At 34.8% G+C, this 72,089-nt stretch overlaps 7 protein-coding genes across 7 annotated transcripts in view; all 7 read right to left on the reverse strand.

Annotated features, from left to right (window-relative positions):
• Nucleotides 1–8,804: 8,804 nt before the first annotated feature.
• LOC133334712 (T-complex protein 1 subunit zeta) lies at nt 8,805–11,693 on the reverse strand. The gene is made up of 2 exons (XM_061543041.1): nt 11,556–11,693; nt 8,805–10,326 (listed from the first exon to the last, which is right to left on the reverse strand). Exons 1-2 carry the CDS (start codon nt 11,690–11,692, stop codon nt 8,868–8,870), a joined length of 1,596 nt encoding a protein of 531 aa, XP_061399025.1. The 5' UTR covers nt 11,693; the 3' UTR covers nt 8,805–8,867.
• A 4,040-nt stretch (nt 11,694–15,733) lies between these two features.
• Nucleotides 15,734–16,366, reverse strand: LOC133334709 (mitochondrial inner membrane protease subunit 1). Its single transcript, XM_061543039.1, has 2 exons — nt 16,265–16,366; nt 15,734–16,138 (listed from the first exon to the last, which is right to left on the reverse strand). The coding sequence occupies exons 1-2, from the start codon at nt 16,361–16,363 to the stop codon at nt 15,734–15,736; spliced, it is 504 nt and encodes a 167-aa protein (XP_061399023.1). The 5' UTR covers nt 16,364–16,366.
• A 5,237-nt stretch (nt 16,367–21,603) lies between these two features.
• Nucleotides 21,604–25,854, reverse strand: LOC133334702 (CDP-diacylglycerol--inositol 3-phosphatidyltransferase). The gene is made up of 5 exons (XM_061543033.1): nt 25,791–25,854; nt 25,251–25,385; nt 22,135–22,288; nt 21,895–22,055; nt 21,604–21,821 (listed from the first exon to the last, which is right to left on the reverse strand). The coding sequence occupies exons 1-5, from the start codon at nt 25,843–25,845 to the stop codon at nt 21,649–21,651; spliced, it is 678 nt and encodes a 225-aa protein (XP_061399017.1). The 5' UTR covers nt 25,846–25,854; the 3' UTR covers nt 21,604–21,648.
• Nucleotides 25,855–29,102: 3,248 nt separating this feature from the next.
• LOC133334701 (alpha-tocopherol transfer protein-like) lies at nt 29,103–37,648 on the reverse strand. Its single transcript, XM_061543031.1, has 6 exons — nt 37,536–37,648; nt 30,130–30,289; nt 29,993–30,074; nt 29,496–29,801; nt 29,219–29,355; nt 29,103–29,148 (listed from the first exon to the last, which is right to left on the reverse strand). The coding sequence occupies exons 1-6, from the start codon at nt 37,624–37,626 to the stop codon at nt 29,103–29,105; spliced, it is 822 nt and encodes a 273-aa protein (XP_061399015.1). The 5' UTR covers nt 37,627–37,648.
• A 4,404-nt stretch (nt 37,649–42,052) lies between these two features.
• Nucleotides 42,053–46,208, reverse strand: LOC133334703 (alpha-tocopherol transfer protein-like). Its single transcript, XM_061543034.1, has 6 exons — nt 46,118–46,208; nt 42,927–43,086; nt 42,781–42,862; nt 42,402–42,713; nt 42,164–42,300; nt 42,053–42,098 (listed from the first exon to the last, which is right to left on the reverse strand). The coding sequence occupies exons 1-6, from the start codon at nt 46,206–46,208 to the stop codon at nt 42,062–42,064; spliced, it is 819 nt and encodes a 272-aa protein (XP_061399018.1). The 3' UTR covers nt 42,053–42,061.
• Nucleotides 46,209–49,995: 3,787 nt separating this feature from the next.
• On the reverse strand, nt 49,996–67,849 carry LOC133334704 (alpha-tocopherol transfer protein-like). The gene is made up of 6 exons (XM_061543035.1): nt 67,748–67,849; nt 52,501–52,660; nt 52,357–52,438; nt 50,358–50,663; nt 50,117–50,253; nt 49,996–50,047 (listed from the first exon to the last, which is right to left on the reverse strand). The coding sequence occupies exons 1-6, from the start codon at nt 67,836–67,838 to the stop codon at nt 49,996–49,998; spliced, it is 828 nt and encodes a 275-aa protein (XP_061399019.1). The 5' UTR covers nt 67,839–67,849.
• A 3,313-nt stretch (nt 67,850–71,162) lies between these two features.
• Nucleotides 71,163–72,089, reverse strand: part of LOC133334711 (alpha-tocopherol transfer protein-like) — a 9,188-nt gene continuing 8,261 nt past the window's right edge. The window contains exons 5-6 of the mRNA XM_061543040.1: nt 71,277–71,413; nt 71,163–71,208 (exon numbers count right to left, since the gene is read on the reverse strand). Coding sequence (XP_061399024.1) covers nt 71,163–71,208; nt 71,277–71,413 — 183 coding nt within the window. The remainder of the gene's footprint in view (nt 71,209–71,276; nt 71,414–72,089) is intronic.

Raw genomic sequence — 72,089 nt, forward strand, 5'->3', positions numbered from 1 at the left:
CAAAAATTGCATTTTGAGTCGTAAAATCAGTTGTTTTTTTATTCCGTCACAATTCTATTATTTTTGTACACAAAATTATTTACTGACAACTTTCAAAATTAATATTACTCACCAGATTGATAGAGGTTCATTTTCAAAATCAAAACTATTTTAATTTTCTTCATGCATTGTGTGTGTCACACAACATAAATAAACTTTCAAAAAATAACACATACTATGATAAATGCTGTACGGCATGATGTATAGTGTATGGGGCCCTTTAGAGGTTTCAAAAAACAGCAAAGCCGGCATGGTATAATAATAGAAGGTAACAGCAAGTGTGTTGTACAAAAAACGATACAACAACCACATGGAAATTTGTTGTTGTAAGTTCTACTAGTGTCAACTCATTTGACAGAAAAATGTAAACAAATAAACAAAAAACAAAATATAGATCTTTATTTCGAAAATTGACTCATTAATAAGCTTGTTATTAATATATTAAATTTTGTCAAATGAAAAAAAAATAATGACAAAAAATGTCGCCTTCAAAAAACATTAACTAGGCAATGAGGTACGAATTTCAAATTATTGCCGGCTTTGTTGTTTGTCGAAACCCCAAACATTTTTCAATTTCTTTCGATATGAAATAGACCTATAAGTTTGGATCCATTGATTTCGCTGCAAGGAAGCGATATTTAAGCCTAACAATGCTATAATTCGAAGAGGCGTTGCTGGTGGACCTAGAAAATGATGGAAGTACGTGGAGTTTGATGCTAAATTACGCGGTTGACAAATATATGTATGTTTGTCATTATAAATACAAAATAACAAATTGAAAAAATATGACAAATTTAAATACATTTTTCAGAATTATCGGCTTTCAAACAAATTTGAAAAAAAAAATAAATTCGCGTAATTGAGTCGGGTAATTATGGGTCAAACCTATACGAATGTCGCGAAAACCAACGGACAACAGTCACATCAAGAAATGTGAAATTTTTCAAAAATTTGCAGAAGAATTATCGGCTTTCAAAAAAATTTTGGCCCAAGTGAAATTTGCGTAAGTGAGTCGGGTAATAATGTAAATGACTTGAAACCATGCAATTTTCAATCTGGTTTCCTCACATTATAAAGAGCTTTTGTTGGCATATGGTTAAGTATATATAGATAAATTCTTGGGTAAAAAAATATAATTTTCTTCCCTTTTTATTTCAGACAATCGTTGTGTTATGGTCTATAATGTTTAGCCAGATCATTCGAGATAAGGTCATTAGCATTGTGTGGAACAATCAGTGTATCATACCTTGCCAGAATGTGTACGTAAATAAGTGGAAGGAAATCCATTGCCACATCAATAACAGGGGACAATGAGTGTTAAATTAACAATCATTAAGATATTCGATAAGTCGTTAAGCATGTATCTTTATATGCTTTCTTTTGGTCAAAACGAACATCTCTTCAATCGAATTGGATAATAAATTGTTCATTTGGCAATGTTCCGCTGCACACATTAAAGGCTGTACCTACTTCTCTCATATCAGTGTGGCTAATGATGGTAGTCTATTAGAAACCGATACATCAGCGAAACTATGGCGTTTGTAAAAAGGGAGACGTTACGTAAATAACAATGTCAACAATGATGGTAGTCTAGTAGAAACCGATCCATCAGCGAAACCATGGCGTATTGTACAAAGAAAGACGTTGCGTAAATAACAATTTTATATAGAGATTTCTAGCCTTTTAACATTGAATTGATTTTGGAAACAACCAAGACAATAACCTTTTAATGGAATGTGAAACAAATCAGTCAGTAAAGTGACTATTCAATTTAAGAACTCAATAAAGTTTACTTCAAAAATTACATTTTCAAATTTCTTCACCAGACTTTTGATATAATTGTTATCCATCTTTGCTTTGTTTAGAGTTTTCTGAGTACCAAGGTACTATTGAATCTATATTTTCGATCGAGAAGAAATCGTTTATACACGTATCGCCTGAGAATCACTTTTAAAACACACATTTCCGATTTAAATGGGTAATGTTCTCTAGAATATAGCCCTGTTGCAAAATGGTTCATATAAACGATTCCGTTATTTAAATGACGGCATATATTTGTAACTCAATTTGTTTAGTTTATATAGGCTTGGACTTCGTCAAAAGTTATATATTAAATATGACAAATTTCGACACATTAGTGACCCTTGCTTACCTGAAAGAAAAGTTCGTTCACTTTAGTATTTCAAATAATAGGAATAGTTAATTTTGTGAATAAACTATCCATTGATTTTTCTCCATTTCCAAAGGCATTTTTGGATTGCAATTCTTTTTTATGAAAATTTCTAAACATTTCATTTGATAGATTTTTTGTCCTTGATTAAATAGGGTGACCTCAAATTGTTTTAATGATTCATAGTCCTGATATAAAATTCTCTACGATTTTCCAATTTTTCTAAATTGTTTTTATTTACATATTTTTTATTTGACATTTGTTTTCTATTTTTATAATATCATCAGCAGCGTAATTCCAGGTATTTTCATCATTTTCCATGTTCACTAGCTACTTCTGTTCGGATTATCGCATTATTATGCTCAAATATCGCTTCCATTCAATGAAATAAATAAGCCTAAATTTATAGGTCTATTTCATATCGAAAGAAATTGAAAAATGTTTGAGGTTTCAACAAACAACGAAGCCGGGAGTAATTTGAATTTCGTAGCTCATTGCCAAGTTAATCGATTTTTTGAAGGCGTTATTTTTTGTTTTGTAATTAAAGATGTTTTTTTTTTTAATTTGACATATCGTAAATATATAATTTTTTAAAACTGCAAATTAAATAGTCCACGGGAACTACTTATAGTGTACATTTTTTGTAGGTATATAAATGTACAATTTATGCAAGAAGTGCTACGATTGACCTATTCTTTTTCAAAATATTAATAAAAGTTATATGATCGTTTTCGATTATTAATTTCCCACACATTTGTAGTTTTTATGGACACCATTGTTGTGCGAAAAATCTATGTTTGTGGCAGCCCTTACAAGATCAATGATAAGTCTGTCATTACCGGATCAACTACTTCGAAGAATGTCAACAAAGTAGACGACATCATTATAGATAGTATTGTGGAATAAAATGGTATAACTTCAACTTTATCTCGAGCCAGATAGATTGGATTTGTCAAAGACGGAAAAAGTTCTCGAAATGCCAACAAGGAAAATTAATAACCATACCGCGAAAGCCGTTTCATGTAAGGCAGCCACAGACATGGTTTTTCGCACACCAATGTTGTCCGCACGAACGACTAATGTGTGGGGAATAAAAAGGAGAGATCATACAGATTTTCACTAATTTCTTAAAAACTAAAAGACCATTCGCAGCGCTTCTTGCAAAAATTGACCGTTTACATACCAACAAATAATTTACGCTATAAATACATCCCTAGGACTCCTTAATTTTCGGTATTAAAATGAATATAATTATATTTGGTATATTTGGCAAATGAAAAAAAAAAACATTTAAATTACAAAATATGCCTTCAAAAAACATTAACTAGGCAATGAGGTATGAATTTCAAATTATTGCCGGCTTTGTTGTTTGTTAAAACCTCAAACATTTTTCAATTTCTTTCGATATGAAATAGACATATAACTATAGGTCCATTGATTTTGTAGAAAAGAAGCGATATTATTGCATAATAATGCTATAATTCGAATAGGTGTTGCTAGTGGACATAGAAAATTATGGAAGTGCATGGAGTTTGATGCTAAATTACGCTGTTGATAAATATATGTATGTATGTCATTATAAATACAAAACAACAAATAAAGTAACCACAATGAAAAGAGGCATAGTCAGGAATATCGAGAGGTTTTATTATACTCCTTTAGTCTTGATTTAGATTGGGCGAGTTTACTTGCGGCAATTCTTGTCGTTCTATACAAGGCAATTCGGTTTCCAAAATATTTTTCTATTTGTTGTTTTTTCACATTTAAATATATATAAAATGCCAACAAATACGAAATACACAAAACGAATTGCCAGAAAATTGTCGGTACAAGCAATTTTTTTTTTTCATTTCTATTCCCCTTTTTCATTTCTATTCCTCTCCTACAAACAAAGACTTGCCGCAAAATTATCAGCCATCTGATAATTTTTAAACAATTTGAATTTGTCATTTGTTTCATATTTGTTTTCTATTTTTACAATGTCATATATTTGACAGCAGCGTAATTCCAGGTATTTTCATCATTTTCCATGTTCACTAGCTACGCCTGTTCGGATTATTGCATTATTAAGGGCATTTAATGTGTGCAGCGGAACATTGCCCAATGAACAATTTATTATCCAATTAAATTGAAGAGATGTTCGTTTTGACCAAAAGAAAGCATATACAGATACATGCTTAACGACTTATCGAATATCTTAAGGATTGTTAATTTAACACTCATTGTCCCCTGTTGTTGATGTGGCAATGGATTTCCTTCCACTTATTTACGTACACATTCTGCCAAGGTATGATACACTGATTGTTCTATAGTTGGATGGTCCACACAATACAATAGTTTGCTATTGACTTTATGTCGAATGATCTGGCTGATCATTATTGACCATAACACAACTATTGCCTTAAATAAAAAGGAAAGAAAATTATATGTTTTACCCAAGAATTTACCTAAATGCTAAAAGTTCTTCATAATGTGCAGAAAGTTCTTCATAATGTGCAGAAAACAGATCGAAAATTCCATGGTTTCAAGTCATTTACATTATTACCCGACTCAATTACGCGAATTTATTTTTCTTTTCACTTGGGCCAACATTTTTTTGAAAGCTGATAATTCTTCTTCAAATCTTTGCCCGTTGATTTTCGCGATATTCGTATAGATTTGACCCATAATTACCCGGCTCAATTACGAGAATTTATTTTTTTCACTTGGACTCAAATTTGTTTAATAGCCGATAATTCTGAAAATTTTTATTTAAATTTGTCATATTTTTTATTTGTTCTTTTGTATTTATAATGACATACATACATATATTTGTCAACCGCGTAATTTAGCATCAAACTCCACGTACTTCCATCATTTTCTAGGTCCACCAGCACCGCCTCTTCGAATTATATCATTATTGTGCTACAATATCGCTTCCTTTCAACGAAATCAATGGACCAAAAGTTATAGGTCTATTTCATATCGAAAGAAATTGAAAAATGTTTGAGGCTTCAAAAAACAACAAAGCCGGCAATAATTTGAAATTCGTAACTCATTGCCAAGTTAATTTTTTTTTTTTTTTGAAGGCGACATTTTTTGTAATTATTTATTTTATTTTTTTTTCATTTGACAAAATGTAAATGTATTAATATAAAGCTAAAGGGCCTCAGCATGACGGCATGATTTAAATCATGCCATCATGCCGATAAACCCCTTTGTGTATATGTGAGATTTACTAGTGTATGGCAAACTCTTCAATCACTATTCCAAAAAATCGATTTTTGTCCCAAAAATTGCATTTTGAGTCGTAAAATCAGTTGTTTTTTTATTCCGTCACAATTCTATTATTTTTGTACACAAAATTATTTACTGACAACTTTCAAAATTAATATTACTCACCAGATTGATAGAGGTTCATTTTCAAAATCAAAACTATTTTAATTTTCTTCATGCATTGTGTGTGTCACACAACATAAATAAACTTTCAAAAAATAACACATACTATGATAAATGCTGTTCGGCATGATGTATAGTGTATGGGGCCCTTTAGAGGTTTCAAAAAACAGCAAAGCCGGCATGGTATAATAGGTTCGTTCGTTTACTCAATAATTTGTACGAATTTGTACAAATTATTACAAAATGTTGTTCGTTTACCCAAAAGTCCAGTAAAAGAGAGTGAATTGAGAGAGCAGATTTGACAGTTGTGTTACTGAGTATTTGCAAATTCTTACAAGGAAAATTTACTCAGTAAGAATTTTCTTGTACCCTCAGCTGATATTTAATCTTTTGTTTTGGTATTTTTTTTTAAACAAACAAAAAATTGTTCTCAAGAAAATTGATTGTTTTGTGAATTTTATTTTGATTTTGTATTATTAAATACCAAAATGGATGAAGAAAACGCAAGTATTTAAAAATAAGGTAGTACAAGAGTAATTGGCGAACGATTTTTTAGGATGAATATTTACTCTATATACACCGAATCTGTAAACATTAATCAACATCAATATATTTCCAAATAAATAGTTAAAACTTACCGGTCACAACCCTTTAAAATGTTTGTGGGGAACAAACAACATCAATTTTCCGCTTGTTATCCATTTTTCTAATAAAAATGCTGTTTTTTAGTTTGCGTCAATTTGTTTGTTGTTTTAATCAGCTGTGTCGAAACAATCTTTTTACTGGATGTTGTTCGTTTACTTTTTGCAGTTTTCTCTCTTGAGAAGGAAAAATTCGTATTTACTCTCTGCAAATTCTTACTGAGTAAATATTACTGGGAAAGTAAACGAACGTACCTAATAATAGAAGGTAACAGCAAGTGTGTTGTACAAAAAACGATACAACAACCACATGGAAATTTGTTGTTGTAAGTTCTACTAGTGTCAACTCATTTGACAGAAAAATGTAAACAAATAAACAAATTATCATCAAATTATTTTTATTTTGAAAATGAATTATTTTCGAATCCTCAAAATAAAAATTGAAAAACATGAATGAAAATCTATCAAATTTATATTTCTATCGCTTCCACATCTTTCCTATAATTGAGCCATTGCCATATATATGTCTAACACATATGAAAATGCTGGGAATAGCGAGTTATTCCTTGAAGAAAGATTTGCTTCCTCAAACTTTCCCAGCAGGCAGATTGAGTAAATTGAATACAGGAGCACATTTAGTAAAGAATAATTTCAAATTGTATGCGTTCCCAATTTTCCAGTTGGGTGATTTTTAAAAACATAATTTGTCAAATTCATATTGACACTAGTATTACGTTGGAATCAAATCAGCAGGGATTTGCTGTTACCTTTTATAATTGTACCATGCAAAGCCGGCAGTAATTTGAAAATCGTACCTCATTGCCAAGTTAATCGTTTTTTTAAGGCGTTCTTTTTTTAATTAAAAAACATTTTTTTTTAATTTGGCATATCAAAAATATATTAATTTTTAAAACTGCAAATTAAATTAAAGAGTCCAAGGGATAAATTTATCGAGTATATCATTTGTAGGTAGGTAAATGTTCAATTTATGCGAGAAGTGCTGCGATTGGTCTTTTCGTTTTTAAGATATTGATGAAAATCTCTATGATCCTTTTTAGGATTTTTAATTTCCCACATATTTGTAGTTTGTATGGACACCATGTAGTGCGAAAAATCGATGCCTGTGGCAGCTCATTACAAGAAGCGGAACACACGTTGGCGGAGCGGCTATTAATTTGATTTTCAATTATTAGAAATTTCATCACCAGGAATCCCAAAATCTTGAGATTCCCATGACATCAATGATAAGTCTGTCATTACCGGATTAACTTCTTTGAACAACGTCAACAAACTAGAGGATATCGTTATGGAATAAAATCGTTGTGAAATAAAATGGTATAGCTTCAACTTTATCTCGAGCCAGTCAGTTCGGACTTGTAACATTCAGGAAAATCCAAAAAGAAAATGAATAATCAAACCGCGAAAATCAAACGTTTCATGTTACAGTTCAAGTAAGCCAGCCACAGATATGGTTTTTCGCACACCAATGTTGTCCCTTGGATTCCCTTATTTTCAAGTTTTACATTAAAATATTTTTATTTTGACAAATTTAAAAAATATTTGAATTACTAAAACGTCGCCTTCAAAAAATATTAACTAGGCAATGAGGTATGAATTTCAAATTATTGCCGGCTTTGTTGTTTGTTGAAACCTCAAACATTTTTCAATTTCTTTCGATATGAAATAGACCTATAACTTTAGGTCCATTGATTGCGTTGAAAGGACGCGATATTTGAGCATAATAATGCTATAATTCGAAGAGGCGTAGCTAAAGAACCTAGAAAAAAATGAAAGTTCCTGGAATTACGCTGCTGTCAAAAATATGGCATTGTGAAAATAAAAAAAAAATGACAAATTTCAATTAAGAATTCTCGAATAGTAATGAAATTCAAACAAATGCGGTTGTCCACGTGAAAAAGCAAATATATGTATATATAAATTAGCAATAACGAGATTTCGTTAAAATTTCGGGAAACTATGGCTCAAATCTACACGAATGCTGCGAAAATAAATAGATAACTGAAATATTTCAAATGTTTGCCTGCGCCTATTATCTGCTTTGTAAATTACATGAAATCGTGAAAATTTCGATCTGATTCTAAAAAATTAGCCGGTGTTTAAATTCATCATAAAAGCAAACAGAAAGAGTGCAAAAATTTCGATTTCTCAATCAAATATTTTCGTCAGGAATCTATGTCGTGTTTCAATTGATAACATTGCAATTTTTTAAATTGAATTTTCTTGGAGAAGGATAATGATAGCACCAACATTCAAAGTTCTCTCTTTATAATAACCGTTCTTTGGCTCTATTCGGGAATACTCGGTAAGTCTCATTCGCTGTATTTAACAAAATTCAAAATCGTATTTTTAAATGCATCACATTATTCGTGCTTTTTATTTTGATAATACATGTAGTAAGAGAATAGACAATGAAAAAAATGAGTTGTTTTTAGTGTTTTAGAAACAAATAAATTTCTTTTGTGTGTCGCAAATAAACGATGAGTGTTGATGTTAGCAAAGAATTTAAATAGAAATAAAATAGTTTTAAATGATAAACAAAAAACTAATACAATATGTGGTTAGAAAAGCGGGTAGTATTTATTTCATCTCAGTTGGATTGCTTGTGCGTTTTGGCACAATTAACCCTTTAAACTGGTCATACCAGCACGCATAACCTCGTCGACCAGCAACAGATTACTGGCAATAACAGAGCAGGAATTCAATATTTGTTTCTTAACAACATAGTTATCGTAAACACCCAAATCGACAGGCTTCATAGGTTCACCAGTGGACAAGTCCAAGCCAACGGGATCAGGATTCAGACGATCTTCTTCAGTCAATTTAACAATAGTATCTTGGGCATCATAACCACTGTTGATGGCCAAATTTTTGGGTATAACCAAGAGGGCTTCAGCAAAGGCTTGAATTCCCAAACGTACTTTACCCTTGACGTTATCCTTGTATTTCATCAATTTGTTGAAAGCACGAACTTCAAAAGCACTTGCTCCGGGAATGACACACTTATCATTGATGGCATTGTTAATGGCTCTCAAACCATCACGAATGGCATCCTTGATTTGGACAATGGTGTGTTTGTTGGGACCCTTAACCAAAATGGTGACAGATTGGGGATTTTTGCATTCTTCCACGAATGTGAATTTGTTTTCACCCAAAACATGTTCATAGACTAGACCAGCATAGCCCAAGTGGGATTCTTCCAAGTCATCCACGGAGTTCATGGCAGTACCACCACAGGCCAAAGCCAAACGTTCCATGTTACGGCGCTTGGCACGACGCAAAGCCAAAATACCTTCCTTGGCAAGGGCATCCAAAGACATGGGGTCAATACCCTTTTGGTTGATAACAACAAAGGACTTCTCGGTACCATCGCAGACTTTACGTTTCAATTCAATGATTTTCTTAACTCTCTGGTCGATGAAATCACGCTCAGCCTTAACGAACTTCTCACGTTCTTCAGCAGTTTTATAGAAGAAACCTGAGTTGACTTCAGATTTCTCGTATTCAAGCGAGACATTGCAAGTCAAGATATATGCATTTTCCAAACGCTTGGGCATATCAGGATGTCTGGCACCATGATCCATGACCAAACCCTTAATCAAAGTGGTATCGGTGGCAGTTTTGTGTTGCATTTCCATAATTTCAATCATGTGCAAGTCGACGGGTTTTTCGTCGTGACGAATGGCCAAGACAGCATCAACACAGACATCGGTCAACAAATCTGCCAAAGCAGCATGAACTTTAGTCTTCAAACTAGTTCTGGCTACATCGGTCAAACTCTTCTTGTTGACCTCAACGGGTACTTTCATGGTATCCAAAACGGCCAAAGCTTGTTCACGGGCCTTTTCAAAACCTTCGGTGACAATGCGAGGATGAAGACCCTCAGCCAAAAAGATATCAGCTTGTTTAAGAAGTTCACCGATGAGAAGAACCGTTGATGTGGTGCCATCACCAGTCGAGTCATCTTGTGCGGTACTGGCACGGGCAATCATAGAAGCGGTAGGATGTTGAATTTGCATTTCATGCAAAAGAACATTACCGTCCTTTGTGATTTTGATGTCGCCAGCTCCAGAAACCAACCTGAGGATTAAAATAATAATGTGAGAAATTAATGATTAGAAAAATAGTCGTAGCGCAGTAGAATCTTTAAAATCGAATTTGCAATAACCCAACAACAATTCATTGGCTAATTACGCTCAAAAGTAAAGGCGTATTTAATTTTTATTTTGTAGATTAATAGTTCCAAAAAGAAACCCAGAATTTAGTTATTGTTCAAATTTAATCAATCTAATATTAGCTCTGGCGCAAGCTTTATAACAAATTGTTAGGTAGTACAATTCGTAGGCTAATTGCGCTATATTATGTATCGAACATGAAAAAAGTAAATATGGACATAAAAATCAATATATTCTTTTGTAAGTTGATGGTTCCGAATAGTGGGTCATTGGGTGACCACTTTCAAAAGAATCAACTAATATTTCTCTTGCACAAGCTTTATAACTAATTGTTTGGTAATACAACAATCCGTAGGCTAATTGCGCTTATTTAAGAGACAGTGAAAACACATTTAATAATAATAAAGGACCCTACCCAGCCTTTACAACACATTTCCTTTACTAAAGTTACATAAAATATTTTCAGCTATTGTCGTTTATATTGTACGAACATTGATATTTGGTATACAATATAATATTCAGAGTTAAATAAACAATTATTCTAGCACCATCTATTTCATGAAATATTCTTTAAGGTGGAAATAATTCATAGCCAAGATGTGCACAAATTGAGAACATTAATTAAGATTATTTTATAATGTTGCTTAAATTGTACGAATATCGATATTTCAAATACAATATCATATTCAGAGTTAATTAGGCATTTTTATCTGGCACAGTCTATTTCATGAATTATTCACTAAAATGAAAATAATTCATAGCCAAACTGTGCATACATAGCAATAACATTTTACAATTATCAATATTAACGCAATTTTTACTAAATTCAATGAAAAACTTCAAGAAATGAAATCATATGGTTGGTTTTTAAAATATTCAAATATCCCTCCTACATTGTAATTTGGGCTGAACCCCATCAACAACGTTTACGCTTTTCAACACTAACACAAATTTGTGTCTGCTGCATCGATGACACATTCATTCAACTAATCTAACCTCACTTTTTTTCAATGAAGCCATCAAATACCGACAGATGCTCCCTAAAACTTAATTTAATCCTTGAAATACTATGAAATTCTTAAAAAATCCTTATCACATTGCGAATATATGCCATAAACTTTAAATTTTACTTACATTTTCATTGTTCCTTTGGGTCCCAAATTGGTTCGCATGACATCTTGCAAGCCTTTGGCAGCCGAGATGTTAATTGCTAAGGCATTTGCAGCACGAGCGAACTCAGCTTTAGGATTCAATAAACTAATTGAAGCCATGTTTGTGTTTTTTTAGTGGAGAATTACTTCAAAAAGAGGTTTCTTTGGATTTTTTTAATAATTTTACACGCTCTAATGAAGATTCTTCCAGAGTAGAGCCGCTGATGACCAATTCAACTTTACACAAAACCTCGGAACAAATGTGCAGATGTCAAATGACTTGTTGGGGTGTTCAGTGCGAGTAAGTTGAACAACAATGAGTGTGTTCAGTGTGATTTGTAGAACAGAGTTGTGTTTGTTTGCTGTTTAGGTTTACAATTGAGTGTTTCTTTTATGGCGGCGGATGGCAATATTCAATTTGCACTGACTTATTTAAAAAAAATAGTTAAAATTTACTTTTTAGGGGGGAAATTTAAATGCACCATAAAATTCCGTTTATAGGATATTGGAATGAAACGACATTTTTTATATCACTCATTTTGAGCATTATCGAAAATATTTTTGACTTAATTTTACCTTACTGGCACATCTCAGCAAATAAAATATGCTGACACCAACATAATTTATTGGGGGAAAATCCATAATTCCTGAGATAAGGAGTTACAATATTCCAAAAATACCCCCACTTTTTATAAAATATCTTTAGAACTACCACTCAAAATCGTTAACGACATTAAATGTTGGCTATTTAGAGAATTAGACTTAAATGAAAATTATTTTCGCATAGTCCACATTTTCCACTTGTCCATAGGAAAAAGTATTAAAACTCTGTGGAAGGCCATCTATTTAGAAACATAATTGAAATAATTAGAAAATGCCGTTCGTGAATCTGAATTGTCTACTCGTCTTAAAAGAGAAAGGCTTAAAATCCCTGGCCGAAACCCGGCTATATTTATTATATTTAAAATCAAAATAAATTCAGTTCACGTAGCCCAATTTCCATCTGTTCCTTCAAGAATTTATAAAACTCCCGGACCCCTATTTTGATAGAATTTGTAATTATAAGAAAATTCTTTGCCAATAGTAAAATTTTCTACCTGTCCAAAGGAGAAAGGCTTCATTTCCCAGCCGAAATTTAAATTAAGGACCCCCTATTTAAAAAAATTGGAAATACAATTCTGTTCGACTAAGGCTCTTTTCTTAAATCCCCTGCCGAATTATTTATAATACGGCTAAAATCAATCATTATCATTATAACTAGACCTCGGATTTTGCATATTTGCATATTTTTTAATAATGAAGATATCGAAATTCTGATTGGACACAAATTCGTTTCAAAGGATTTAGAATTATTTGAAGGGTTCATATTTTTTAATTTTTTGCATATTTGCATATTTTGCATATGCACGAGATATGCAAAAAATATGCAAAATATGCAAAAAATATGCAAAATATGCAAAAAATATGCAAAATATGCAAAATATATGCAAAATATGCAAAAAATATGCAAAATATGCTAGGTCGATATGCAATAAATATGCAAAATATATGCATAAAATATGCAAAATATAGGCCAAATATGCAAAATATATGCTAAAATATGCAAAAATATGCAAAAAATACGCACGGTATGCTAGGTCGATATGCGATAAATATGCAAAATATATGCAAACATATGCAAAATATGCAAACATATGCAAAAATATGCAAAAATATGCAAAATATATGCAAAATATGCAAACATATGCAAACATATGCAAAATATGCAAAAATATGCAAAATATGGAAACATATGCAAAATATGCAAAATATATGCAAAATATATGCAAAATATGCAAAATATGCAAAAAATATGCACGGTATGCTAGGTCGATATGCGAGAAATATGCAAAAAATATGAAAAATATTATTAATATTTCACATATGCAATTATTTTAATCTCAAAAAAAAAAAAAAAAAAAAAACAAAACAAAAAAAAAAAACATTTTTCATGGTAGTTTTCGAATTTGTGTGCTTTCTTTATTTTTAACCTATAGAAATCTAATTTTGTATGTATGCGTTTCATGGTTCAACTGTTAGATTTTTGGGGCATTATGAAAAATTTGCTAAATATATGTATAAAACATGCAAACATATATAGCCGTTATATGGCGATATACTAAAACGTGGACCGATATATCCCATTTCCAATACCAAACATCCTAGGAGTAATAATAATATATGTGCAAAATTTCAAAGTTCTATCTTTAATAGTGCGACCTAGCATACCGTGCATATTTTTTGCATAATTTGCATATTTTTGCATATTTTGCATATTTTTGCATATTTTGCATATGTTTGCATATTTTTGCATATTTTGCATATGCTTGCATATTTTGCATATGCTTGCATATTTTTGCATATGTTTGCATATATTGCATATATTTTGCATATTTTGCATATTTTTGCATATTTTGCATATGTTTGCATATGTTTGCATATTTTTGCATATTTTTCATATTTTTGCATATTTTGCATATTTTGCATATTTTGCATATTTTTGCATATTTTGCATATGTTTGTATATTTTGCATATTTTTGCATATTTTGCATATGTTTGCATATTTTGCATATGTTTGCATATTTTTGCATATTTTGCATATTTTTGCATATTTTGCATATTTTTGCATATTTTTCATATTTTTGCATATTTTGCATATCGACAATGCATATTTTGTATATTTTTTGCATATATTTAACGCATATCGACCTAGCATACCGTGCATATTTTTTGCATATTTTGCATATTTTTTGCATATTTTGCATATTTTTTGCATATTTTGCATATTTTTTGCATATTTTTTGCATATTTTGCATATTTTTTGCATATATTTTGCATATTTTTTGCATATATTTTGCATATTTTTTGCATATTTTTGACATGACCCCAAATATCGATCAATTAAAGCATGAAACGCCTAAATACAAAATTTGAGCCCAATCGGATAAAGCATAAAAAATATGCAAAAATCCGAGGTCTACATATAACCCATCTTCGAACTTGACCTGACTATGGTCAATAGACCAAATCGACGGACTAGCATGACTAAATCCTATAAAATTGTATCCAGCTTATTTCAAAAGGTTACAAACTTTTATTATATAACCTGAATATAGGTGTGACGAGAAAGACAAAGAGATAATTAGAAGTGGGAGTTATAAAGAAGTAGTTAACGAGAATATGATCTGCATTCTGGGCGACTTAATGGTTTCCCTATACCTAAGGTGACCATACGTCCTCTTTTTTAGAGGACAATCATCTATTTTAACAGGATGTCATCTATAAATTGTATGTCCTCTATCTGTCATCTATTTTGTTGATTTGTCAGCCTTGTTATCTATATTTTTAAGCCTAGATCAATATTAATTTTTGTAAATTAAAACAAATTAATAAATAAATTTTATGAAATTTCAGTGCAATATTTAGAAAAGGTTTCCGAATTTTTAGACACATTTTCCAACCGAACTATTTGTTATTTTATATTTTAAGTTCTAAATGTGTAAAGAAATGTCCCAGAAAAATTATTACATTTTGCTAATTTCAGGGTTTCTGGACATGTTTTGCAATTGAATTGATTACAATTTGATATTTTGGGTTCTTTGTTTATAGGTGTCCCCAAAATTGGCTGTAATTTACTATTCCTTGTGGCTTATGTTGTAAAATATTTTTGGAAAACATAGTCGACATAAGCCTACTTCTTTGCTATGCTTATATACAGATCCCAAGATTATTCGCTCCGGACCAAAAATTTGACCCTTAACGACTTAACGACTTCTTAAAACTATTTTATATATTTATATGTAAATCTAAAGGTACATTTAATACAAATCACATTTTCCGTACCAACAAATTGTTTTTTTTTTAACTAGAATCAAGCCTGACAATTTAAAAAAGTATGTGAAGTGAAAGTACGTGGAAGTGAACTACAATTTAAGAGTTCCAAACGGAGTTACTTTAATCGAATGCTAAAGAATGTGACATTATTACAATTTCTTTTTTAGATATTCATTTTTATTCTAGCGAAAATAAGTTCCATAATAAAAATCATCATCTCTTCAACTTTTTTTAAATCTATGTTATATTTTTATTCAAAAGATCTTCAATGCACAGCTTCACATTCTTCATAATGCCTTAATTTCATTCAGTGGCCAAATTCTACAAATGGCTCTACTTCTTACAAGGCCCAATGGTATTGGACCATAATATCGAGAATCGGAGCTATTTGTACTATTGTCACCTTCAACCCATACAAACCCCTTTGGCACATATTCATCATTGAAGGTGGGTGTATATTTATCTACTGATTTACTCAGCGATTCATCTTCTTTACTCTCCGCCAGTTTTTCCGTAATGATTTTATCACCCGGCAGACCAATGACTCGTTTGCAAATGTACTGGTCAGGATTTGTGGGTGAAACAGCAATGACTATATCACCACGTTTGGGTTTGTGAAAACGTGTGGTTATTCTTTCCGTTAGTAGTATATTATTGGAGAACAGCGTGGGTTCCATTGAGGGACCATTGCACTGGAATTATACAAATTAAAATATATTAGTATAAGTATTAGTATATTGTAGATGTTATGAAGTCTTGTTCCATACATAATAGTTATTTTTTTACACATAATCACCTCAATTTATGTTCGAACATACCACAACAAAATCTCCTACATATTCAAAGAAACAATGTGTCACACACATATACTGGATGCTGTATTTGGCTATATCCTTAAGGTGGGATACAAATTTCATAGTTAATTATTAACCTATTTTTTTATTAATTTTCTAACTTATAATAAAGCTAACAATAACAAAAGACAGCTGTTTCCAGGGTAAAATTCTAAAGAACAGTCAGCTGATTATGAATCTAGTTGTCAAAATACATAAGGTATGTTCGATAACATTATAAAAGTAAATAAAGTTCTCGGCCATTTTAATAATGTTTACATGGTACAATTATAAAAGGTAACAGCAAATCCCAGCTGATTTGATTCCAACGTAGCACTAGTGTCAATATGAATTTGACAAATTATGTTTGGCTTAACTCTAGTTTAGTAAAAACGATCAGATTTTTCTGAAATTTTTTCCAGATGTAGGTATTTTTACCCTAATTATGGGGATATATTTTTTTCTTGGGGGACGTACCCGGTTACCCGGTTATTTGACCCGAAAGTTCGGGTCCGGGTACCCGCTTATACCCGGTTCTACGGATCCGATCAATACAAAATGGGTCTCATTTTAAAGGTAAAATACCTTTCCAATGAGTGGTGATATGATGGGGTTATCTCAAACCGTTTTGGAGACACAGCCAAATAACTGGATTTTGGACCCCTATTTTTTTGAAAAACTCCCTAAAAGTCGAACTTGGGTCCATTATAGTCCCTCTCCACAACCGACTCAAATGATAGACCACAATTTGCCCTTTCCAAAATGGTGTGATATGTGGCTGTATCTGCTGTGGATCAAAAGATATGGGCCTTAGAACCCTACAAAAACAAGAAAATTCTGTCGCGTAGCCGGTGTTGGTACCTGTCCATAGGAGAAAGTCTTAAATCCCCGGCCGAAGGCCGTCTACCCAAAAAACTATTCTATATAAAATGAGATTCTGTCGCGTAGCCGGTGTTGGTATCTGTCCATAGGAGAAAGTCTTAAATCCCCGGCCGAAGGCCGGCTACCCAGAAAACTATTCTATATAAAAGGAGAATCTGTCGCGTAGCCGGTGTTGGAACCTGTCCATAGGAGAAAGTCTTAAATCTCCGGCTACCCATAAAACTATTCTATATAAAAGGAGATTCTGTCGCGTAGCCGGTTTTGGTACCTGTCCATAGGAGAAAGTCTTAAATCCCCGGCCGAAGGCCGGCTACCCAAAAAACTATTCTATATAAAAGGAGATTCTGTCGCGTAGCCGGTGTTGGTATCTGTCCATAGGAGAAAGTCTTAAATCCCCGGCCGAAGGCCGGCTACCCAAAAAACTATTCTATATAAAATGAGATTCTGTCGCGTAGCCGGTGTTGGTATCTGTCCATAGGAGAAAGTCTTAAATCCCCGGCCGAAGGCCGGCTACCCAGAAAACTATTCTATATAAAAGGAGAATCTGTCGCGTAGCCGGTGTTGGAACCTGTCCATAGGAGAAAGTCTTAAATCTCCGGCTACCCATAAAACTATTCTATATAAAAGGAGATTCTGTCGCGTAGCCGGTGTTGGTACCTGTCCATAGGAGAAAGTCCTAAATCTCCGGCCGAAGGCCGGCTACCCAGAAAACTATTCTATATAAAAGGAGATTCTGTCGCGTAGCCGGTGTTGGTACCTGTCCATAGGAGAAAGTCTTAAATCCCCGGCCGAAGGCCGGCTACCCAAAAAACTATTCTATATAAAAGGAGATTCTGTCGCGTAGCCGGTGTTGGTATCTGTCCATAGGAGAAAGTCTTAAATCCCCGGCCGAAGGCCGGCTACCCAGAAAACTATTCTATATAAAAGGAGATTCCGTCGCGTAGCCGGTGTTGGTACCTGTCATATATCATATCTTTGCATTTGCATATAAGACATTCATGTTAATACTAAACATGAATTTGACATAGTCGGTTTGCAGGGTTCTAAGGTCCATATCTTTTGATCCACAATAGATACAACCACATGCCGTACCATTTTGGAAAGAGCAAATTGTAGTCTATCATTTAAGTAAGGAGTCGAGAGGGACCATAATGGACCCAAGTTCGACTTTTAGGGAGTTTTTCATAAAAATAGGGGTCCAAAATCCAGTTTTTTGGCTGTGACTCCAAAACGGTTTGAGATAACCCCATCATATCACCACTCATTGGAAAGGTAATTTTATAACCTTTAAAATGATACCCATTTTGTATTAATCGGATCCGTAGAACCGGGAATAACCGGGTACCCGGACCCGAACTTTCGGGTCAAATAACCGGGTAACCGGGTACGTCCCCCAAGAAAAAAAAACATTCCCATAATTAGGGTCAAAATACCTACCTCTGGAAAAAATTTCAAAAAAATCGGGTCGTTTTTACTAAACTAGAGTTGTTCCCGGTTTTCAATTTACTCAATCTGCCTGCTGGGCAAATTTGAGGAAATAAATCTTTGTTCATGGAATAACTCGCAATTCCCTGCATTTTCATATGTGTTACACATATAAGTGGCAATGGCTCAATTATAGGAAAGATGTGGAAGCGATAGAAATATAAATTTGATAGATTTTCATTCACGTTTTTCAAATTTTATTTTGAGGATTCGAAAATATTTAATTTTCAAAATAAATATAATTTGATAATAATTTGTTTGTTTGTTTACATTTTTCTGTCAAATGACGTCGACACTAGTAAAACTTACAACAATAAATTTCCATGTGGTTGTTGTATCGTTTGTTGTACAACAACACTTGCTGTTACTTTTTATTATTATACCATGTAATGTTTAGAATAAATCAAAACTCTGTGTTAAAATTCTCTTCAATTCAGTCCATAATTAACGATACGGACTCGAGTATCAGTAATTATGGGGAATTTTATGTTAAATTGATAAAAACTGGTGAATAGTATGTCGAGTGGATGTCGAGAATCGCATTCGCTTCGAGGATAATGCGATCTTAGTGTCAATATGTTATTTACAATTAGCTCCGCTTCTGGAAAAACACATAAAGTTTTAGATAATCATCGGATAATATTTCGGGTATTAAGGAAGAATTATCCAAGGACATGTTGTCCTCAAATTGATAATTATTATATTGATGTGTTCACGGGATGTGGGAATCACAGCATAAATATTTACAGAGGATCATATATTCTGATATTGCTTGATTTTATCATTATAACCAAATATTGCACAATTTGGTCCAGACTAGAGAATTAGACCCATAAAAAGTCCAGTTGTTTTTTTATTAATAATTTTTTATACCCTCCACCATAGTATGGAGGATATATTTCTTTTTCCCTTTGTAACTCATCGGTATAATATTCTGGATCAGCGTAAAAATCTATGACGATCTAATTATGTCCGTCTGTCTGTTGTAGAGTCGTCTTTTGTCTGCAGGTCCATGTTTAGGCATAGCTCCCATATAAGGGTACCCTCCAATTTTCGGTATTTTGGGGTTCTTGAGCGCGTTTTTATTGGATACCAAATTTCTCCACTAAAAATTAAAAATATAGGTACACTTTTTCTGGTAGCCCCCATATAAGGGTAACCCCCAAAATTCAGTATTTTGGGGGTTTTGAGCGTATTTTTCGACTGAATTGGCTGTAATTTAGTATTTTGAGTTCTTATTGGGTAGGAAATCTCCCCACAAAAAAATATAAATAGTAGTTCCCATATAACGATACCCTCAATTTTCAGTATTTTGGGGTTCCTGAGCGCATTTCTCAACCGCATTCGCTGAAATTTTGGCACTTTGCGTTCTTATTGGATATTTAATCTCTCCACTAAAAATTATAAATATAGATCCACTTTTTCCGGTAGTCACCATATAAGGGTACCCCCTAATTTTCAGTATTTTGAACACGTTTTCCAATCAAATTCGCTGAAATTTGATGCAGTGCTTTCTTTTTGGGAATTCAATTTATCCACTAAAAATTATAAATATAACGGAACTCCCAAATTTTCAGTATTTTGAGAGGTTTTTAATCGAATTCGCTGAAATTTTGTACATTGTATTCCCGCATTTTTGCCTATCCCCCATATAATGATACCTATCGATTTTAGGTATTTGTTATATTTGGCGAGAATGAAGGTATTTTTTATTCGAATTGAGCTATGTCAGCCCTCAATTAGGCATAGTAATTCCAAAACGATGTAATCAATATTGGTCCCACTTTAGGTATAGCCTCCAGAGACTTACGCATACAATTCTTTTTCTCCAATGACAATTTTCATATTGAACCAGCAGCTTCCACCCTACCACCGAAATAAAATCATCATATATTGTGTTATTGTCGTCAATATCGGTCGACCTTTTGGTGGTCGACCCGGACGAACTTAACCCCTTTCTCACTTGTTAATCTTCAGATGATAAACAGCGGAAATGTTTTTGTTTGTATTGTATTTTAAATTAAACTATTTTTAATCTTTGTCGTCCTAGTAAGAAACTAAATGATTTTTTAATGACTCCGCAGGTTTTTTTTTTTTCAAAAACAATCTTCCAAATGCTAACTGGGTGCTTACTGGGTTTAGATTGTGTCAATATTGGTAGAATTGTCCTATAGGAAGTTAGTATTAATGGCAGTTGGTCACACAACCCTTCCCCATCAGATTGTCAAAATATAGCCCATGTTAAATCATATAGTAGTCTCAATATCACCTTTCCTCCTAACAAAATAAAATTACCATTATTTTTGTTACACATTTACACATTGAAATAGATTTCTTCGTTTTATTTTATTTAATTTTCTTAGCTTAAAATGCTTACAACAATATATCTTGTTTTTTGTTTGTTTCTTTTTAATTTTAAATTCTCAAAATGTTTGCACTTCGTTTTAGAAGTAAAATAGAAACAAAGTTCTGGCCAATACTTCTTCTTCTTGCTCTTTCAACATTGTTTTCAAATAATGAAAAATATAAAAAAAAACATTTGGTTGCAGAGTATGATTTGGAAATAAAAATCATAATAAAAAAACAAAATGTTTAACTACTTAAAAATTATTTTTGTTTAGCAAATAATAATAATTTAAATAAATTATTAAAAAATACATAATTGTAAAAATTTAAATAACCTATAAAACTACAAACAATGTACAAAGATTTAGTATCAGTGTGAGTGTGTGTATAGAGAGGAAAATAAGAACTACATATACATAGAAAAATCAGAGTAACTTTTGTAGATTTCTTTACAAAAAAGAAAAAAAATAATAAATAAAATTGGAATATGTAGTTGTTCTATATCGCACATTTTTGTTGTTTACAACAAAACAAATATGGACACGTTAGTTTGCAAGGAAGACCACCTTGCGAACGATTGCATCTCTTGGACTGTGGTAATCAATATCTTAAAAACTAATAAGGAAAACTGTAAACAGCATATTTTTTTGGCCGCTTTATTCTGAACGTTTGCTGGCTTCTTTGGCACGTTTCTCTAAACGTTCTCGTTTATCAACGCCAGCCAAATCTATGCTGGCCACATAGGCATGCATGCAGCTGATTAGAGCTTTCAATACAGCTAAGGGGCCTGTAAGGACAGCGACCATTTTGAACAATGACATACCAAAAACTGTAAATAAAAATAATAACAAATTAATAAATGTTTTCATAATTAGCTACTGAAAAGTTGTTTTATGACTTACTCATTGGTCCAGTGGTAAAATGCAATACATAGAGACTTATGTAAAATGCTTCATTGACGCAGCACATAAAAGTCAAAACATCCTTTTTGTAATAAATACGCATAACAATATTTTCACTGAGATCGGTGGCTTTGTGTGAGGTTTTGCCAACAACAACACTCCTGTAAAATTTTGAAAAAATAAACATAAAATCAGAAAACTGTCCGGATATGTATTGTATCAAGTCAGGTCAGTACTTACGTTTGCATGTATAACCAATGGCAGGCAACATCAATGGCCATGGACAGCTGGAACCAAAACATATATTCTGGATAGAATAAACTGAGGGTCACCATCAAGCCCATGGTACCGCAACGATCAGTAAGCTGATCCAACATGGCACCAAAACGTGTGCCTAAAAATAAACATATGTGGAAATTAATAAACAATTCTTGTGGGAGAAATAAACAATTAACAGATGTTAGATTTCACTTATAAAAAAGTAAAAAAAAAACATTATTTAGTATCGAATTAGAAAACAATTTGTATTCGATTAAAATATACAAAAACTACTTTCAATATATAAATACATATGTTCGAAATGATTAAATTTTCCATCCCTTGACCATACTACATCTATATAAGAATTGATTTTTAATTAGCTATGAGGTCATTATACGCCAACAACATATATTTCTTTTTTCCCATAATTGCGGATTCTCCAACCATGACATTGAACTGCATGTATACATTTTAAAGCAATGAATTCATATGCATTCCGTAACCTAATTGGCACCGTACATATACTGAGAGCCCAAAACAAACAATGTATTTTGTGAGAGTGCCACAACAATATTCAAACAATGAGATGCATATATAAATACACTTGTTGATTAGAGATAAAAAGAAATAAAGAAAAAACGCAATAGATAAGGAAATGAGAAGAAAAAGATGCATCTGAATGGTATGTATCTCAAAATATGACGTCAATAGAAAAAAGTAAACAAAAGATAATTGGCATCATCACAATATGTAAGACATTACCAATTAACTTTGCTGCACATTTTCATGCAAAAAAAAAAAAAAAAAAAAAATGAATATAAACTAACTTGTAAACTAAGTCGACACCTAATGATATGGTAATGCAGCGAACATGACGTGTAAATGCCTTCTGTAGATGTCAAACAGAATAGAAAATTTTCAAAATGTTTTTCTCTAATAAAGAAATGCTTATTGTTAATATGCTTTGTACGATTTTGTACCAAACGTACTGCGGAATTTACTTCTATCAATTCAGAATATAAACGTTTTAGCCCAATTACTTTTTAGTTTGCTTTAGAATTGGCATCAATTTCTGTTTCTACCATAGCTTGTCTCTGGCTTAGCCATGATATTACCCCTCCAGGAAATTTTACAACACCAATCGGAAGATCTACATCTTCCGATTTTCAAACATTCGCCAAAATCTTCATCTCTGTAGCATTCTAGCTTTTGAGCATGTTCGTTGTTGTTGTATATTCCGTTGTTGTAAAATATTCCATAATTAATTGTTCCAGATTTGTAACTAAAAACTCTTAACTCGGATAATATCATCGTTGGATAGATTTTCTAGCATAAATCTTTCCAGAATTCTGCAGATTAAAAAAGTAATTTGCATCTTTGGGGGTTATTTTGAATTATCTTCTCAACTCTTCCAAAAAAAAGGTTCCAGCTAGTCGGGGTCCGTAGCAGCTAGTAGACCATCGTCTACATGAAAAGCTAGTATTAATTTATTCCCTTCTTTATTTCGTATGTATATACAGAAATCGGCGTCATTTGCTATAAAACCGATTTTTAATAAATATTTCCAAATCTGCGATTTCAACACCGCGGAGCTTGCTTTAATCCATAAAACTCTTTTTATACCCTCCACCATAGTATGGAGGGTATATTAATTTTGTTTTTCCGTTTGTAACTCCTCGAAATAATCATTTCCGACCCTATAAAGTATATATATTCTTGATCAGGGTATCCCCCATATAAAGGTACCTCCCAATTTTCAGTATTTTGGGGGTTTTGATCGTATTTTTCCGCCGAATTAGTTGTAATTTAGTATTTTGAATTCTTAACAGGTACCAAGTCTCTCCACAAAAAATTATGAATATAGATCCATTTTTCCGGATAGCCCCCATATAAGGGAACTCCCAATTTTCGGTATTTTGGGGTTCTTGAGCGTGTTTTCAACCGAAGTTGCTGCAATTTGGTATTTTGTAGTCGTATATGGTAACAAATCTCTCTACAAAAAATATTAATATTCACCCCTTTTTTTGGGTAGTCCCCATATAACCCCTTTTTTGTATTAAAATGGTTATTTGATTTGTTCCGCGTTTTGTTCTAAGACTCTGTTGTAATCATTTCACCTGCGGAGGATAGCGAGATAAAAAATTAAAACGTAAGGTTCGATAATGAACTATAGCCGCATTTAGACCTAGCCCCCGTGTGGAGGTTTCAGAAGGAGTGGACCAATATTCCCCATCTTCGAATTTGAATTATCAATTAAAAATTTCTAAAATTTGTATTTTGGTTTACATAATCCGTTTTAGACATGTCGGTATATGTCCGCTTTTTGGTATGTTCCCTATATTTTCATTTCTAGTACCTGTCAGTATATCTATGGTGGAGGGTATCCAAAGTTCGGACCGGCCGAACTTAACGCTTTTTCACTTGTTATGTTTACAAACTCTTTATTGTCCTACCCTAAAATTTCAATCCTTGCATTGCATATTGATAATAGTAACACTAATCAAAGCAATAAAAAATAACATTAGAAAACATTGGGTTTCATACCGTCTTACTTTAACATACCTTTTTTATCACAATTTTTTATCCAATTACCCCGTTTCACCCATATCTACTTCACATGACCTGGCATGCTATTTAGATATGTGTTTGTCATTAAATTGATTTAATTGAGGTATTATTATAAATTTTCCGATATTGTAATAAACGACAATTCATATTTATAAAAATAGTAATAAAAGCCATCTTTATAACTGACTACGATTTGTGTGTGATGTGAGAATTGTTTAGCTTGATAATAGCAACAATAACAATCTAACCGGCGGCATTATAAGAGAGTGAGAGAAATAAACAAGCACGTAAACAAATCCAATCTCTGATAAAGGCTACAACAACAATGCTGAATTTATGATGATTAAACATAAATAAACCCGTATAACAAAAAAGCCACCACCTCACACCCCACCTGCATACGGCGGCAGATGGATGACGACAGGTAATCAATAAACGCTATATATACATACACACACAGCGGGCTAGATAAGACAAACTAGTGCAGAGTTAATAAATAGTAACTATTTGCAATTGGAAGTACTTACTCTGATTAAATGCTCGAGCTGCATGACCATCCACTGCATCCAGTAGGGCGCTTATTGCATAACACCAACCGGCAACCACATAATTGGTGGACATGCACCAAAATGCTATTAAAGCCAACACAATACGGGCATACCCTAGAATGGAAAATGCAAAAAGAAGATACATTTAAAACAAGTCCAAATACATAATAGACTATCGAAGTCGAGAAAATTCCAAAGTTCCATACGTGTGTCTGGGCGCAAAAGCTAAATTTAATAATAATCATGTACAGAAAAAAGAAACAGCATAACCACCACCATCATCGTCGTTATCATTATTTTCCACTAGATGGTATTGGGGGGTTGTAGACAGCCTTCCTCCAATGGGTCGTTAATTAAATTATACACTTTCTTCCACAATGTTTCATTTGAGAAGAAAATAGGTTTTGGTGTTTTTTTCAGCTTCAGGTGTTTTTCTTTTCGTACAACTCATCTCATCTGGTTGCTGTTGTTCTTTTGTTGTTGTTGCAGAGCATGTTATTTATTTAATTACTCACTCACCAATCAAATTTGGTACGAAGAGAAAAATATTATCGTGTTGTGGCACAGTCACCATTGTGAACTTCTTTTTTACTCTAGAAGTTTTCAAATATACCGGCTGTTAATTGTTGGATTGCAATTTGCAAATTATTTGTATTCTTTTTTAATTTGCTTTTCGTTTTTTTGGTTTCTCAGTGCTCCGCAAACTGCTTCTCCGTTCTAAGTGGTTTTGACAATTGTTGTGTATTGTTCTGCTCACAACAAATGTAGGGATCTGTAAGTCGATATTTGACTAATCGATTGATGGGTAATAGGGATGTTTAGATTGAAACGTCAACAATCGATTGTTTGCATTCACATATTGGTTTTTGACGGCGTTAAATTTATTCGGAATTGCAAAATAACGATTTTTGGGAATTTTAAAAAAATAGACTACAGTTCGTCTTCGGACGGCTCACAAGAAAGATTTAAAGAGTTAATCATGCCTACAGGCTTAAAAAAAATCAAAATGGCGCTGTGTTAGGCTTTGCTTAACTCGCCACGTGTTTTATTATCGAACTACGAAAATATAAGAAAATCTCGTTTAACTCTCGCATATTGTTTATGGTCTTATACCTTCTATCCAATTAGCAAGTGGACTAGCTGGAGGAGTAACTGCCTCGGTCTATGCCAGTGTGGTCCGTTTAGTGAGTGAGGATGCCTTCGAATCCGAAGAAATACGCCAGTTATTTTAACCGATATTTTGTGGAATATCCCGATAACGAAAGAGAGAGCAATGGAGAAGTATTCAGACCTGTCAGAACGTTGCCCTGTGAACTGCAACAGGATGCCTCCTCCCCTTTGCCTTACGTCAGTATACCGCTATGCTTTCCTTACGGTACCTTTTTGGGTAATTTAGAGAGAATCATATGATGAATAGAATTTTCCACCCAGGCGAGTCGGGATCCACATGTTCTAGAGAGAGAGAGAGAGAGGAGAGAGAGAGAAAAGGAACCTCTACATCGATTTTCGTATCATGCAGGTCTAAATTGCTAAATATTGATGCAGTTGCCGCAGCGCTGAATAAATACAGAGTGAATACCGTTCTCGGAGCCTAAGCTTAAAGTAGTTTTGTCCCAATTATGTTCAGAATGTTGCAGTCGTCTCAATTCGTATAAAATTGCTACAACAACCAGCCTATGGTTTGGTAGAAAAAACTAATGTAAGAGCCAAGGTCATAAACTACGGGAATAAGGAGCCTGCCGAAATCCTTATTAAGGAAGTAAATGGTCTTGAATCCCTCTGGATGAAATCCACATCTATGCACCGGATTGACTCGGAGAAACCAACTTCCGACCAAAGACTGTCAACCCGGATTGTTTGCTTCAAATTCTTCCGGTCCATGTCAGCATTGAGACAAACCCCGGACCATGGTTCTGCACCGTTTGTCACAACCGCATCAACGATAGGCCTATATCCGTGAGATGCAACGGATGTGGAGAATGGGCACATTTCATAAGTTGTTCCGTTCTTAGACGGGTACAGGAGGGAAGGGACTACATTAATTCGGAAGGGACTACATTAATTCGTACTGCGCCAAAGCAAACCACAGCGAGTCGTCGTGTCCGCAAAAGCAAATCTACGCCGCATTCACTATCACCGCACATTGCTGTCATAGCTGCTGATAATGTACCATATCTCCAATTTGAGTGCGATGAACTTCGTGATTGTGGATCTTATTAGTCGCAGAAGTATTATGGTCGTGGCGATCCAGAAAACGAATTAGAACAACAACTGCAGTCCTTAGAGTGGGATGGATACAATGTCATAAGGAAGAATCGTACGAGAGGTGGAGCCTTATCATTGTTATTGGACCCATCATGCATGGAATGTATGAGGGTAGCGGTCAAGTGTGGTACCTCCGAGGTGAATGTGCTTAACGTATACATTCCGCCGTTAAATAGCTGTACTCTGTGATCCTTGCTGATATTAGTTATCTTTTGGAAGGCATTAACCGTGGGTAGGGCGTGGGTAGGGGATTTCAATGCACACCATGGCATTCCGTCCTAGGTAATGACTATGGGGGCAGGGCGCTGGCCGAGCAAATAGAAAGCTCAACGTTTTGCACGGTGAATGAGGACATACTGCCAAAGTTCACCGGACATTTCCATCGTGGCTTCAGGCCTGACGTGGCTTGTCAGCTCGTCATTTCATTGGAGTCAAATCATCTCCCTGTTATCATTCGACTTCATAACTGAACCAACCAGTCGCTTCAGAGAACTGTCCAATCCTTCTGATGCTCGGGTAGCAAAAAGTAATTTCCGGGTCATTATCACGGCTGCAGCCTGAATTCCCAGCACCGGCAGCGGTTTAAGAAAATGGGCATCATGAGCTTCGTCGTACTAACCTAAAATCAGAGAAATGATTCGAGAGTGGCATGGCAAGGATAAGAGTATTGCGCCTTCAAGTGAAGGAAGAACCACCATAATTTACGTTGGAGGATGCTGCAAGTGCCATCAGAAGCGTAAATCATCCAAAGCGCATGGTACGGATGGAATCTCCATGCAGTTTGAGGAGCCAGGAGTGGAGTACCTAACCATAGTCCTCAACTTTTCGTTAGCCACTCTAATAGTTTCCCATGCCAGGAAAATGGGCATGCCAGGGTCCCGCTTCGCGAATGCTACTAAGTTGCTGATCACCAACACGGAAACAGCACAGCACAACAACAACTTTGCACGTCATTTCCACACATACAACGGAACAATCCATGTAATAGGATAGTTATGGTGGCTTTGGACCTAATTAAAGGCATTTTATACCGTCAGTCACGCTAAGCTGTTCGTGGAAGTCGAACGAAAAACCCTCCAGCCAAGCTCGAAACGTTGGATAACAATTTATATGTGTGGACACCAGTCGTACGTGGAATTCAGAAATAGGAAGTCGAAGGCCCGTGGAGTTAAACGGGGAGTTCCCTAAAAGGGGGTGATATGTCTGGAACTGTTTAAACTCTCTGAAATTCCACCCCCATCGAATTGCGGAAAGATCGTTACGTACGCAAACGATTGTACAATCATGGCGTCAGGACTGTAAATTGATGATATTTGCGAGAGGTTGAGCAGCACTCTTGTATTTTCCGAGCGAGGATTATGGAAATATCCGCCACTAAGTTAACGGCCACAATGTTTACCACATGGACCGCGGAGTAAGAAAATTAATACTTTTTCGAACTCTTTCTTTTATTATAATATAGCCATGTATAAAAAATATTTTACAACAATTATAATACAGTTAACAACAATTAATGCAATAACACATAACATATAAATATTATTTTCTTAAAATAAAAATAACACTTTAAATATTTTCAATACGCCATTGATTGGGATCCATGAGATAGTCTCTGAATAAAATTATAAAAGTGTTTAATTGAAAACTGTATAGAAAATCGTATGAAAAATATGAATACTTACCTATTTTCCAACAGAGTTTTTGTAAATTCATCTTTTAAATCGCTTAACTTGCCAGCCTTGCCGCCATATTCATCGGGTAACATATCTTTGGGTACATGCTCATACAATGTTTCTATGCCGGTAGTGTGGAAATGTATCTAAAAAAATAAGAAATTTTTTAAAGAAAACTCATTACAATAAACAATTTTTTGAATCTCTGTAATACCCCACCAAGCAATTAAAACTTTACGTTCTTTTTCGTTAAGTTTTTATTTTTTTGTGTGTTTGTTTAACATACCATTTCAAAAACTTCCTTGTTTATGAATGGTTTTACCACCCTTAACATTTTATCCAAATATGAAGGGCAGTTAATCATATGCATCGCCTTGATGCGCACCGGAAATGCTTGCTGTAAAAACTTCAAATAAGTTCGCAAAGTTCTAATTGACAAACGGGTAACATGTTTCATGGTATAGCCATTCATATCGAATATTTGTACTTCGCCCTCGGATAGCAGTGCCATATCGCCGTCCACAACATCTGGCCTGGCAAAACGACAATCGGTAATCATTAAAAATGCTTTGGTATCTTCGGTATGATGCATCTGAGGAGAATAAATGAAAAAAAAATTAGAAAAAGGTGGAGGTAATTTGACTCAATTTGGAGTTCTACAAAAGCTTTCTTGGCATATATGATCTGTATTTAAAGGCTGTGCTGAAGCTAGAGGTTCTTCCTCTTCTCCAGAACTCCTAAATTTCTCAATTATCAATCAACACTAAATCTAAAAATAATTACCATTTTTGGATCGGGATCACACAAGCGCAGGAATGTTATGCGATAGTTTTCCGGAGTTAACCCAGGAAGTGGTACCATGTCCCTGGGAAATTTAAAAATAAAGTTTTTGTAAGAGTTTTGGTCACATTTATACTTACGCATAGGCAAATGTATTAGTCGTATCTTCGTCCGTTGGATCACGATCAATAAAGATATGTGGATAATCATTGCGTATGGTATAATTAATCTCTAATAGATTTTTGGTCTCTTCAACATTTTTGTACATGCAGTAGTAAAATCGGGTCAGTAAAATTCGATCTGAAAGAAAATTTAGAATTAATAATCATGTTTATAACCTAGAATATATTAAGAAGCAGGCATAGCCCAATAGTAAATTTTGAAAATATTCAAATAATCACATTCTGAGTCCATTTTTTTTATATGACTGTCTTCCTTTAAAGAGTCAGCGGTTAAAGTCGAAAAAAACCTCTCGGAGCCCTTCAACGAACGGGGATTCAGACAAGGTGCTTTGTCGTGTGACCTTTTTAATATCCTGCTGGAAAAGGTCATACCACATGTAAAGGTGAACAGAAATGGCACTCACTCAGACGCCGATGACATCGACCTAATGGGTTGAACATTGCGAGCGGAAACAGTCACCTTTGAACGAATTGGGGAGTCTGCCAAAGTGAGGCAGTAAATGACGAGAATTCCATGCTGATGGTATTAACACGCAAGACGTCCAGTAGACTCGGACCAACTGTGAAACTTGAAAAGTACAGCTTCGAGGTAGTCAACGATTCGACCGCCATAAATAAAACTAATACTACTATGGTCTGAATACTTGTAAGCAATTTAAGAACAAGACCACCTCTCGTTAGACCAAACTCACACCCTACACTCACACGCTGATACTGTCCGTGCTGGTGTATGGATCTGAAGCATGGGTGCTTGCGCAAACAGATGAGACATCTCTTGGAGTGTTTGAAAGAAAAAATTTTCCGAAAGATGTACGGACCGATCTGCGTCGATGGTGTATATTGTCATCGAATGAAGCAGGAGTTATACCATCTATACTCGGACATTGACATAGTCAGACGTATCGAGCTTCAGCGGCTACGGTGAACCACGAGATATACCATCTATACTCGGACATTAACATAGTCAGACGTATCGAGCTAAAGCGAATTCGTTGAATGATCAAGTGGATGATGGCATATCAAAGCATGGCTTTTCAAATGGCAAATATTGTGTATAAGATCGACGCTCCTGGAAATCCGTTTTAAGTTCGTCTAAGGAATAAATGTCTAGACTGTCTGTCAGTATATATTGTTTGTTAAGTCCTCTTTTCGTAGCATCCTCTAGTATCCTTGCTTGAGTACTTATTAAGATCTCTTGCAGTGGAATCCTGTAGTATCCTAGCTTGAGTACTTATTAAGGTCTATTACCGTAGATTCCGTTGGTATCATTGCCTGAGTATTTAATAAGATATTTTGCAGTAGAATTCTTGCTGAAGTACTTATAAAGGTCTCTTGTCGTAGTAACCTTCAGTATCTTTGCTGTAGAATCCTTGTTTGAGTACTTATTAAGGTCTTATACCGTAGAATCCGTTCGTATCATTGCTTGAGTACCTATTAACGTCTCTTGCAGTAGAATCCTGTAGTATTCATTCTTAACTATTTATTAAGGTCTCTTGTCGTAGTATCCTTCAGTATCATTGATTGAGTACATATTAAAGTCCCTCGCCGTAGAATCCTTCTTTAGCCTTGCTTGAGCACATATTAAGGTATCTTGCTGTAGAATTCTTGCTTAAGTTCTTATTAAAGTATCTAGCCGTAGAATCCTTGCTTTAGTACTTATTAAGATCTCTCGCTGTTAAATCCTGCTTGAGTTCTTATTAAGATGTATTGCCGTGGTGTTCTTCCGTATCCTTGCTTCAGTACTTATAAGGTCTTTTGCAGTAGAATCCTGAAGTATTGTAATTGATTACTTGCTAAGATATCTTGCCGTAGTATTCTTCCATATTCTTGCTTGAGTATTTATTAAGGTTTCTTGCCGTAGAATCCTTCAGTATCTTTTCTTGATTACTATTAAAGTATCTCGACGTGTAACCCATTCGTATCCATGCTTGAATACTTACAAAGGTCTCTGGCAGACTCTAGAGCTGTTCATGATTGTAAATCCGCTTGCGGATTAGACTTAGAGGGGTTCCAGGTCATAGCGACATAAAGGGTAATGAAGTATCTGATGAACATGATCGATGTGCATCGCAGTCAATCAATATAGTAATTCATGCTACTGTGTCGCTTCCTCTTAAATTAAATAAAGATGGAATGAGGAACATAGATGTAGAACCAAAAAGTCTATCTGGCCGGTATTTTCTAAGCGTAGATCTAAAACATAGATTTCTTTGAGAAGGAAAGAGTTAAAGATGACTGTAACGGTCATTGCAAAATCAGATATCTTTTCTCATAATTGGAAACTTATGAGTTGGAATACTGCTGCCTATGCAAGGTCGAAGAGTAGAGGGAAACGAACGCACATACTTCGCAAAAAGGCACCAAATATTTGCAGATATGAGATAGATATAAACCTTAACATTGCCATAAACTTGTCAGGATTTAGCTACCAATCCTAAACTCTATCTGTTCGTCTCACTTTCTCTTTAGCTTCCTCTTTCTACAACGTCATTAGGATGATCACAAGGATATGCGATTGTCTCTTGGCAGCCGCAAATCCTCTAAACTAACCCACACACTTATATCAGTTTAGAGGTTTCAAGTATGGCCATACCGATTAATTTCGTGCTGGGGACTGATGCGTTTTATTTGTGATTGCTGATTTAGTCCATAATATTTTTTTTCGGTCCAGCTCTCTACGAATCCATATTTAGTTTGAGTTTATTGGGACTTTTTTCAATAATTCTCTAAACGTGTATTTTATTCCCATCATTTTTATTTCAAATCCATATCCAGTTAACTGTAAAAAGGTTCTATAATTGCTTTCGAACATTACATCACACACTTTTGCCTCCCCAATAATATTCTTTTAATTACCACAGCAGAATATCGCATCGTGCATATTTATTGGCAATCAGACTTGGATTGAATATTTTAGTTTATCGTCATCAATATGATGTCGATTAGACAGACACACGAGTGCTATTTGAATTTGAATTATATTTATGAATGCAAAAGGTGTTTTTAATAGCAAATGAATGAAATCGGAATAAAAAAATATTGGAATTTGTGTTTGATTCCAATATATTTTGATTTCAATATATTTCCCACAAATATAAAAAAATAGATATGTTCAGAAAATATATTGTCATACTTAGTTTTTTTTTGGCTTTGCTCCAGGTTCTGCCACTTTTACTATTCCAATAAATTTATTTAATAAATTGTATTGAATTTCGAGTTAAAAATGTAATTATGAGCAGAACACAAGTTCTATTGTGGTATAACCGGATTAAGAAAGACCAAGAAGAAAGAATAAAATTTCCTAGCGAGTAAAATGATTTAGGATAAATTACTATCAGAAATGTATGCATGATTTAGGCATTCAGATTGATCTAAAACTGCTAAAGTTTGAGGAAAAATAACGTTGTTTGGACAGTGTTCAGAAGCTATTGAACATCGCCAACGGCTATCCGGAATGCCTAAAAAAACATAACTGACAACGAATTATGAGCGTATGACTATGAAATTGAAACCAAACCCAATCTTCTCTATTGGTCTAAAATCCAGAAGAGCCAAGACAAAAAAAACCAGTTTGAAAATTTCCCTCATTTTTTGGCCGAAACAATTTTTCAGAAACTCACATAATTGTGGAGTACTCAATCATGGAATTTCTACCATGATAACGCTCCATATCACACATCGAAGCTTGGGCAGGAGTTTTTGGCCCAAACGTTATCATGTCACAGCCACCGTATTCACCGGAATTGACATCCGCTGACTTTTCCTCTTTCCAAAACTGAAGACACCGATGAATGGAAAGCATTTTGCTTCGATTGAGAAGGGCCAAAAGTGCAATGATGAGAGTTCATTTATTATTCAAAATCAAGATTAAAGGAACCCTCATCCGACATGCCGATTTAGAAATATATCTTCGAGAAATTTGAGTGATTAAAAAAATGATCAGAAGTAAGTACTGAATTATGGGGGCAAAATGCTATGTTTAAGGTGCTGGACAAAATATATACGCTATCGAGGCGAAATAAGGTATTTGTGTCGCCGGGAGGGCAAAACAGAAAAAAATATTTTTTTATATGGGAAAGTGTATCATCAACAGCTATATTTGCATTGAATATAAAGTTGTTTTCTTCCTTAAAATTTAAAAATAATATTTTTACAAAATTTCTCACAGGATATGACATAGAAACAAAAATTTTTAAATTTTTTGTATTTCAAACAAATACGATCACATAACTTGAATGTATTAGGGTGGACAGCCCTGATGTAAAGCCACTCAAAATTAATTTTTTGTTCATTAATCGTTATTTAGAACACTTATTTATCATTTTTTCCAATTATTATTCACCCATATGCGGACTATAGGAAAACCTTAAAAATTTTTTGTTCCTAAGGGCGGCATCGATAAAAATATCATAATTACAATTTTTATACCCTCCACCATATTATGGACGGTATATTAATTTTGTTTTTCCGTTTGTAACACATCGAAATAATCATTTCCGACCCAAAAAAGTATATATATTATTGATCAGCGTAAAATTCTATGACGATATAGCCATGTCCGTCTGTCTGTCTGTTGTAATCACTCTAGCGTCTAAACGAATTGAGATAGATCGCCAAAATTTTGCATAGAGTCGTCCTTTGTCTGCAGGCAGTTCGAAGATGGGCTTTATCGGTCCACGTTTAGGCATAGCTCCCATATAAGGGTAACCCCCAATTTTTGGTATTTTGAGGTTCTTGAGCGCGTTTTTCAACCGAATTCGCTGAAATTCATTACATTGGGTTCTTATTGAGTACCAAATTTCCCCACTAAAAATTATAAATATGGGTCCATATTTTCGGATAGCCCCCATATAAGAGTACCCCCAATTTTGCGGTAATTTAGGGTTCTTGAGCGCGGTTTTCAACCGAATTCGCTGAAATTCGGTACTTTGAGTTCTTATTGGGTAGCAAATCTCTACACCAAAAATTATAAATATAGATCAATTTTTTCGGGTAGCCCCCATAAAAGGTTACCCCCTAATTTTCGGTATTTTGAGGTTCTTGAGCGCGTTTTTCAACCGAATTCGCTGAAATTTGGTACATTGGGTTCTTATTGGGTACCAAAATTTCCCCACTAAAAATTATAAATATGGGTCCATATTTTCGGATAGCCCCCATATAAGGGTACCCCCAATTTTGCGGTATTTTAGGGTTCTTGAGCGCGGTTTTCAACCGAATTCGCTGAAATTCGGTACTTTGAGTTCTTATCGGGTAGCAAATCTCTATACTAAAAATTATAAATATAGGTCCACTTTTCCTGGTAGCCACCATATAAGGGTACCTCCCAATTTCGGATTTTTTCACCGAATTGGCTGTAATTTAGTAATTTCAGTTATTATTGGGTAGCAAATCTCTCCGCAGAAAATTATAAATAGAGGTCAATTTTTTTCGGGTAGTCCCATATAAGGGTATCTGCAATTTTCGATATTTTGTGGTTCTTGAGCGCGTTTTTTAACCGAATTCACTGAAATTTGGTATTTTGTAGTCGTATATGGTAACAAATCTTCCCCATATAACCCCCTTTTTATATTAAAATAGTTATATGGTTTGTTCCTTGTGTTGCGGTTGGGTAGTCGTTACGGGGAATAGTCAATTTTTACCCCACAAAGATTATTTAGCCATCTGTTGCAAGCATTCCGCCTTCTAAAGGTATTGTGATAAAAGAAACGATAATAAAATATATCGGCAGACATTTAGGCATCTCCTCAATATAGTGATACCTCCTGAAGGAAAGAGTTGAGATAAACAATTAAAATATTGGATTCAATATTGGCATATACCGGTCATTAATTAGGCATAGCCCTCATATAATGATATCCCCAAATATTCACCATTTTCCTACACTATGTAATCAATATTAGTCCCCCTTTAGGCATATAACTTTGTAATCTAAATTACAGTAGTTTGAGGATTTTATACTCTACCATGCGTTATCAGTATCAGCCCACTTTTTGGATCTTGCAGATTTTAGGAAAAATCCCCATTAAAAATTGCTGAAGTTTGTATTTGGAGTACATAATGGTTTACATAAATCGGTTTGTAGAATTATCGGTATATACCCACTTTTTGGTATGTTCCCTATATTTTCATTGCATGTATCTGTCAGTATAACTATGGTGGAGGGTATCCAAAGTTCGGCCCGGCCGAACTTAACACTTTTTCACTTGTTTTTAATTATTTTAAATTCTAAAGTATTCTCCTCTATGTTCTTTACAATTACGTGAAGATTCTTGTGAAAATATATATAATTTTAATATAGTTACAAGTCTTTTGAAATCGACTTACCCACTAATTATACCCTTCACCACACTGTGGTACAGGGTATTATGTCTTTGTGCATATGTTTGTAACAGGCAAAAGGAAACGAGATAGACACTTGGTTCCTTTTGAGAATATGCATAGAATAACTTTCTGAGTCGATTTATGCATGTCCTTCCGTCCGTCTGTAGATTCTAAATTGTAAACAAAGTACAGGTCGCAGTTATGATCCGATTTGGATGAAATTTGGCACAAGTCACTTATTTGGACCAAGAACGAACCATATTGAAATTGGGAAAAATCGTTTCAGATTTATATAGTTTCGTCCGATTTAAGGTAAATGGTGCACCAAAGTCCCTATATATCATTCGATTTGCATGAAATTTGGCATAGAGTACTGAATTAGGTGCAGAATGATGTGTGCTAAGTTTCGTGAAAATCGGTTCAGATTTAGATAGAGCTCCCATATATAGTTTTGTCCGATTCTATCTAAATGGTGCACCAAAGTTCCTATATACCTTTCGATTTGCATGAAATTTGGCACAGCGTACTGAATTAAGTCTAGAATGATGTGTGCTAAATTTCGTGAAAATCGGTCCAGATTTAGATATAGCTCCAGTATATATATATTTACGTCCGATTTAAGGTAAATGGGGATCAAAGTCCTTATATATCTTTCGATTTTCACGAAATTGGGCATAAAGTACTGAATTAGGTCAAGAATGTCGTGTGCCAAGTTTCGTGAAAATCGGTTCAAATTTAGATATAGCTTGTATTGTAGATTTTGCTTGCTTTATTCCTTCTTATAAGTATATTTTATATTATCTCACAAACACTGGGTAATAAACCCATTCTAATATAATATTTTATCGTTATCGATTTTACAACACACAAAATGGTTATCGTAAATATTTTGGCGGTTTTCAAGGTTAGCACGTGTGGAGGGTGGGATATTGGTACACAAAGGAGTTGACAAAAACCAAGGTCTAAATATTGAAAATAAATATTTGTTTATTACCTTATCGTTCAAATATTTAAAGCTTTCTATTTACCAAATATATACTCACCAATTTTATTTGGTAATTTTGGATTGTCTTCGAACCATTTTTGCAATAAATCAATTGCTTGTTCTTGTTCTTCATCTCCTTTGGCTTGCATTGTTTACTTTTTGGTTTGTTTTGGTTTCCTGTTTTGGGGGTTTATTTCTCAGCACAAATGTTGCTTATATGCATACATAAATACTTATTATGCTAAAATTTTAAGAACTTTAACTAAACTTCACTAAATAAGCAGTTTGAAATTTCTACAACTAAGAAGCAGATTTTAAAAATTCAATTTATTTTCACATTTGTTTTATTTTATGTTTTTTTCTCCTTTCTTATTTCTTTTCCAAAAAAAGGAAATTTTCCGCCTACTTGCGGTTCTTTGCACAACTGCCAAGGAATACCGTTTACAACTGACTCAACTGAATGTCTCAGCGCGCGCATAAAGCTCTCAGCATATTTTCCAAATGTCATAAAAGATGTGTGGTTCCGGCTCTCACCCGCTCTCACGCACACACACACACACTCTTTAAGCCCAGGCTCAGTTTTAGTTGGTTGTCTATTTTCAAACAGCTGTAATTAGTTTATTTTGACAAATCTATGGACGAACGCACACAACCAACGATCCACTGTAGACATTTGTTTGGTAATTTGATTTATAATGTCCCGAATCAGCTGTGTTTTGGGAATTGTTAATAATATTTTTAGATAGTTTAGCAACTATTACCGGCATTATAAAACAACTAGATGCGCATGAATGATTGCATGTCTGGCTTCGTTTATAGTTCGTAATGATGATGGTTTGAATTAATGCGAATTAAAGAAGATATACAAAGTCCAAAATATTTAAGTGAAGTAATTATGTGTTCTCTCTCTTTATGTGGGTATTAGGTGTTCTCTTTTAAAAATAAAACAATTTGAATTAAAATAAATATGAAATGGTGTATTGTAAGTCAATTGGTTTTGTCTATATCTGTTAATAGTTGACAAACAGCCGTTTTCACCTTTCAGAAAAATGGGCAAATTTTTGTGATGCCTAAATATTTAAAATTTAAATAAACGGCTATAATAAAAGGGCTTATTTTGGTTGCTGTGAATGTTATTGATTTAGCATGTAAATAGTTCAGTACACAGTTCATCTAATCTGAATTGTAAATTTTAAAGTTAGTGGAGTTGAAAAAGAGTTAACTTTTTGTATTACCAATTTTTTTAAAAAAATATGACATATTCATGTAACGTTAAGAAGCGAAGTGTTGAATTAAAGAAAATTATTGAGGTCAAATGCAACCATGTAGCATAGAATTAGATTTGGCAAGTTTGAAAATTATATTTATTTAAAGAATTATTTAAGACATCTTTAGGATATTTCTACTCTAAATTTAGAGGACAAAACATTATTAGTTCATGTCATTGGATATGTAATAATGCACAATAATTAGGAGCCAACCGAAACATATGGTAGGATTTTTTCAAATAGGGATTTTTTTATAACAATCCGACCCTTTTATATCCTTGATAACGTAGATAGTAATAAATCTTACATTTGGGAACACAATACGAGGGCAGTTCAGAAGGTCTTAACCCAGAACAAAAAGCGCGGTATAAACAGAAAAAAGTTAAGTGTTTTGAAAACTTCCATCTATGTTATGAACACATGTTAAATTTTGTTTCGATCTGGCAACTCCTTCGTATAGAAACAGGTGTTCAAGAAAGACGCATCCGCAATTTGTATACCCTTCACCACACTGTGGTAAAGGGTATTATGTCTTTGTGCATATGTTGGTAACAGGCAAAAGGAAACGAGATAGACCCATAGTTCCTTCTCAGAATATGCATAGAATCACTTTCTGAGTCGATTTACACATGCCCGTCCGTATGTTGGTGTTAAATTGTAAACAAAGTACAGGTCGCATTTATAATCCGATTTGGATGAAATTTGGCACAGCTCATTTGTTTGGCCCAAGGATGAACCCTATTGAAATTGGAATCATTGGCATCATTCTGCCTGCCAAGTTTCGTGAAGATCGGTCCAGATTTAGATATAGCTCCCATATATAGTTTCGTCCGATTTAATGTAAATTGTGCACCAAAGTCCCTATATATATTTCGATTTGCACGAAATTTGGCATGACGTATTGTATTGAGTCTAGAGTGATTTCTGTCAAGTTTCGTGAAAATCGGCCCAGATTTAGATATAGCTCCCATATATATTTTCGACCGATTTCATGTATATGGTGCACAAAAGTCTCTATATATATTTCGATTTGCACGAAATTTGGTATAACGTACTGAATTAAGCCTAGAGTGATGTCTGCCAAGTTTCGTAAAAATCGGCCCAGATTTAGATACAGCTCCCATATATATTTTCCTCCGATTCACCAAAGTCCACATATATTTTTCGATTTGCACGAAATTTGGCATAGCGTACTGAATAGATGTTTGAATGATGTGTGCTGAGTTTCGTGAAAATCGGTTCAGGTCTAGATATATATATTTTCGTCCCATTTAATGTAAATAATGTACCAAAGTTCTTATGTTGCATAGCGTACTGAATTTAATCCAGAATGATGTGTGCCAAGTTTCGTAAGAGTCGGTTGAGATTTAGATATAGCTTCCTTATATTACAGATTGCTTTTAAGTAATTGACGCACCAAGAAACCAATATATGGCTGATAGAAACAAAACGTACTGAAATTAGTATATTTGGATATATCTTCCATATTTATTTTCCTCCGATTTTAAGTAAATTGTGCATCAAACTCCACATGTTTGTCAGATTGACATCAAATTTTGCACAACATACAAAATTGAGAATCGAATAACGTAGCGTTTTCTAGAAGTACAGACATAGCCCAACGGATGACCTTTTGATATTTGTAAAAGAATGACATGTTTATGGATAGATCTAGGTCGTTTCACATTTAGATACATATCACATATTTGATTTCATCCAATTTCACGACGATGTCCTGTTTAATATACCCATAGTGGTGAAGGGTATCATATAGTCGGCTCCGTCCGACTTTGCTACTTTCCTTACTGGTTTTACAATGAAAGCATGCATTTATAATTTTTCCTTTGTAAACAATTGCGGATGCGTGTTTTTTGAACCAATATCTAAATAAAAAATATATCGGATTTGTCTGAAGTATTTAAAATAAATATATCTCCTCATCCCCATAAGGAATTTTCCGCACTCAGATCATGGCCGCCATTTTGTGATATAAACATCGTTAAGTTCGGTCGGGTCGCACTTTTATACCATCCACAGTGAGTCATGCATTCAAAATACCTTAAATCAGTCGGAACCTTTATATGGGGACTATGTTATTGCAATATGTGGTAGTAGGTTGTTCATGCTCTGAAAAAAATTATGTTGCAAATTACAGACACTCCGGTTGAAAACATAGGTTAAGAACTTCAACATACTATAAAATAAACGGGTCATTAGCTATATTGAATAATTTCTGTAAAGAATGTTTTTATTCAGCAGGAATTTATATTACTGAAAATGGGTCGGATCTTTATGTGGGGTCTATATGGATAATTTTTGGCAAAAATTTGTTTTACCCTATAATATCCCGGACAGTCAATTTACATCAACAACAATGAGAAAATTCCGCTAAAACCTTAAACAATAGGCGATACCTAATATGGGGCAAGGTCAAAACATTCACCTGTATTGATAATTTTGTATGTATGTCAGCCTTCGATAACCCTTTATTCCAAATTATAGCCACAACGGTGGGAAAAAGGCGGTCAAAGCCTTCAAAATACCGAAAATTGGTCGATACCGTTTTAAATAGAGCAATACCAAAACGTAAACCAATATTAATGATTTTTGGTAGGATGATTTGACATCCTACGAAAAAATTTTAGTGGATATATTTGTTATCCAATAGGAACCCATTGCACAAAATTTAAGTGAATTTGGTTGAAAAGCGCGATCAAGAACCCCAAATTTTCGAAAATTGGGGGGTAAAGTTATATAATGGGGAGTTTTGGTTCCCAATAAGAACATAATTTTCCAAATTTTAGTGAATTCGGTTGAAAAGCGCGTTCAAGAACCACAAAATACCGTAATTGTGGTGGGGGAGAGCTATATGAGAGCTACGTCCATACGTGGACCCATATATCCCATCTTCGAACTTGATCTGCCTGCAGACAAATGACGACTCTGTGCAATTTTGGTGACCTATCTCATTCAATTCATAGAATGTCATAGAATTTTACGGTGATCCAGAATATATATACTTTATAGGGTCGGAAATTATTATTTCGATGAGTTACATGCGGAAAAACAAACTTAATATACCCTCCATACTATGGTGGAGGGTATAAAAATACCGAATATTGCGAGGTCCCGTTATATGGCGACCAATTTAAAAAGTGTGCTGATTTATTCCATTTTCAATGCGTATGCATTTAAAATCAATTGTTGGCCTTCATTTAATTTTATTTTTTAATACATAAACATAAATCTGAACCGATGTTGTCATATATCTTATATTATATATCTTAAAAAATTGTCCACATTTCCATAAATTCCATTAGACCTTCCAGTAATCGTGATCCATAAGATAATTTCTGTGGAAATAAAATAAATATACAATTTATTCCATGTTATATGTATGGAAATATATTTATCATACCTTGTATCTATTAACGACTGTAGAAGCTGATCCTTATGATCACTCATTTTGCTTGCTGGGCCGCCATATTCCTCCGTCAACATTTCCTTGGGTACATAATTGTAAAGCAATTCCAAATTTTCATTATGGAAATGTAGCTAAGTAATAAAAAAATTTGTTTATTAGATCTTAATTTTTATAATTTTTATTTCCTCTCACTCATTTCATTTTTCATTTCATAATCTCAGATTTTTCTTACCAACTCCAAAATCTGCTTACTCAAAAACGGCCGTACAAATGAAATAATTTTATTCATATACGGCGGACAATTGATCAGGTGAATACTCTTTATTCGCACCGGATAGCCACGTTGCAAATAGTTTATGGAAACGCGCAAGGCTCTGATCGAAACGCGTGTCATATGTTTCATTGTAAAATTTTGCATATCAATAATAATTATTTCGCCCAGGGCCAAAAGGCTATTGCCTGTCGTTGGGTCCTTGCCGTCAGGCAAAGCAAAACGATAGTCGGATACCATGAAGTAAGTTTTTATATCTCTCAGGTGATCCATCTGTACATGAGAATATCACAATAGGTATATTAGATAACAAAATGTTTACATTTTTAAAAATATTTACCATATTTGGATCTGGATTACTTATGCGCAATACAGATGCCCGATATTTGTCGGGTGTTAATCCTGGCAGAAATACCATATCTCTGGAAAATTTGTAAAAATGATTTAGTAGAATACACACATATTTTATACATAATAAATACTTACGCATAGGCGCCAGAAGCTAGAGTATCTTTATCTGTGGGATCGCGACGTATAAAAACATCTTCCGCATTTTTCCTTAGGCCATAGTTGACTTCAATTAAATTCTTCGTTTCCTTAATATCCTTGTACATGCAGTAGTAGAATCGTGTCAAAAGTATGCGATCTGAAAAATATGTATACAAATATCGGTAGCAAAAATATAACGATGTTATTCAGGTCAGATTACAATATCGTGTAAATTACGGCCTGGAGAAAACGAAGTACCAAAATAGAGATAATCAGGCTAAAGAATCTGCAAAAAAAAATCACTAAATAGGAGATATACCCCGAAACATGGACCAATATTTAAAATTGATAGTAGGGAGATTTTCTACTTAAAGAGAATCCAAAATATAAAATCCTCAAAATACCAAAAATTAGGGACTTGTCAAAACATGGGCCAATAGTTTTCTGAGTATAACAGTCTACAAGATTCCGAAATACCAAATTATAACTTTTTCCGTTCGAAAATTCGACTATATGCCTCGAAATTCTGAAAATTCACCTAGCTACCATATAAAGGGAAGATGATCAAAACACGAGCTGCGCAGACGTATGACAGCCTTCGAAACTCCGAAATGCCAAATAAGAACTTTTTCGGTTGGAAAATGCGGGTACTAGCCTCAAATAAAACCTAAATCATCTAAAAACCTAAAATCTACATAATACCGAAAATTTGGCGGTACCGTTAGATGGTAGGGAGTTTATCAATTTCCTAAAGGGCGCGTCCACAGGTGGCAGATAGGGGGAAGTTGGATGATTGGATAGCCTGATCGCTTTTTTAGGCCTTGTCCCCGCGGATCAAAACTGACTATGCGGGTGTTTACCTAAAACAAAAAATAAATATGGAAAGTACGATGAAAAATAAAGTTACGGTCCCGAGCTTAAATAACTCAGCACCGGCGGCTGCCATTGATCGACAAACGTTTCACGCCCCTTCGATGTCCTATGATCGTGGGAAAAATATCCTACAGATAAGGGTTTCTTGGCATCTGTAGACCCTGGACTACAGATCGCTAACACGTAGAAATTAATCTGAGTTTTAGGACCATAGGGGAAGTGCAATCTCGATCCAACCTTCTGAAACAGGAAGAGTCTCAAACTCAAATTCTGAGTCCGAACATGAGGATATAACAAACCGTTCTAGAATACCGAAAGAGCAAAGAGTTTGATAAGATGATTGAGGAAGTGCGCAAGGATATCGTGAATCTCTCTGAAACACAAATGCGACAAATGACCACAACGAAGCAAGGGATTAAAATTGAACAGATGCTCAGAAGGATAAGTCTGACTTTTCCTTCACTTTCTCGAAAAATAAGACCTAACACTCATCGTGTTAGGTCTCCGGAGGAGCAGCGAACGAAACCACCAGAAAGAAAAAAACTTTACGTCGGCTGATAGCAAGAGAATGTACAACCTACCCGATATCGCAGGAATCCATAGGAATTCCAAAAGGACTAACCGAATTAAACAAAAGAGGAAGAGAGCAGCAACAGTTGGTAAGGTTCGGCTATCTTATGAAAAGGTTGTCAGGTGACGCGAACGAGCCGAGCTTTGCAATTCAGTGATCGACGACAATAATGTGTATGGAAAACTGAGTAAACGGAACATTATTCAATTAGGAAAGGCAAAGGTATTCGTCAGAGATTGGGGCATCGAATTCAATACGGAACGTATGCTCATCGCATTTAGTCTACAAAACAAGTCACTGTTGGTGAAGGAAGGGGAAGTCTTCAACAGGAAGGTCCTAGGTAGATCTTCAATGGCAAGTCTGGTCAAGACTAAGGGTAAGACGCACTACGTTTCCAATTTCTTCCTGCAGGTACACGAGGGCTGTTCGGAAACTTCTTAGCCTATCAATGAAAGAGAATAGTTAGTTTCTCAAAAATATTTTTATTTTTCAATATAATCTCCTGAAACTTCAATAACTTAGTCCAACGCTTTTCTAGCAATTCTATCCCTTGATTTAAATAGTTTTCCTCAAGTGGTTTACAACTGTAATTGCATCTTCATTTGAGGTAAAGCGCTTGCCAGCAAGGAATTTGGGAACAGGTAAAATTCACTGGAAGCTAAATCTGGAGAATAAGATGGATGGTCAAGCATATCAATCAATGCGTCTGGTGTATATCATTGAATTTTTATGGGGCGTATGATTGCGGTCAATACTTATTCGCCAAATAGGTATTTTTGGTACTTATCGGTGTACTTTCAATCCAATTAATTTTTTTGAAGATCCTTCCGTAGTCCTAAATTAAAACAAGTAAAAACGTCCTTGTTCGAATCTTTTTATACCCTCCACCACGTGGTGTGCATTCAAAAATTCTATAAGTCTATCGGGACGTTTATATGGGGACTATGTCATGGTGTTATGTGAAAGTAGGTTGTTCAAGCTCCGTAAAATAGGCCCTAGCTAGAAAATTTTAAAAGGACGTTTTAACATTTATTTTTTATTCATCAGTTATTTCTATCTCAAATATTTTAATCTTTATCGTGATTTTAATAGACAGGCGGTGGTCTCCGGTGAATATTTCGATTTCATGCAAACGGAATGACAAATTTAATATACACTTCACCTTATATGTATAATAATAGTTATTCCAAAGACGTGGATTTTATTTCACCAACAATTTTGGCAAATTTTAACAAATCAATCTGAAATCCTTCAATATGAAACTTGTTACCGATACAAGAACCTTCAAAAGCGGAGTTTAACTCAGAACGTTATTATGGTTTACAAATGAAACGAGATTTTGGGTCTCAGGTTGTCACGAGTCTTTCTTTTCTATCGGGTAATAATATTTCACATAAGATTATTAAACTTGTATTCAGAATTTTGGTCCGAATCTCCTTTTGCGATTTGATTGTGCCATATCTGAATAATAATTAGGTGAATTGTATTGTTATTTGATCCACAAATGCAAGAACCATATGTACTTTGGTTCTTGTGCAATATTGCCCTCTATCATTTTGTCTAGTCACACTTTATAATAACACATATATCATTTAGAGATATTGCTACTATGAACCTTTTAATTACTTCCAGACACTAACCTTTTTGTATTCTATTCATCTGCACCAAATTGATTCTCTTATCCAGGAAAATTCTTTATATCTCCCTTTGAAAATTCCCAAGAGCAAAATATTATATTACTTACTTATTTTCTTTGGTAATTTGGGATTATTTTCAAACCATGACTGTAACTCATCGATAATTTTTTCCTGTTCCAAATCTCCTTTTACTTCCATTTTGTTAAATTTTGTATTTATTTGTTTTTTTTTTACTTTCTATAAATAAATTCTGTCAACAAAAACACACAAAACAAGTTATTAGCTAAACGGTTTTAAAGTAACTACCTACAGATTTATTTGAATGACAATTCGAAACATGATATTCCAAAATTTTTAGAATAATTCTCTTCGCATGGCTGCTCATTTTAATTTATCCCAAAATGTACTCACGGTTTTGATATTATATAATTATTAAAATATTGATCAGTTTTTGGAGATATTTTGATAATTGCAATATATACATATGTATGTATATATTAAAAATTATTAAAATATTGATCAGTTTTTGGAGATATTTTGATAATTGCAATATAGACATATGTATATATTAATAAAAATCAAATTTTGTTTTAAGAGAGGATCATGACTTTGCAAATAGTCGGGTATTAGGTGGAAATGTATATTTATAAATACTTAAATTTATACTTTGGTATGTAATTGCAAAAATCTGCTATAAGAAAATTTAATGGCCGTCCGTATGTTGACATACTGGTCGTCTATATTCGATAGGAAGCCTACTGATCTTCTAAAAGAAGACATATAACTTTTCTATAAGTCCTACAAGTCTGCTATTAGATCTACTGGTCTCCTATAAGATCAAATGATCTTCCATAACACTTACTGATCTTCTATAAGACTTACTTACTTTTCTATAAGAATACCGGTTGGTCTTCAATAAGAAGACTGTGTGCTCTTCAAGAAGACACGGTGATTTTCTATAAAAAAGTTCTGGTCTTCTAAACAAGACCTTTTGTTTTTCTAAGAGACGACCTTTTGGTCTGCTATGGGAAAACTTTTAGCCCACTTGGACTTCTATAAGAAGACTTTCGGTTCACTTATGGTACAATAATAAGGGGTCTGACCTTAACTTATTTTCTTGTATGGGAACACCTTCTGGTGTTCTTTGTGAGGACAAGGTAGGATTCTATATATATTTTTTTGGTTTAATAATAGAATTGCGAATATTTATCATAAACAATATTCTCCAATGTGATTTATACACAATTTTCGACAAACTAAAGTGACCGTTTGCTTCGAAGTGATTCCTTCATGAACAACTTTTGCTGAATAAGGATTGTTGTATCATTTTTTATACCCTCTAACACAGGTTGGAGTGGATATTATCATTTTTCGAAATTTTTACCTCGAAAAGTGCTCTATAAAATTCTATGAAAAAAATCTTCTAGGATGTTTGGAATAGCAAGTAGGATGTATCGGTTCATTTTTAGGGTAGTTCCCATTTAACGTTTTTCAACCAAATCATCCGTAATTTATTGTTTAGGCAATAAATAAAGTCAAATTGGCTTTAATTTTATATTTTGGATTTTTATTATTGACCTAATTTTCCGGGTAGCCCACATATCCGGTATGTTGAGAAGAATTAGGAACTTATCAATATAGCCCCATATTTTGACATAACGCATATACATTCTTCTAGTCCCATTGTCCGTATTTTGGAGGCTTTAATGTTTTTAAAAGGACATGACCTAAAAGACCCACAAAGACTCGAGATAGAAGGATAATATTTTTTCAAAAATATTCATCATCCGACTTGACTTTAAATAACCTTCCAAAGCCGCAAACAAATATATAATTTTTTATACCCTATACCATATTCTGGGGATATATGATATTAAGTTTGTTTTTCCGTTTGTAACTCATTGAAATAATCATTTCCGACCCTATAAAGTACACATATTCTTGATCAGCGTAAAATTCTGTCCATCTGTTGTAATCACACTATCTTCTGAAGGAATTGAGATAGAGTGCTGAAATTTTGCATAGGGTGTCTGCAGGCTGATCAAGTTCGAAGATGAGCTATATCGGCCCACGTTCAGGCATAGCTCCTATATAAGGGTACCCCCCAATTTTCCGTATTTTGGGGTTCTTAAGCGCGTTTTTCTACATTGAGTTCTTATTGGGTACCAAAATTCTCTATTAAAAATTATAAATATAGGTCCAATTTTCCATATTTTTAGAGGACTGAGCGTGTTTTTCAACCGAATTCGCTGGTATTTTGTACTCGTATTTGGTAAAAATCTCTCTCCTATAAATTATTTATACTCTCCCCCTTTTGGTGGTGGTCCTCATATAACCCCTTTTTATACCCTCCACCATAGCATGGAGGGTATATTAATTGTGTCATTCCGTTTGTAACTCATTGAAATATTCATTTCCGACTGTATAAAGTATATATATTCTTGATCAGGGTAAAATTCAAGGATGATCTAGCGATGTCCGTCCGTCCGTCTGTCTGTCCGTATGTTGTAATCATAGAGATAAGGTGCTAAAATTTTGCATAGCAGTTCGAGTTCGAAGATGGAATATATCGGTCCACGTTTAGGCAAAACTCCCATATAAGGATACTCCGCAGGCAGTTCGAGTTCGAAGATGGAATATATCGGTCCACGTTTAGGCAAAACTCCCATATAAGGATACTCCACAATTTTCAGTGTTTTGGGGGTTGTGAGCGTATTTTCCCCCGAATTAGCTGTAATTTAGTACTTTCAGTTCTAATTGAGCCATTCGCCCATTTTTTCCGGGTAGTCTTTATATAAGTCTTTATTAATTTTCGCCGCTTTTTAGGGGTAGTCCCCCCATTTTATACCCTTCACCACACTGTGGTACAGGGTATTATGTCTTTGTGTATATGCTTGGAACAGTCAAAAGGAATCGAAATAGACCCATCGTTCCATTTGATAATATGTGTAGAATCACTTTCTTAGACCGTCCGTTTGTCCGTTCGACAAATCCTATAGAATGGTGAAAATCGGTTCGTCCGATTTTTTGTAAATGGTGCACCAAAGTCCCTATGTATATTTCGATTTGAACGAAATTTTGCATTGCGTACTGAATTGAGTCTAGAATGATGTGTGCTAAGTTTCAGCTCCCATATATATTTTTGTCTGATTTCATGTAAATGGAGTACCAAAGCCCCTATATCTTTTCGATTCGCACGAAATTTTGCATAGCGCACTGAATTGAGTCTAGAGTGATTTTTACTAAGTCTAATAAAAATCGGTTCAGATTTAGATATAACTCCTATATATATTTTCGTCCGATTTTAAGAAAATTGTGAACTAAAGACCCAAAGTTTGGCCATTGGACACACAATTTTGTACAATGTTCTGAAGTTAGTATAAACTTACGTTTGTCAAGTTTTGTTTAGGTACCTACAAATAAAACTTTTTTTTTCTACAATGACAATCTTCATATTGAACCGCACCTTCACCCCCTTCCCCGCAATAAAATCCTGTGTACATTGTAGATGGCCTCATATAACTTTGCCCTCGAAATTGCAGTATCGGAGATCTCGATTGTTGGTATAGGTATATTTTTGGTATGTTCCATATATTTCCACTTCAAGTAACTATCACTATATCTATCGTGTATATCGAAAGTTCGGCCCGGCCGAACTTAACGCTGTTTTCACTTGATTAGTATTATGTTTTTACCTAATTTCTCGTCGAAGTGGCTATAATTTGGTATATCGGATACCTGGATAAAGACTACGATCAACTCCTATATAAAGACTCCATTGAAATTGTTTATAATATCCACCTTCAGCTCGTCTATAACTTCCGAAATTTCTAAGGGCTAATTTAAAATTCGCTATTAGTTTTCCATTTCATTTCTAAATATATTTATCAAAACCATATTAATATAAAACTAAAAAACATTTTAACTAGATAACATTCCGAATTGCATATGACAAATAATACACACTAAAATAGAATCTAATACATTAATCATCATCCTCGTCAAGTTCCCAATATTGTGGATCCATAAGATAATCTCTGTAACAAGATTTAGATTATTATTAATTATTTTGTATCATTATTATTTTTAGTTTTAGAATCTTTTACCTCTTTTCTAAAACTGTTTCCAAAAATTTGGCTTTCAGATCTTCCAATTTTCCTGCAGAGCCACCATATTCTTCCGGTAGCATCTCCTGGGGTATAAATTCATAGAGACTCTCTATACCCGATGTGTGGAAGTGCATCTGTAATTTAGAAATAGAAATTCAGTCAAATATTTTATCCAACTCTGCACAGATGTTGGGGAAATTTGTGTATTCCACAATACCTATAGACATTTCCGACTTACCAATTCAAAAACCCTTTTACTAACAAATGGCCTTATGAATGCCAATATTTTATTCATATAAGACGGACAATTGACCATGTGGATGGCCTTAATTCGCACCGGATAGGCCTCCTGTACAAATTTCAACATTGTTCGTAAAATACGCAATGACATGCGGCGCATGTGAGCCATACTGTGACATGACATATCACTAATGTGAACATCACCAGCTGAGAGGACGGGGACACCATCGACCACGGCATCCGGTAAACTGAAACGGCAGTCGTTCAGCATTATGTAGGTTTTAGTGTCTTCGGCATGATGCATCTAAGAACATAGAATAAATTAAATATTAAACCAGTGAGCAGAGCAGTATAGTCGAACGGGGCCGACCATATGATACCCAACACAACTACCACGAAAAGCAAACTTTCTGCGGTTCTATATTCTGAGCCTGGGCAATATTTCGTGATATTTGCACCCATTTACCGATTATAGATCAACAACTCCACTTTCTAACCCTGGCATATTTTCCAAAAATTGTTTTCTTGAAGTGAATTTTTACGCCATAAAATAAAAAATTGGTCACTTTAGGTTTTGGTTGATTTGACCCTCGGAATATTGACCGATCGTCATTTAAACAGCCGCTCTAAGTAGTTGGTCAGATCCTCTTCACCGTGTAAAATATGTGATGTTCTGCATATAATAATTGACACTAGAACGACTAAAAAATCTGACAAAATTAAAGTTTTCGGTTCATAGGCGTCGTCCTTGATTTATCGGAACTTCATGTACAATTTCAAAGCGATCAGCGCGACATTTCCGTCTTCTAATGGAGTAATAGTAATACTATGCACATAGTCAGCTTTACCGAATTACGTATAACTCCCACATCAGAGTACATACATCCATATAATTGGTATCATATTAAAGGTCAGCCACTCCTCTTCGATATACTATCAACTTCTCGGGTCTATGCCTACTAGGCGTAAATATATACGCCATAGAATCCAAATTTTGTAATTTTTCACACAAAAGTCAGGGTCCATTTGACCCGCTAAATATTGACCGATTTTTATCAAAACAGGCATGCTTATTCTTTGGCCCTATCCCCTTCTTACTTACTTACTTACTTAGCTGGCTTGTTACAGAACGGTTGTTCCATAAGCCGAGCTTAAAAAAGATTTCCAAGCGCGTCGGTCTTGTGCGCGAGTCCACCAATTTGGAAGACCACGTTCCAAGATGTTGTTTTCTACTTGGTCTTTCCATCTAATTCGTGGCCTTCCCCTTCTACGGGAACCATCAGTAGGCTCATTTTTATATGCCTTTTGAGCTGGGGCATCTTCATTCATCCGCACAACATGGCCTAGCCACCGTAGTCGCTGCAGCTCAATACGACTGACTATGTCGATGTCCGCGTATAAATTGTAGAGCTCATGGTTCATTCGACGCCGATATTCACCGTCGACGCAGATCGGCCCGTAGATCTTTCGGAGAATTTTTCTCTCAAACACCCCAAGCGCTGCCTCATCTGCTTGCGCAAGTACCCATGCTTCTGATCCATATAATAGCACGGGTAGTATCTGCGTCCTGTATCCCCTTCTCCATGTAAAATTTCACGATGTTCGGGCCATAATTGCGGTCTCTGGAGCGACCAGAAAACCCGACAAAAATTTAGTATTTGGTCCATTTCATCCCCTAAATATTAACCTATCTTTACCAAAAAAACAATAGGGGTCTTCATTCACCAGAACCCATCCTACATGCAAAATTTCGTGAAGATTGGTCCATAACTGTGGCCTGTATCGTGTTTACAAATTATAATGGACGGACGGACGGAACACATGTCTAGATCGACTCAGCTAGTCGAGATATGACGATCGGTATACTTAAAGGTGGATCTAGAAGCAATATTTCGCGGCGTTACAAACTTTTGGGGCTGCACAAAGCTATAATACCCTAACAACATAGTTGTGTAGGGTATACAAATTAATAATGAAAATAAGTATTCAAGTCTTACCAAATTCGCATCGGGATTATTTAAACGATGTACAACAATCCGATAATTTTCCTTTGTGAGACCCGGTAGTGGCACAATATCTCTGAAAAGAATTTGAATGTGAGTTTTGGTAATAATATTAAAAATTCTGTATAAAATCCTTACGCTATGGCTATGGTGTTCTTCGTATCCTGATCTGTTGGATCCCGATTTGTAAATATATATGCATTTGCCAGCCTCATTGTGTAGTTAGTTTCTAATAATTTTTTCGTCTTTTCCTCATCTTTGTGCATGCAGTAGTAAAAACGGGTCAGTAGAACACGATCTGTAAAAGAAAATAAAAATTTTGAAGGAAATATTGAAATTTATTGTTGTTTGATGGGATACATTTTATGTTTTATGTAAATCGAATCTATATGTTATTATTAATAGCTGTATATTTTAGATTATAAGAAAAACTTTCGGAATAATAAAATACAATTTAGGTAGGCATGAAGTTCATGTATAAAATCACAATCTATATAGCGTGATAGTCCAACACATTATAAGTATTATAGTAATACTGCACGTCATCGATTTTTAATTTCTATATGGAATTCTATAGTAAAAATATTCTACAATTAAGAGTCTATCTGGTTCAAAATTCTGATACCAAAATGTTCATGTTAAAGACGCTTGGATAGTCGATCGGATTATTCCAATTCGAAAACCAGAAAAATCCGCTACTAGTGAGGAATTCCACCTTCTTTCACCAGTAGCCAATGTTTTAAAGTCTCTATTGCTACCGTCCCTGAAACAGTATTTCGTTCTTGCTACCCAACAACATGGCTTCAGGGAAATATATAGCACAACAATGGTTTTGCAAGAAATTACTTCTAAGATTGCAAACGGTCTCAATCAGCGACGACAATCTGAACGGATTATTGTGGCATCCTTAGATTTATCCAAGGCATTCAATACGTTCGATCATTCCGAGTGATATCAATCGTTAACTTTTAAACTACCTATATGGTCGGCAAGCCTTTCTTGAGTTCCGTGGCCAAAAATCCAAATATCGAAAGATGAAATGGGAGTACAGCATGGTGGTGTTCTCTCTCTCACGAACTTCTTCCGGGAGCGCATCCACTGCAAAGTTTACTGTTCCACTTTTCACTTCCTGGACACGAGAAGTCAATATATTTCCATCGAAGGTATGCGCATCACCTTCGTCCATAATCCAATAATCCTTGGGCGGTCTTTTCGCATTTCAACAGAAGGTGAAAGCTAGGAATAAAGTTATGAAAGCTTTGGCTGGCATCTCCTGGGACAAAGATAAAGAAACGTTGATAACGACATACAAGATCATAGGTCGTTCCATCCTTTCCTTAGCGACACATAATAGAGATTCATGCAAACTACACAAAATAATACGCTCCAAATTGCAACCGGGTGTGCCCAGATAACGAGCCATAAATTACTACAGATGCAACAAAGTCCTACTCTAACATCATCCTTCAATTTCAGACTGTGAGATGTTTTTCCTAGGCAAACCTGTTCGATTCTGGCACAACTAAGCCCTCACAATACACAACATTTATTTAATTGTCCATCCGAACCTACAAGTCTATTTATTGCCCATAGACTTATGGCTAAAGCCAATAGAGGTGGAATAATTTCTCCGGCTACCCTCTTAAAATCCCATTTCCTAATCAATAATAAATATATTTTCCATTACATTGTAATATTTCTTTCAATATTTTCAGGAAAGAACTTTCACCGACAATTAACCCGATACAAAAACCACGGAACTCTAACTTTCGGTGGATCAATATTTGGCGATATTTGTAGCATCTGATCCGATTAGACCTGGTTGATTTTAATATTCATCGGTCATTATCAAAACAGAAATTCAAATTAGCTGTCCAGATCCCCTTCTTGGAGTAAAATTTGTCATGTTCGACTTATAGTAGCGTCCTATCGAGCATCTAGAAAACCAGATCAAAAAATATTGACCTTTTGTGGGGGAGGTACCAGAAGGAGAGGGCAGACGGGTCGCATCTTTGGATTTGATCTAGGCTCAGTAATGATAATAAATTTTGCAAAGTTTGGTTCAAATTTGACATTCCATTCGCCTGGTATTGAATTTATAAATATTGAAAATGTTAACCATTTGTGGGGAAGTTACCAGAAGGAGAGGGCCAGTGGGTCCCATCCTCCTACTTGATCTAGGCTTGGTTATTATAAAATAATTTTTTAGTACAATCTTGACCGTTTTGTTTTCGAGGGACCAGAAAGAGTGGACCCATGAGACCCACCTTTGGATCTAGGTTTAGTAATGATAATAAATTGTACAAAGTTTGGTTGAAATCAGATATTCCATTCGCCTGATATTGGATTTATAAATATTGAAAATTTTGACAATATATGGGGGAGGTACCAGATGGAGGTGATCAATGGATCCCATCTTCGGACTTGATCAAGACTTGTAAAGACAATAAATTGTGCAAAGTTTGGTTAAAATAGGACATTCCATTAGCCTGATATTGGATTTATAAATATTGAAAATGTTGACCATTTGTGTAGGTTGTACAAAGTGTAGTTCATATCGGATAGTCCGTTCGCATGATATTATAAAATTATTTTTTTTGCACAATTTTGAACTTTTTAGGAGATGTACCAGAAGAATTGGACGGAATATCGGCCCTTGAACTAAGTTTGGAAGATATACCACAATGTGCAAAGTTTGGATTAAATCGGCTACTCTCTTCGACAGTTATTGTGCGCACTAGCGATTGTAAATCGACTCCAAATTATCTGAAACGGATTTGGTCAAAAAAAAAAAAAAAAAAAAACATTGGGACTAAAAACTATATTTCGATGAGGCCAATTTTTGCGGAATTAAAATATATATACCCTCATTAGCCAAAGACTGGGTAGAAAATGTCCCAAAAAAGAGATCAATATTGACCCATGTTTTGGGGTAAAACCCATTTAACTGTACACCTCATTTTTTCGTTTGGGGTCATTTTCAACTAAATTGGCTCTAATTATATATTTCGAGTTCTCCCCAAAAATTGTCATTATCGGTCCAAGTTTTTGTATTTTGTATAGCATAGCATGGTCCGCATATGTGGAACATATACCTAGACTGACTTTCAACCATGAAAGGAATGCTGAGGAGAGGGCGAATAGGGGGTTAATTGCACATTATTCATGTAACAATTCTATAGAGAAATGCTGGGCGTATTAACACTGTGGTGAGCCTAAAAGCCTTCTATGGATCACTTGGCACTCTCTTTACAAAAAGTCGACATCTCGAAAAATAGACAAGATGCAAAAACAGCCTCGATTGTGATAACTAGAGCGGCTGCACTTAGCTGCTCTGAACGCAATGCTGAACTTAAGGTCTCTGGGTCTCAAAGTTATGTGTCAGGCAGCACGTAGTGCTCTATGTGAAATTGTGCCTATGGAATCAACGTGAACCAATGTGGGGAACTAAGCGACTATATATCTTAAGATTTGACGATGTAGACGTTGTTATCCTTAGTTGAGACGACTGGAACCGTAGTAAACCTCGTCTGGGCGGTCTGGCTTTTAATGCAGACGACTTAAAGATGGACAACGGAACTGAGGCTGGTGTCTATTGTGAAGACTAAGTGTGGAGTACTTTTACAGGTTACAAAATTCCAGGCTGAAATCTTCGCGATTTAGTAGGCAGCGGAATTGATTAAAAGTCTCGATTCTTGAACCGGTTGTAGTTGTAGCAGCCGAGTAAGACGCGGGTCGTTTCGGGTCGTAGGTTATATTAACTTCAGTACGTTGTGCCAAATTTTTTGTCAATCGGCCTACCTTGGGGTCTTTGGTGAACCATTTATCTATCGGACGAAAATATATATGAGAGCTAAATATCTAAATCTGGAGAAATTTTTAGGAAACTTAACACACATCATTCTACTCTTAATTCAGTACGCTATGCAAAATCGTGCAAATCGAAAGATAATATGGGTACTTTATATCGGACGAAAATATATATGGGAGCTATATCTAAATCTGGACAAATTTTTAGGAAACTTAACACAAATCGTTCTAGACCTAATTCAGTACGCTGTGCCAAATTTCGTGCAAATCGAAACATATAGGGTCTTTGCTACACCATTTACATTAAATCGAACGAAAATACATATGGGAGCTATATTTAAATCTGGACCGATTTTCAGGAAACTTAACACACATCATTCTATACCTAATTCATTACGCAGTGCCAAATTTCGTGAAAATCGAAAGATATATAGGGACATTGGTACACCATTTACATTAAATCGGACGAAAGTATATATAGGAGCTATATCTAAATATTGACCGATTTTCAGGAAACTTAACATACATCATTCTAGACCTTATTCATTACGCTATGCCAAATTTCGAGCAATTCGAAAGATATATAGGGACTTTGGTACACCATTTACATTAAATCGGACGAAAATATTGTTACGAATATAACTTTAGATTTAAGTTAATTTAGATTAATTCCGTTAATTTAAGAATTTGAATTGTAACGTAAATTTCTACTACGCAGTTTATTTGAATAACTTCACAACAACAACTACTGTATAGATTTTTCTACATCCTTCCATTTCCTCTTTCATTTTCTATTTTGTTATTGGTGTCAGAAGTGGGATTACGATAATACTACGATGAAATTTAAGGACCTACGAGTGGAAGACTTAAAGAAGGAGCTCAATAAATTGGAATTGTCTTCTACTGGCAACAAGGCTGAGCTACAAAAACGTCTGTTGGATGAGTTCGAGCGCCGTGGTATGAACATCGATACATATGAGTTTGACAGTAAGGATGAAGTGGATTTATCGGAAATGGGCGAATCCAACGGTGGGGAAGTCTCGTCAGTAGCTGCCAAGGGTGACGATTTCAGAGAAATGCTGGCCAAAATGTTTGAGGAAAATTTCAGAAGGTTCGAAGAGAATTCCAGAAAGTCAGAAGAAAACACGAGACGAATGTTCGAAGAGAATTCCAGAAAGTTAGATGAAAATTCGAGAATAATGAACGAGAAACTCGAGAACATTACAGAAGTTATTGGAAGGAGAGTGGAAACCGTGGAGGTCCAAATTAAAGAGTTGGATAAGAAAGTGCAGTCGGTTGACGAGAAGATTCTGTCTGTGGATGAGAAATTTCTGGTCAACGACCACAGGGTTACGAATCTGGAGAAGAAAATGTCGGAACTGGAAATTAAGGGTGGTCCGGTGCGAGTTCCTGATACCACACTAAAAATTAAACCTCCTGTATTCGACGGCTCTACGTCATTCAATGTTTTCAAGTTACAGTTCGAGACAGTGGCTTCTAGAAATTCGTGGAACGACAGCGACAAAGCGGTTGCACTACTTCTGGCATTGAAGAGCAGTGCTGCTGATGTTATACAGAGCATTCCTGTCGCTTCTAGGAACAACTATGAAGATGTTATTGCTGCACTGGAACGTAAGTACGGTGGCGAACATAAACAAAACATCTACCTTATGGAACTAAGGGGAAAAGTACAGAGGGCAAACGAGACGTTACAAGACTTTGCAGCTGAGGTGGAACGTTTGGTGCTAATGTCGTATCCAGGAGACGTATGAAAATCGAAACCTTTGTGAATGGCATACGTGACCCTGAGATTAAATGTGCAACATATGCGTCACCAAAAGCGTCGTTTGCCGAAACTGTGTCGTTTGCCCTTGCCCAAGAGACGGCAAGAATGATTGTTAAGCCCCAGACCCACAAGATTAGCCAACTGGAGACCGAATGTTGCGAACACAAATATCTCGTTAACTTGATCAAGGACGCCATGAGGCGGGTAATAGAAGAAACAAAGTTAGTAGGGATGACTAAGCCCAGGGTTAGATGCTACAACTGCGATAAAGCAGGTCATATTGCGCGCGAATGCAGAGCTAAGCGCAAACGATCCAGGTCATCGTCACCACCTCCAACGAAAGATGGTAGAAGAATGGCTCAACAGTCCACCAATGAGTCACCGTTAAACAGAATCGAGCACAGAAAAGGCGGAAAACACGGTAATGCTGATGCCCTGTCTCGTCGGCCATGCAAGGTAGAATACAGGCACTGCTCAAAGGCCGAGTGCAAAGAGAATATCGTTGATGTCCGACGATTGCAGTTTGAGTCGGGTGAAGATTGGTCGACGGAACAACGAAGAGATCCCATTCTGGGCAAAATAATTTCGGCCATAGAAACGGGCAAGCGACCTAGTCGGAAAGAAATTACCTCCGAAAGCCCTCTTTTAAAATCCTATTGGGCCCAGTGGGACAGTCTACTTATAATAGATGGTTGTTTATATCGCAAATGGGAAAGTGAGGACGGTAAATCTCACCGGAACTTGATCGTCGTCCCCGACTCCAAAATAAGAGATGTCTTGTCGGAGTTTCACGATGGGCCAAGTGGAGGACATCTTGGCATAGCAAAGACCGCTGAAAAGGTAAAGCAGAGATTCTACTGGGTCGGCTGTCAAAAATCCATTGCCGACTGGATCGCCAATTGTGAAAGGTGCATAAGAGCTAAAGGTCCAACACGGAAGAGTCGAGGCTACATGCAGCAGTATAATTCAGGAGCCCCTTTTGAAAGAATCGCAATGGATGTAGCTGGACCGTTCCCCACAAGCGACTCTGGGAACCGGTATGTCTTAGTGGTCATGGATTACTTCAGTAAATGGCCAGAGGTTTATGCTATCCCAAATCAAGAAGCCAGGACCATTGTGGATGTGTTCAGCAAAAATTGGATTTGTCGTTATGGTGTTCCATCTGAGGTTCATTCCGATCAAGGTAGGAATTTTGAATCAGCGATCTTCAAGGAAATGTGTGACTCCTACGGAATCAAGAAAACCAGAACGACGCCCCTACATCCACAATCAGATTGCATGGTGGAAAGATTTAATCGCACCCTGGAAGAACATCTACGGAAAGTGGTGGACAGTGGCCAACGAGACTGGGATGAGCATATTCCAAAGTTTTTACTGGCTTATAGATCGGCCATTCATGATTCCACATCCCGGACTCCAGCCAAAGTTCTGTTCGGAAATGAATTAAAGCTACCTGGTGATTTGATATTCGGTGCTACCCCAAACGACGATGTGAACCAAGATGAAGACAGTCAAAACTCTTTTAGTAAAGTCCACGATGCAGTTCGCCATCGAATAAAAATGGTTAGCAACCGCATGAAGGCAAGGTACGATCGAGCGGCAAATACCGATGGGTTCCAAGAAGGGCAACTGGTACTATTGTTCAACCCACAACGAAAGAAAGGACTTTGCCCCAAATTGCAAACGCACTGGGAAGGACCCTACAAGATTGTCACGAAAATAAATGACGTCGTTTATCGCATCCAGAGGAGTGACAGTCCCAGGTCGAAGATGAAAGTTGTACATTTGGAGCGGCTGGCCCCCTACGGAACGGGAACTGTGCCTATTCGGGACGAACAGGCTTAAGCGGGGGCAATGTTACGAATATAACTTTAGATTTAAGTTAATTTAGATTAATTCCGTTAATTTAAGAATTTGAATTGTAACGTAAATTTCTACTACGCAGTTTATTTGAATAACTTCACAACAACAACTACTGTATAGATTTTTCTACATCCTTCCATTTCCTCTTTCATTTTCTATTTTGTTATTGTCGTACAATTCTTGTTAAACGTCATCATTGATGATCGCTTAATTCCTCTTTCTTTGTTACCCCCTCGCCTGTATATGTGTTGTTGTTATTGTTTACTCAATGTAAGTTTGTATGTGTGTTTGTTGCACTGGTAGATTGTTCGTGATCTAGGCGTTACCAGATCGTCTAGAAACTTCTGTAGCGACAAGCGAGGCTCATATAAATAGAGGAAATGGAAAGGCAGTGAGTTAGTTGTGAATCAGATCGCGAATTGAAACCGTCGAGTAAAGTAAAGTGCAAAGTAAAGTTGTGTGAATAAAATCATTGTAATAATCGTAATCAGAAAGAACCCGCGTTTTATTTGGTACGAATTGTATCGGGAAATAAAACAACGTCTACACGGGATTAACTAAAATCCAAGAACGTAACAATATATATGGGAGCTATATCTAAATATATAGGAGCTATATCTAAATATTGACCGATTTTCAGGAAACTTAACATACATCATTCTAGACCTAATTCATTACGCTTTGCCAAATTTCGTGCAAATCGAAAGATATATAGGGACTTCGAAGTGAATTTTTTTTCACAGTAAATTTATGTTTGCAACAACAATTTGTTTTTTTTTCATTTTGTACTACCGGGCCCCCCCCCCGATATGACATCCTGTGTATGTTGCTGATGGGAGCTATATCTAATTCTGAACCGATTTTTCCCAATTTCAATAGGGTTAGTCCTTGGGCCAAATAAGTGACCTATGCCAAATTTCATCCAATTCGGATAATAAATGCGACTTGTACTTTTGTTTACAATTTAACATGGACAGACGGACATGCATAAATCGACTTAAAAAGTGATTATATGCATATTATCAAAAGGAACCATGTGTCTATCTCGTTTCCTTTTGCCTGTTACAAACATATGCACAAAGACATGATACCCTGTACCACAGTGTGGTGAAGGGTATAACAATGACAGGAGTTATTGCTGGACATTGCTATATCAGGGTCTTTACCATTAAGTGGGACGATTATGTTGTGGGCACAGGATCTGCACTGTGAGGATGAGACGGTCGAGCATTTCCTATGCCGCTGCCCGGTTTTTGGCTGCAGGCGTTGTAGGCTAATGTGTGTTAACTTTCCGCCACGTCTAACCTTCTACTCTACTATGGAGTCTGTCTCAATTTACAATACCATCAGAAATCTATAGTGACTGGGGCAGCATGCCTGAACATGTGGATCTTCTTTTATCTCAACTTCTGTTGTTTCTGTTTCTGTTCCCCTTCTTTCCATCTATAGTATATTCTACTTTTCCTTGTATGATTACAATGGACCAGAAGGCCTCCGAGTGACGTGATAGTTATTAATCAATAAGTAAATACTTTTTGATCAAAAAATTATAATAATGTCTAATTTTATGAAACCTCGTACGTCTCCGATATTCCCCATGTGCTTTTATCTATCTACATTTTATTTCCTACGCTCCACTGTAATTAGCGATAAAGTTGCATTGTTTTTAAAGTCATGGTATTATTACTAATAATAAAATACAACGTCATTGCAATTGTTATATTCAATATTTTATTTTCTGACAAATCATTGCCGGTATTTTGAAATAAGAAAAAAAAGAAATATTATCGGTTGTATTTGCAAAAGAAAAACGCAGTAGGAATGGAAAATAAAAAAAAAAACAATTAACCCTTTCAGTGTTTTTGTCGAATATATTCGACATTTAAAATTACTCTCTTCCTTTGTCATTTTTCGGTTATCCTATGTACCGTTACAGTTGATGTCTTTATTTTTGCTGAAAGATAGACAAAACTGTCCGAGGGTTAAAATAAGAATTGATTTTTTTTTCTAAACTCTGGACCTTCATATGATTTTAAGTACAAAATTTTAGATTTTTATTCCGACAAAGAATTTCTTTGACACTGAAAGGGTTAAAATAATATTTATACAACTGTGATAAGGAAAAAAGTAACATACCAAATCGATAATTATAAATGTTCGTATGAATGTAAATATTTGCAAATATATTTGCATAGGTGGATTTATTGACTCATAGGTGCAGAGAGTGTGTAAAAAAACACAATATTTCGACATGGAATGCATTTTGAATGGGGTTGGCGATAAGAAGTGCACTGCACGTGTAACCTCCGTAAGATGGATGAATGACTACTGATTATTAGAAAACCCTAAAATATAATTATCAGTATTTCTTACATAAAAAACCTTTATTTGCCGGCTATTTCTTTTGTTTGAGATGCATTCAATTTACAAAAATTCCCCTATCAAACTACTGTCCAATCATACCTCCACACGTTGCGATTTTATTGATTGAAGAATAGGATGATTCATGTTCATTGAAAGAGCTCTACAATTCATTTTCACATAGAGGTTAATTTAAAAATAAATTGAAACTAATCGACACCGACATATTGTGTTTGTGTTTGAAAGAAATTTCTTCAAACATTTTTCTTTTCTTTCGAACTTAAATAAGTTGTAGCTCGTAAATCAATTGCTGTACTGCTTTTAAATTACGCACTGTTTACCATTATTCTTAGCACCTTGCGTGGCAGAATAAATAATGATAACTTTATAACGGTAATCACATTAAAATATTCCTCAAATATTTGAATTATCATGGTTATTTGATCTATTCATTATAATAATTTATGGAAGTTCTTTGATTCAGCATGCTATACAAAATTTAGTGCGAATCGAAAAATAAAGGGGCTTTGGTACTCCATTTACATGAAATCAGACGAAAAAATATATGGACTCTATTTCTAAGTCAGAACCGATGGTGAAGTTTCAATAGGGATTGTCATCCAAATCGGATTATATATGTGACCTGCGTACTTTGTTTACAATTTAACATCAACAGACGGACGGATATGCATAAATCGACAATGAAAGTGATTCTATGCATATTCTGTATCACTGTGTGGTAAAGGGTATACAAATTATTAAAAACCTATTTCTGTATCACTGTGTGGTAAAGGGTATACAAATTATTAAAAACCTAGTTTAATCCGCCCGATCCGAATAAAGTAGGAAGATTTGCTATCCAATTAAAATTCATACGACTAAAGTATAGCTAATTTAGCTAAAAATGTGCCCAAACTCCTTAAAATACCGAAATTCGGTGGTATCGTAAAAGTCGATCAATATTGATAATCTTAGATAGGAAGATGTGTCACCAAATAAAAACTCAAAGTACCAAATTGCAGTCAATTCGGTTTAAAAACGTTTCAAATGTCCAAAAATTCCGAATATTCGGGTGGTTTATAGCCCATTTGATTGAAAAACGTGTCCAAACTTCCCAAAATATAGAATAATTGGGAGTACCACTGAATGGGTGACTATATACATACGTTTCATTCTGCAGATTTCTTTTTTGTTAAGCGTTAAGCTTTGCTTATCTTGTGTTCTTTCCAATCCCCTCGATATTCCAAAGAATTTTGTGGGTTTCTTTCGCCCATGACCCAATGAATTAACTCGTGAAAATATATGTGGTGTGATTTTTGACAATTACAGCACAGGGAGTCGTTTGACATATCGTGAAATAGAGGCATCTTACATTTCATTCAGCATACGTTCGATATTGTATAATCACCTGGCCGCAATAATAATATTATTTTTGTTGGATCCCGCACATTTTGACGATTTTACACCATGAAAATGCGAGCTTTTACACATTGGCACAAATCAGCTCCTTTTGATCAGCACATCGCTGAATTGGCGCCCAACGACTATTTGCGCACATTAAGAAAAAATACATGGTCAAACATTTTCTTCGCAAAGAAATGCTGTTGTAGCGTTCAAAAACTATGTTTTGAAGTGCTCTCAATCGAAGCAAAAAAGTGTTTCGATAGCTGTCCTCATGAAAAGGGGTATAAATCATGCTGGAGTATAGTTTGAAAAAGAAATAAAACCATTTTAGATGATGAATATTCGCATTTTAAATATTAGGACACAAACAAATCGAAAACAGGATAGAAACTCTTATGGCGGTACCGAGATTTGTATTGCAAATATTCTGCGAAGAAGTTCATTTGTCACCAAGAGCCGGAATACAAAATTACAATGATACAAAATCACAGATGGACCATCAACAAATCGAAAACAGGATAGAAACTCTTATGGCGGAACCGAGACTTGTATTGCAAATATTCTGCGAATAAGTTCATTTGTCACCAAGAGCCGGAATACAAAATTACAATGACTTCTATTAGAAAATGACCATAGGGCAAATTTTTCAAAATAATGTCTTTATTGTGATTTGACTAGGCAAACAGAGGAAAATAGATCAATCGACATAGAAGTTTTTCTGATTAAGAATTTTAAAAATACATTTTTCGAGCTCTGGCCCGAAATTAAATCCAGTATATGTACCTGGAGTGTATAAAAAATGTCAGTTAATATTTTCATATCAATAGGGCCGGCACGAAATTTTTATACCCGCGGAATGCATTCAAAAGTCCTTAAATAGGTCGAAAACATTATGTGGGGACTATGTTATTCTATTTTGTGGTAGTATGTTGTTTATCCTCTGAATGCTATTCTTTGTTTATGTTCCACAAAAAAAAAAAAATAATAAATAAATAAATAATTCGTATCTTATGTGAATAGTTTTCAGAAATTGTTGTCAATGACCGAATTTTTGAATTTTATGAATGCAATTCATAAAACTTTAAATACTTCTATTTTGTGGTAGTATGTTCTTTATCCTCTGAATGCTATTCTCTGATTGTGTTCCACAAAAAAAGAATACTAATAATTCCTATGTTATATGAATAGTGTTCAGAAATTGTTGTCAATGTCCGATTTTTTTTGAATTTTTATGAATGCAATTCATAAAACTTTAAATACTGGTTTCTTATAAGAGAAAGTAAAAACAAAATTGGAGTGGTTTTCTATGGCATAGAAAATATTTGTTGTGTTAATGTTTTCTTCTTGTTTGATTTATTGTAATTGGCATTTATATCGAAATAATTTGGAAAATACATATGCGAATTTTATAACATAATGCAGAGATCAACAACATTGTCTAAAATAAAGAAACAATGGAAAGCCAAACTAACCACAATCGAATGAGTGGAGAGACGGTGGTTGTTAGCAATAGAAACAGTAGTCAAACGGTGGCAAAAATGGAAAAACGGGAGAGGTGGAGGACAATACCAAAATAGAACACAAAATAATGATAATGGAAGCTACCCTTATATAAAAATTTATCTATTTTAAAAATTCACTGTATATTGTATGTAGGTAAGCTAAGAATCTTTTATAATAAAATTATGGCGACAATGGTGGGAATATGTGGCCATAAAGCCATAAGATACCGAAAATGGAGTGCTATCGTTTTTGGTACGAAGATGTGATATCCTATGAGAACCTAGAAATCAAATTAGACCCAATTATTTTGAAAAGCCGTGTCCAAACGCCCAAAAATACCAAATATCCCTTATATTTGGTTACCCAGAAACTTAGGTCAACATTCATAATTTTTTTCTATTCAATGAGAATCAAAAATATAAAATTAAAATTAATTTTGATGAACCACGTATTCGAGATCCCTAAAACACTGAAATTTAGGATGTAGGGTTATGTGGGGGATACACTACAAATATGTCCGATATACATATATAATTTTTATACACTCAGTCTTATGGCTAATGAGGGCATACACACTTTGTCCGGTAAAAAATATGCCAGATCAAAATATTGGTTTTACACCCCATGTTTCTTTAGAACAAAACTGTTTCAGCCAATTTGGAATCGATTTATAAAAGTCCGTCCGTCTGGCTGACTGGTGCGCCTACGATAAGTCTCGAAAGGAGCAACCGATTTCGTTCAAACCTTGCACATTGTAATATTTCTTCCAAACTTAGTTTAAATTCGAAGATGAGGAATATCGGTCCACTATTTCTATTATCCACCCCACAAAATGGTACAAATTGTGCTAAAAACTAATGTTATAATATCATACAAACGAACTATACAATTTGAATCAAACTTTGTACAACGTATTACATTTACTAAGCCTAGCTCAAGTCCAAATATGGGACCCATTGGTCCACTACTTTTCTGGTACCTCCCCCACAAAAGGCCAAAATGAAATTAAATATCAGATTTAAACCAAACTTTCCACAGCCTAATATCTTTACCAAACTAGAGATACGTAGTAGAGCGCAAAAGTCGACTATTCGATCTTTTGATTTTTGCGCTGACAAAAAGTCGATATTTAGACTTTTCGCATTTGATTTTCGACTTTTACCGATTAATGCAAAATCGAGTAATTTGCGATTTCCTCAAAGACCATAAGTCTACTTCGACTTTTATACTTTTCACTACAAAAAGTTGATTAATCGAATACGGGAAAATCGGCGAAACCTATACCAAAAGTAGATCAGGTCCGTAAATGGGATCCATTGGTCCACACTCCTCACAATGGAATTGAATAACCGATTTAATCAACATTAAAACCGAAACCTCTTTGATAAAAAGATATATCTTGTATAAAGCTTGTAATAAAATATTTTGAAGACCTCCGCAAACCATGGGCTGAGGGTATACATTACCCACAAATGTATACCCTCAGCCCATGGTTTGCGGAGGTCTTCAAAATATTTTATTATAAAAAAACACTTTTTTAATTGTTAGAAAAACACTTTTTTAATTGTTAGAATTTTCTACACACTGTGAACCCAAAATACTAAATAACAGCTGAGTAAGTTGAAAAGGGTGTAAAAACATACAAAATTACGAATATTAGGAGGTCTTCTTTTGTCTACCATGAAGCTTTAGTCAATCTTCTATCTATTGAGCATCCGATATATCAAATTAAATCTAATTAAGTTGAAAAAGGTGACCAAAATTAAAAAAAAATAGCGAATATTGGGGACTACCCTGAAAAGTGGGCCAATATAGATAATTTTTAGTGGGAAGATTTTCTACACGATCAGATTTTAAAATGACAAGTGCTTGGGTTGGAAAATTTGCTCAAAATACAGAATAACCCCCATATTCTGTTATTTTTTTTTTCGAAGCTCTATCTTCACTTTTGCTTGCTCTGATTTCAACAGACGGATGGTCAGACATGGCTACATCGACTAGAATGTTATTCTAATGGAGATTATATATACTTTATGGAGCTCAGATGAGTATTTCGAGGAGTTGCATTCGGAATGACAAATATATTATACGGGCCAATTTTAAATTGAAACTGACCATCAAATATACTTTTCTTCCCCTCATGTTATGACGACATTTAATCGTAAATAACCTTTTCAAATGCTTTTGCTATAACCGAAAATATTTCATTAGGTTTGAATTCATTAATATTATTCGAAGTTTGATTTTCTAGCCGCTCTACAGGCCATATTTATTATCAAAATATCACGAAATTCCCGATGATTATGTCGGAAATTGTTTTCAATACATTCAATGAACTTTCATTTATTTTACGATTTTATATTACTGCGGATTAAAACGTTCTTCCAAAGGCTTTGAAATCAAATCATCCACTCTATCTTCTTAAATATCCCACTGTGCCTAAGTAATTAACACATTTTTCTGGTAAATATATACTATCTGAATTTTACATCAGAATTAAGTCGCACACATATAAATTGAATTTATTACACATAAAACATTCAAACATCATGTCTTGAATTGTTTTTAAAACACCGAACAATGAATGGCAATCCCAAACACAGATCTTATTAGACCTTTCTTTTTGTTGTCGTTGGCGTTTTTCTTTTGGCAACTTACCAATTTTATTTGGAAATTTTGGATTTTCTTCAAACCATTCTTGCAGTGAATCCAAGATTGCTTCTTGTTCATTATCCCCCACTAATTCCATGAGTACGTCGTTTTATTTTATTGAACTATAGCCGTTAATTTAATATTTAATTATTCTATTATGGAATTGTTAATTATTTCAATTTATTTTTTAATTGTTTTTTCTCTTCTTCTTCACGTTTTTATTGTGGTTTTTCTGTAAAGCGTATCGTTCGTAAATCTATACAATTAATAAACAAAAACACAGCGTAATAAGCGTGGCGATCGTGTTGAGTACATCTATTCCCTCGCTTATCTCCAGCACAACTGTTTGTGCTTTTCGCTGTAGATCCGAAACCATGCACTGGGTTGGCTATTGTTTATTTAACAGTCAGCCGATAACAAAAAACCTGATAGGCCCTAACCGGTTTCCCCGGATTATGACGTAGTAGTAATGTTAGTCAACGTTAACGTAACAATTCAATTTATGCTAAATACACCTGCACGCACGAACTAGGTCTGTTATTTACCCGATTCTGTTATAGTGGGAAGCCCTTGCATTCATTGTTAACTAAATATTCGGTATAGTGTGTGTGTGTAATGTAAATGCACAGTGGTTAGAACTGTGCACATTTTTGAAAATTTTATTATTTTCATACAATTATTTTTTACGTTCACTATTGGCCTGTTCCCGTACAGGAACAGACCATATGTATATTCAAATATTCAATGCAAACCTAGTAACTTTCGTGGTATTACAACAAAGAGGCTGCCTAAAGCCATCCTGCACCACAAGTTGGAGTGAATATTAAATTTTGATAAAATCGGAGTTATGATCGAAGTTGACCGACATGTTAGCAGTCGTAACATTGGCCAGGAGCTAAAAATCGTCCATTAACTGAAAAAATAGGATTGATCGAATTTCCATCTGCGAAGCCTTGGTCAAATGGAATAAGATAGACCTATTTCTTAAACGGATGGTGATTGGAGATGAGAAATGGATCACCAACGATAACCCTATGCGAAAACGATCGTGGTTAAAGAGTGTTGAATCACCTCAAACGGTGATCAATCCAGGACAAACGGCCATGAAGGTTCTGCTATGCATTTGGTGGGACTGAAAGGGGATTATTTATTATGAGTTGCTTTCATATAGCCAAACGCTAAATTCTGATCTCTACTGTCAACAAATGGACAGTTTGAAAATAGCATTTGACCGGAAGCGGCCAGAATTGGGGAACAGGAGAGGTGTCGTGTTCCTCCAGGACAACGCTATGCCAAACACATCTACAGTAACTCGCCAGAAACTTCGGGAGCTTGGTTGGGAAGTTTTAATGCATCCGCCATAAAGTCCGGACTTGGCACCAAGCGATTATCATATTTTTCTTGCATTGCAAAATTTCTGTAATGATAAATATTTGGTGTCTAGGGAGGATTGAAACTACTTGATTGTTTTCCAAATAGAGAGCAAGACTTCTATGAGAGAGTTATTATGAAGTTACCTGTAGAATGGCAACAAATCATACAACAAAACGGAGCATATTTGGTCCAAATCGGACATTCTGTTAAAGTCCTATTGTTCCTATAAAATAATGGATTTATTTTTCCCCAACCTAATATTTGTCGAAAATCGATTTTGAACAGGTTTGCCAAAATCGAAAAGTCTAAATATCGACTTTTGCTTTCGTCTACGTATCCATGGCTATTAAATATTTCAGTTTTTCCAAGAATTTCCGAATTTTTCTTCTGATAAAGAATTGGGGAGCAAGCTGACTTTAGGAAATTTGAAATTTTTACCACAGGTAGATCACGAAAATCACAGTCACAAATATACACTTGTTTCTATACCCTTCACCACACTGTGGTACTGGATATTATTATTTTGTAACGAAGTCCCTGTTTATCTTTCGATTTGGACAAAATTTGGCATAGCGAACTGAATAAAGTCTAGAATGATGTGTGTTAAGTTTCGTGCATAAAACTCACAAAGTTTGTCCGATTAAGAATAGTATTTTGCATTACGTATTGAGTTCAGTCCAAAATAAGTGTGTGAAGATTCATTGAAATTGGAACAGATATACATGTATCTCACATATATAGAGTCTGCGTACAAGCCACAGGGGTAAAATGTTGGGTTTATTAACGATTAACAAAATCAGCACTAACTATTTGGTTTTCCTTTTTCAAACAAAGTTGAAGGACTTGATTACTTTAGGTTCCTTCATACCCAAGTGAATTGACATTTGTCCTTTCAGACCTCGAATGAATGTATCCAAGGCCTTGTCTCGGTAAGTTGAGCTACGATATCGATATCTAAACTATGAGCTAGGATATCGATATCTAATCTAAATAGTATATTCGTAATACACCTCTTGATAAAAATCTTCAACCTAACTATTACCCAGCACAAGCGTTGTCATCTGGTATTCCATAGTTGTAAGATCCCTCTTGTCTGCATAATGTAGGGTAAAACATTTAGAAATAGAATTCCAGTTAAAGGGTGTATTGTAGGACTCGAGAGCCGCATCGACGTTACCGATAATTTTATTACGTACGCCATTTTTGGATTCATAGAGTTTCATTATCCTATCTACACTTTTGTTTCCTTGAACTGCATTCAGCTGCGTTACCCGTAAACTTCGTTCCACGTCCGAAACCTTGTTCATGTCAGAAAGGTGATTCCCATAACGCTCCTCTATTACTAGCGGACTTAGGTATTGCAAACCTCTTTCTTTACTATAAAATTTGCTTGATATCTGTACAGATTTACATATCGCTCGCATACATAGTTTTGCTCGATTGTATGCAAATGATACACCAGATATGCTCGATAGACATGACATTTTGCATAGATTTCAGAATGACATGTTTAGGGGTTGCTTTAAATTGGTACATATATCTATGTAGATTACATATTTAATTAAGGTCCTCTAAAGATGCTATGGCTGTTCTATCGATATTGTACGTATGAACATATCTTGTATGTACCCAAAGTGGTGGAAGGTATCATTTAGTCGACCCGTCCGACTTTCCAACTTTCCTTACTGATTATTATGAACATTGGTTCATGTATCAAAAATTGAGTTTCTCTTGACATGGAATTTATATGGGTTAAGTGTGAATTGCTGATGTTTTTCTTAACCGCTGTTGATGACATTTGAGGTTTGTTGCTCCGTGGGAGAAGTCAAAGTATAGCGAAACGAATAATGCATTAAAAAATCGTCTGTCTATATAATTTTACTAGTAATTCTCTAACAATAGATATAAAATATAAATTTAGTTTTTGTTAATGTGAATAATCCTTGGATAAGTCAATTCATCTATAAACTTTTTGGTTTCAAAATCTTTTATTTTAGTAAAAAAATAATAAATACTCTATGAAAGTAACTGCCACATTTTATCGGAATTATTGTTTTTCGATAACCCAATATTTCGGATCCATTAAATAGTCTCTGAAAATGAAGTAAAGAAAAATACATTAACTGAAATTAATTATTAACAATGGGTAATGACAAATTACCTTTTGGATAACAGCTGTTTATAAAACTGATCACTTAAGTCCTCAATTTTACCCGCTAAACCACCACATTCTTCGGGAAGAATATCACGAGGTACGTGGGCATATAAGGTATCCAAACCAGTGACATGGAAGTGCATCTAGTTAAAAGAAAGAAATCAAATAAATTAATTAATGGAAGTGCAACTAGTTAATAGAAAGAAATCAAATAAATCATTTAGTTTTTCCTACAGGGATATTTGTGTTGATTTGCCAAATAGAATAATTGAATATTTTTGGTGTGTTGCCAAATCAACGACAGGATAACTTCCAATTTTGTTGGCAACGCTGTAGTCATGTCAATTTTTTTTGTTGGCTGCACGAATGATGCAATAATAAGGTGATGTATCAACAGCTAATTGCCAACTTTATATCATTTTAATACAAGTTTAAACAGCTAGGATTTTGTAGTTGTCAGCCAGCTGTTATTTGTTTAAATATACATACATCGTTAGAGCTTGCCATTTTCGTACTTTTAGGAGAAGTTATACTTCTTTGGTACCAAAGATAATTTCAAAGTTGTATTTGAAATTATCTTGATAGGATTTTGAGCAAGTCGAGATATTGAATGAACTTAATTTTATATGGTAACTATGCACTTTAACAGTTTATCGGATAGTCAGCTGCAGTTGATCGGATAGTCATGACATCACCGATGACCAAACATTTAAGATGCGTTTAAACTAGACTGTCTTTTAAATCGAGGTACAAAATCCTAGCAGACTTGTAGACTTATATTAAAATTATATAAAGTTGACAGTCAGCTGTTACGTATAC

This window comes from Musca vetustissima, unplaced genomic scaffold (assembly GCF_032173495.1).
Source record: "Musca vetustissima isolate MV318-11 ecotype Yass unplaced genomic scaffold, APGP_CSIRO_Mvet_v1 utg15206, whole genome shotgun sequence".
NCBI classification, from domain to species: domain Eukaryota; kingdom Metazoa; phylum Arthropoda; class Insecta; order Diptera; family Muscidae; genus Musca; species Musca vetustissima.

What these genes read in the sequence shown, in the direction of transcription:
- LOC133334712 (XM_061543041.1), bottom strand. Translation starts at nt 11,692, where the DNA reads ATGGCTTCAATTAGTTTATTGAATCCTAAAGCTGAGTTCGCTCGTGCT. An exon ending in CCCAAAGGAACAATGAAAAT is followed by an intron (nt 10,327 to 11,555) that starts GTAAGTAAAATT and finishes TTTAATCCTCAG; the next exon opens with GTTGGTTTCTGGAGCTGGCG.
- LOC133334709 (XM_061543039.1), bottom strand. Translation starts at nt 16,363, where the DNA reads ATGAAATTTGTATCCCACCTTAAGGATATAGCCAAATACAGCATCCAG. An exon ending in ATGTAGGAGATTTTGTTGTG is followed by an intron (nt 16,139 to 16,264) that starts GTATGTTCGAAC and finishes GTATAATTCCAG; the next exon opens with TGCAATGGTCCCTCAATGGA.
- LOC133334702 (XM_061543033.1), bottom strand. Translation starts at nt 25,845, where the DNA reads ATGGTGACTGTGCCACAACACGATAATATTTTTCTCTTCGTACCAAAT. An exon ending in CTTCGTACCAAATTTGATTG is followed by an intron (nt 25,386 to 25,790) that starts GTGAGTGAGTAA and finishes TTTCCATTCTAG; the next exon opens with GGTATGCCCGTATTGTGTTG. An exon ending in AGCTCGAGCATTTAATCAGA is followed by an intron (nt 22,289 to 25,250) that starts GTAAGTACTTCC and finishes GTTTATTTTTAG; the next exon opens with GCACACGTTTTGGTGCCATG.
- LOC133334701 (XM_061543031.1), bottom strand. Translation starts at nt 37,626, where the DNA reads ATGCAAGCCAAAGGAGATGAAGAACAAGAACAAGCAATTGATTTATTG. An exon ending in ACTAATACATTTGCCTATGC is followed by an intron (nt 30,075 to 30,129) that starts GTAAGTATAAAT and finishes TAAATTTCCCAG; the next exon opens with GGACATGGTACCACTTCCTG. An exon ending in ACAAGGAAGTTTTTGAAATG is followed by an intron (nt 29,356 to 29,495) that starts GTATGTTAAACA and finishes TTATTTTTTTAG; the next exon opens with ATACATTTCCACACTACCGG.
- LOC133334703 (XM_061543034.1), bottom strand. Translation starts at nt 46,208, where the DNA reads ATGGAAGTAAAAGGAGATTTGGAACAGGAAAAAATTATCGATGAGTTA. An exon ending in CTAGCTTCTGGCGCCTATGC is followed by an intron (nt 42,863 to 42,926) that starts GTAAGTATTTAT and finishes CAAATTTTCCAG; the next exon opens with AGATATGGTATTTCTGCCAG. An exon ending in CAGTCGTTAATAGATACAAG is followed by an intron (nt 42,099 to 42,163) that starts GTATGATAAATA and finishes TTATTTCCACAG; the next exon opens with AAATTATCTTATGGATCACG.
- LOC133334704 (XM_061543035.1), bottom strand. Translation starts at nt 67,838, where the DNA reads ATGGAATTAGTGGGGGATAATGAACAAGAAGCAATCTTGGATTCACTG. An exon ending in AAAATTTCCAAATAAAATTG is followed by an intron (nt 52,661 to 67,747) that starts GTAAGTTGCCAA and finishes TTTCTTTTACAG; the next exon opens with ATCGTGTTCTACTGACCCGT. An exon ending in GTAAAAGGGTTTTTGAATTG is followed by an intron (nt 50,254 to 50,357) that starts GTAAGTCGGAAA and finishes TCTAAATTACAG; the next exon opens with ATGCACTTCCACACATCGGG.